Source organism: Cupressus sempervirens, chromosome 11 (assembly GCF_028749045.1).
Source record: "Cupressus sempervirens isolate cs-2001-9-10 chromosome 11, ASM2874904v1, whole genome shotgun sequence".
Lineage (NCBI taxonomy): Eukaryota > Viridiplantae > Streptophyta > Pinopsida > Cupressales > Cupressaceae > Cupressus > Cupressus sempervirens.
The window spans coordinates 172,903,014-172,975,102 of NC_143128.1; positions in this window are offsets into that span (position 1 = coordinate 172,903,014).

Below are 72,089 nucleotides of genomic sequence, written 5' to 3' on the forward strand. Positions count from 1 at the left end.
TCATAGTATATTTTTTTCATGTTGATTCATTCTATACTCTTTATCTTATGTGCTCTGTTCCTATGCTTTTGTTGTTCACTCCCCCTTTTTATCTACTCTTTTCTTTGTTTTTTTTTTCACTCCCCCTTTCACATGTATCCATTGCAAATTAAGTCTCCTTCTGGCTTGACAATTTCTAATCTACGTTTGTTTTTAATTTCTCCCCCTTTTTGACACTCATATCAAAGGGCTATACTCTGATTGAGTATTTTTCCAAGAAAGTTTTTTTTACTTCCATTACAATCCTCAAAGAAATATCCTAGTTGTGTAGTGCAACTTCTAGAGATTTCATTTGGATAGTTGTCTCTATTGCAAGTTGAACCAAACCATCTAATGTAGAAATATTTGGATCTTTCTTTAACACATTTTATGTGTAGGCTAGTTCTTTTGTAAATTCTCCATGTGAGGGGTTAGGATAGATTGAATCTCAACTAATTTGGCTGTTGTATAAGCCTCGTCTACTATTAGTACAACTAGTTCTTTCTGTGTGTGTGAAGTGTTGTATAAAAATGCTTTTCACTTTGAGCTAGATATTTTGGCAGTTGCATGCTAGATATCTTCAAGTTTCTTTATAAGCTCATTATTCTCTAGCTAGTTTCCTATGTGAAAATGAAAGGATCACACAATTTTTAGTACAATGAGAAGATATTATCAAGTTCTTCCTTCACTTTATCTATTTTTGTAGCTAGTCCTACCTATGAAAGTGCTATCTCACTAGATATCTTTTCATTCACCTTTTCTTGAAACTTCTTTTCTAACCATTCCATCAGTTTTGGATTGGCATATGTAGGACCAGAAAATGGGCTAATGTCTAACATACTATGAGAAAATCACAAACTAAAAAATGATATATTGAAACCTTCTAGTCTATGGTGAAAGCCAAATGAATCAAAGAAGAAGACAAATTTAAAACCTCCCTCTTTCATTTGTAGCTCCCAAGTCTTTCTTTCATCTCCATATGATGTAGCTCCAATTGCCTATAGTGCACACAATTTGGAAGCTAAAGCCTAGGATAATGATGGTGCTATGAGAATACTTGAAGATGTGATTTTAGCATGAGAAATGGAGTAAAAACTAAGAAAACTAAGGACTTTAAAAGACTTAAGAATTAGGGACCAGAAACGAGAGAAAGATTGCTCATTTTATAATCAACATGGAGGGTGAGAGCATTGGAATTTTCACCTTGGACACGTGACATGGCAAGAGATTCCTTGAAGAATCCATGACACATATGACACAAGATGCCAAATATAGGATTTTATGATGCTTGAATATCAAAACTTGGCTAAAGATGGAAGAGAATCTATGATGCATCATATGACACCTCAAACCCACTTAAAACCAAGAATCTATTAAAATGGAAGCCAAATATGGACGTACGTAAGAGAATAAGAATATTGGATTATGACATACCTTGGCCAAAAGTCAAAGGAGAATCCACTAGGTGTCACACCCATGTGTCACGATGATGTCAATATTTTGTGGAATATTTGAATTAAAAATCCCTTATTCCACACAAATAGAAATTAGTGAAAATGGAATTAATGGAGGAAAATATGACTTAGGAAATTGAGAATTTCCATGGTTTGTAGATGATGAACCAAATAATTAATAAAATATCAATTAATTAAGAAGGTTAGTTAAGAAGAATAATTAGTAAAATGACATAGGATTAAATTATGGGTTTTTTAATCCTATAGGAAGAGTTAGTAGATGATTGGCTAGTTTGATTAAATAAATACAACAAAATCCTTTGATGAAGTATGATGATAATGGAGATTGACTAGGATGATGACATATAGACCAAAGCCATGGTCAAATTGATTGATTGATCAAAATTGATAACACATCAAGGACACACGATATGAATTAATGATATGTAACATTTAATTGACATTGATAATCACTGTGAATGTTATTAAATGGCTAATAATGCCATTATATGACAGTAAGAGACTCAACAATGTCAAATATTAGGTGACGTGAATGATGGTTTGACTTAGCACTGAGAGCCATGACAATACTAAGGTCAAATTGATGAGATTTGATAGATTGATATGTTTCCAAGGCACTAAAAGCCACAAGAATTCCTAGGATTGGATAGATGATTATATATTTGGGATTCTTGACATGTTCAAGTTGGTTATGGTTGATTCTTGATGATTCTAGGTAGATTTGGATTGATTAGAGGTTGATTTGATATGATTTCGAGTTTATTTGATATGATTGCAAGTTGATTTGATATGATTTTTGATGATCTTGAAATGGTTCCAAAATGATGTGAAAGAGGATATCAATGATGATAGATACTTTTAAGATACAATCAGGTTGGCTAAAATATCAGAGTTAGTTGAATGAGAAAATGGGATGAATTAGTATGAAAAGTGATGTCGATTCAGGGGCTCAAGAGTATTTTTGAGGGTTACCACTCAAGATAGTGACCAAATGAAAATTATAGCTTAATTTTTCAAAGAAAATATAAAAATATAATGCAACTAACAGATTGCAAATTGGAGTTGAAACGCAAAAGTTATGGCCTCTGGAGTGCAACATAGGGGCTCTAGGAGTAGTTCTAGGCATCTTACTGCCCCAAGTGTGCCCAAAATGAACCCAAGTGTGGCTAGTGTGAACTTGATAAGCCCAAGGATTCTATGATAGTACTAGGTGTGCCCATGGTGCACTTGGGAAGCCCAAGTGTGCTCTAAAAGTGCAGACTGTGTCCTAAAAGGCTCTAGAGGCCAAAAACAGCCCGAGTAGATTCAGAATGACCTGAAACTTTGTGTGCATGTCCAAAATGATAGAAAGAGGTCATAAAATGGTTAAATTTAGACAAAAATGGTCAAATTTAGTTAAAATTGGTTAAACATAGGTTAGACTGAGGTTAGACTAGGTGGAAAGCCCAAGAAGGTTGATAGACAGTGTAGGATGATAGAGGAATGTAGGAATGCAAGGTGAAGATGATTTGGTGTATCTAAACACATGATCATGGTGGTGAATAAAAATATGAATGAAAGAAGACCTAAGAGATGAGATGAATACTTTTTCTTTCAAAAGGTGTGCTATATGTCAAATGGAGCTTCATTTCGATGCAATTGTAAATGTGAACCATTTTTGAGTGTCTACATTTTGCCTTTGTTTGATACAATGTGATTTAGAACATTGTGTCACAGAAAAATGATGAGAAGGACATAATAACATGTCTTAGTAGGAATGATATATATGGGCGCCCCCTTGAGAAATTGACTAAGATATGCATATGGTAGGTCAATTTTTTGACAATGAGATGCAAGGTAGCAAATGAAGAAGACATAGAAGATGGAGGACATGAGATGAGGAATTATTGGTATGGTGGGAAGGATTTTGATTTTATAAAGTGCACTATATGTCAAATGGATATTTATTTTGATATGGGAAACAAAATGCAATGCATCATGGCATAAAGGGCCAGAGCGCAAAATGCAAACCTTTTGCATAAACAAGCATGATGCAAACAAAAAATGACCTTGTCCTTTCTAAGGCATATATACATGCCATAGAATCTCAAAGGTAAATTGTAATAGATAGAAAATAAAATATGATCATGAGCCATCCTGGCCACTCTCATAGATCATTTTATATCATTGAGTAGCATAGGAACATGATTAAAGAAAAACAAAGCAAAAATAAATCACTCACTAAATAGTGTGAGCCAATAGTTATTCTCGTCCATCATTACTTGCTTTTTAGTGTTTTAGGTCTTTAGATCATAGTTGATAGGTTCATCATATGTTATTTTTTCTTATTGATTTAATTGATAGGTTCATAGTGACATGTTGGATTGATTGTCAATTCACATTGCTCAGATACATGGGATTGTCATTGAAGTGCAGTGCTTTGAGTTTCAGTTTGTGAAAGTGCAAGTGTTTATGCAAAAGGGATGATTATGTACAAGGTTTATTACAAATTTTTTATGGGTTTTTGTGACTTTTAGGGTTTTTGAGGATATTTGATGTTTTTGGTGTGATTGGTTTCTTCAAGACATTTTATGATTTTTAGGATTTACTTAGGACATTTTATGATTTTTCAGGATCGTAAAATCATATACAAGTGTTAGGTCCAATCTGTTATGTGATAATTCCAATGGATAAAACATGCTTAGGGCTATGCCCCCAATTCAAATTCAAACTTGTGCACCATGTAGGTAATATTCCCCCAAACAAGATGCAAACTATGTACAAAGGCCAATGACAAAGTATGTACAAATTGGTGATTCTTTAGGTAAGACAACAATGGATATTAATTAGTTTGTGGGCCATGACAAGGGACTAGGGATGTCTTGCAATACAAAGGATATGATCAAGGAATGACAAAAGAGGAAAAAACTAGATGGAATCTTGATGGATGGATGAGCAAAAATTGATTACACATGGTGCCTGTTTGCCAGGTTTTCACCATGGTGCTTGCCCAAAGTGCCTATTTTCTAGGTTTTCACTTTTGGATAGAATTTTTCTCTTGACTCAAATTTTTGTGCCAAGATGCCTATTTGCTAGGTTTTCATCAAGGTATCCATTTTTTCATGAATTTTTGCTATTTTTTTGATATTTTTTCAAGATTTTTTGACATTTAAAAAAAAAATTTCAGGACTTTTAGACAAAATCAAGAATGTCGTTGATGACTACTAAGAAGAAATCTATAGTTGGTGCTGCTAGTTGATAATTTTTGGATCCACAATTGACCATAACTATGTAGGATTCCAAGTCTGTAGCTAAAATCAAACCATTGGAAAGGCCTCGAGATATACTATTATGTACTGTATGTAGGATAATGTTTTCCTCTCATGAATTAAGGCATCTGAGGATAAATGGGTCAATTGATATGTTATGTGGGATGTCACTGATGATGACGTGCTCAAAGGCTTGTTGGATAAAGGTTGTATTTTGGTTATTGGACCAATTAAGTAGTAGGATTCAGGGATAAATAGTTGGATATAAGGAAGGATTGGGAGGATTGAGACTAATGACTTCCCACATGAAGGCTAATCAAGAGAGCTCAAAAAGACTTTGTGGCATGTTGAATAGTATAACACCAATATTTATGGCATCAACTTGTTCATAATATATCCTTGGGTGCTACATAGCTTTTGATTTTTCATGGTCTAATGGTGCCTTTCAGTTTTCACCAAAAGACCTATTTTTGCAATTTTTTCCTCTTTTTTCTTTGAAACTAGAAGGTGGAGTTATGTCCCCAAAATATGCCAATGTGTTCACTTTAGGAGAAGTTGCTTCTTTATGATCACCAATTTTAATGCCTTCATAGATTTCAAAGTCTATTGCAAGAGCATCATCATTTTCAAATCAATCAAAAATTGGTGGTCCATGTTGGTCCCATTCCAACAGTTTAGGATAACTTGAGGGGATGTCATCATCAATGTTGAATGGGCTTTGGTTGAAGGTAGATATATGGGTATCTAATTTAGTGGTATAATTGGGTTCATTCTTAGAAGTTGGAGGACTATTTGTTTTAGGTATGGTATCCTCAGATCCCTTTTCATCATTCAAAACATCTATAGTCTTATACATAGGTACCATAGTACTAGGAGGACCTATTCACAATGGTTTGAATCCAAGACACAAGCTAGGAGGTCATCTTTTTATGGTGATAGGTTCAATTATTCCTTTTTTCTGACATCCAAGACTATTATACCCATCATAGCCTTTTTTCTACATGATAGTCAGAGATCAACTATGATTACACCATCATCAATAAGATCTTGTATTGCATACTTTAGTTGGAAACATGATGAGGTTTTATGTCCTTTGGTGCAGTGGTAATCAAAAAAAAAATTTTCATCCCACCAAGAAGCTTTAATCAGTGGCTCATCTTTGATTGGGGGTAACTGCAAGAAGTTATTACTAAGTAATTGCATGTATTCCCAATGGTGTGAATTTTCTATCTGTTGTTCTAGGATGTCTCTGAGGTCCATCCTACATGGAAGTTTTAGTTTTCTATTGTGGAGGTGATGTTTGATTGGGAGTTTGTGAATTCGTAGGGTTTGTACCTTTTAAAGTCAACTAAGGTTGTGGCATACTAATTGTACGTGCATCCACAATGCCATCATTAGTCACATTCTTTTTTTTGGAGAAATTTTTTTCCTTGTCATTAGATGAGTTGGTGCTTGTATTTTCCTTGTTCGTCTTGAGGATTCCCTTATGGATGAGATCATCTTCAATACTAGCTCCTTTTTTCATCAATTTAGAAATAGTGCTTGGACTTTTAATTTTGAGTTCATACATTAAGTCTGAGACTAAGTTTTTAATGCACAAGTTAACTTGTTTTTCTTCAGGAATTTCTAGTGAGCATTGACTGACTAGGCTTCTCTAACATAGTAAGAATTTGATGAATGGTTCTCTTGTCTTTTATTTAGTTGAGCACAAATCAGAGAGTGTCACCTCATTTGTAATGTTAAAGGCAAAGTGGGAGATGAAATTTTTTGTGAGTTCTGATCAAGATTTGAAAGTACCATGAAGCTTGGAGTACCATTCAAGTGTGGGCCAACTTAGAGAATGAGGGAACAATCTCATAAGGTAAGTGGGCTCATCACTGAGTTCAGTACAAGAGGCACAGAATTCTCAAATGTGATCAATGGGGTTTCCTTTTCCTAGGTATTTTTCAAACCTTGTAGCCTCAAAGTGTTTTGGGAATGGAGGCATATACAAAATTTTGTCAAATGGATTAGCATGTAGGTCCCTTTCTATATATAGAGCCTATTTCTTCTGGACTCCCAATGCCTTGAATTGTTTGGAAATTTGTTTGAATTGTTGCAATAGCTCTTCATTAGGGTTTTTCATGATAGCTTTCCCTTCAAGTCTTTTGTGCCTATGAGTAGACCGTTTGCTATGGTGGCAGCTATGTCTACTTAGTTTTGACATTTCTGTGTCTGATGAGTTTGGTGAGGTGTCACAAGGTGGTGGAGGCATGTTAGTACCTCAAAGAAAAAAGGGTCCTTGTTGTGAAACATGTTGGGGTACTTGTTGTGATATTTGATGTGGCACTTGTTGCGATATCGACTATGATTGATGTACCATGTGTTGTTATTGTGCCATTTGTTATGGTTGTTGTTGGGATACCTCTATTGGTTGTATGTGAGACCATGTATATGATTGTTTTTGTAGAGGTATTTGTTGAGGTTGTTGTGGCACATGTTGTTGTTGTAAAAAATGTTGTTGGTATGAAATTTGTTGCTCAAGGCATCTTTGGTATTCCAACTATTTCCTGAGTTGCTCTTGTTGCTTAGTAAACATGGCTTGTTTTTGTTGGAATTTTTGTTGATACATTGCATGGAAGTCAAGTGGGTTTAAATTGGATTGTGTGTTAGAGACATTGGATCCTTGCACCACTTGAGGTTGTTGTTGTGCTTGATTTTGCTATTGATATGTTGCATGTGTATTAATTGGACTTATACTTGGTTGAGAATTAGAAACATTAAGTCCTTGTACCATTGTAGGTTGATGTTTTCATGGGAGTTGATTATGTCCTTGAGAATTGACCACCATGTTGGTATTTTTATTTTGGCACCTTTGTGTATTAGAGATTTCTCCTTGGGACATCATATTGACTTGACAATGAGGTGCATTACTTTTGGGAATAGGTGTGATGTCAATAAGACTTTTCCTTTGTGCATCAATAGGGATTGTTGTAGTTGATGTTTCATATGGTGTACTTGTGGGAGGCTCCATAACATTTGACATCATGAGACTTGGTAGAGTTAGGAGCAAAGGTGTACATTGTTGATTCATCTCCAAAGGAGGTATGTTTGGCATCCCTAGAGAAAAAGTCCCTTTAGGCATGTCTTGTTGTTGGACCATGTGATTAAGATAAATTCTTAACATCCTCTTGAGATACTTGGGAAGAGTCTTGTTTCCCTTCATTGGTTGTGGTTTGTCAAACAAGGGATTCATGTTGATGTGTTCAAATGTACTTTGGAGAATTTTGATGGTTGATTCTTGATGGGATCTTATAGGTGCCATTATTTCATTTGAAAACTCCAAAGGTTGTTTTCCCTTATCTAAGTCCAAATTGATCATGGGGTGTATGTTTGCAATTGTTGTGTTGGTTTTATGTTTGGACTTAGGTCCCTCCACGTTTGGGTTGAATTTGACAATTTCTTGGGGTGCCAAAAGTTTGAAGTTCTTGCAAAAAAATTTGTCTTGACATGCCCTAGCCATTTCTTCATCAATGGTGCCATAGTCAGTGTCAGAGTCATCACTTAGGTGTACAATACCTTGTTGTGTGTTTAACATATTATAGTTGAAGGTACTTGCATTGGGTTTTTTGAATTCAAAGGAGTTCATGGATATAGGTTCAAAGTTAGGACTTCATTGAACCATCCCATGTGTAGAGGAAGTATTTGAAGGAAACCTCATGGTAGGTGCATTGTTTAGGGTTTGTTGCATCATCTCTTGATTTTGGTGATCTTGCACATACATTTTTAAGGCATCTGCAAGTAAAGGTTGTGATGCCTCGATTTGGTATTTGTCAAAGGTTTTTTGGGTTTCCTTGCTCTTCTTTTGTCTTAGATGAGGTTTTAGTTGTCTTGGCACCTCAAAAAACAAAGGTTGATAAATTTCTTCAGGTATCTGAGCTGATTGTGTCCTAGTGAGTGCTGGCATGATACCTAAGGATGCAGATGCAGTGGAGAAAAACCTCAATGGACTCCCTGCCTCCCAAGTGTGTACCTAAACTAGAAACTATGCTCATATAATAACAAGTACACCCTTTATGTACTTGGGGCCTTGAAGGTAAGTAGTTGGTAAGTAGGAGTTATGCAATGGGTAAATAGAGGTGTTAGGGTGCCTAGAATGTAAAATGTGAATGATTTGAGTGTTTTAGAGTGTTTTCCAAGGTTTAGGGATGCAATTCAAGGTGTGGATGTGAAAATTAAGGTTTTGGACTCTAGAATGAAGCCTCTAATTACCAAGTGTTCTTTGAAACTACCAAGTGCGCTTTGAAACTACCAACTACACACTTGAAATGTGCAGATGGTAAAACAGAGGTGCAGTTTGTAAAATAAGTCAAAACTTGATGCTTAGGATGTGGGTATGCAAGATATGAGTGTTTTTTGGATTTTTAGGTGTTTAAGGATGTTATGAAACCTAGGAAAATGCCAAATGAAGTGAGGTTTTGACATGCAAGATGCAAATTTCCTAGGGAAACTATGCAAATTCAAATGCAAAGTGACATTTTGGAGATTGACTAGAGGAGATGAAAATGACCCTATAGTATGAAAAATGAAGGTTAGGGTTGGATTTTGGACTTGGTAATGGTGTTAGAGGTTGATGTGTGCAAGGGGGACTAAGAAAGGGATGATGTGCTAGGGTTGATAATGATGTTTGGATTATGCAAAGTGAGGATAAGCGATAAAGGTGATAAGTTGGTTCATAGACAAGTTGATAGGGTTTGATAGTGGAAATGATGCTAAGGTTTTGAACAATGCAAGATGAGGGGGATATAACACTAGGGTAAGTCAAAATGATGTTTAGGGCTAGGAATATGATTATGCTAATGTTAAAGGTATATGCAAGGTTTTGAACTTATCTAAAATATTTAGAAATTATTTTTTCTAGGAGTTTAACCTTGTGATAATAGACTTTGGATCTTGACCAAAAAGTGATAAAGAAAAAAAGATCAAATAGATAAAGATGAAAAGGTAAAATCTATCAAGACATAACCAAAATTTGACCAAAGAAAATGATAAGAAAAGATAAAAATACTAGTCAAGATCCATCATCCATCAACACTACGAGATACTCTAGGACTCATTACTTTATTTAGATTGTTGACTAAATTCAAAGGTTCTGGGTTCAAAATAATGTTTAGGTGACTCAAAATGGTGGTTATGCTGATTGGATATGCAATATGGACATGTGCTAAGATGAAAAATGAGGTTTTGGGTGCTAGATGTCATTTTGGGTGAGATGCACAACGAGGACCTACAGTGGCATCTACATGTAGTTTTAGGGTCCTAAAATACAGTTTCAAGGCCTAAAACGGTCATACAGGTGCCCAACTACACTCTGGTAGGACCAAGTTCACTCTAATAGTACCAAATATGCCTATGGTGTAGTTGGGGCTAGTTTCGGTGCAGTTGGTAGTTTCATGACACAGTTGGGAGGCTAGGTTGAAGGGTTGTTGATTCAGAGGGAGGTGGTTGTCAAGTTGCTATGCTAGGAAGCTAGGATGTTGGGGTTGATGTTATGATGGGTTAGGAGATGTATAATGAAGGTTAAAATGTACGGAATAGTGTCCTAAGTGAAGATGAAGAAGATTATGCAGTGTAGAATGTAGATCATGGCATGCTAATGCAAGGGGACCTATCTAGGTACCTATGAAGACCTCTAAAGCCTAAAAATGTTGTCTAGAAGCCCAAACTAGGTTCTTTGACTAGAAAGTGTGCTTAGACAGGTGTAGTTGGGGGTAGTTTCAAAGTGCAATTGGGAAGCTGGGCTGAAACTAAGATAATTTTAGGTGCTATGGTTTCCATATTGATCTCACATTGACCTAGATAGTAGAGGACAATGCTAAGACTAGAACGAAGGTTCAAAATGATGTGTATGACACCTAGAATGATGGTTAAAGTGTTCAAGAGGAGGCTTGGGTATGCAAATATGCAAGATGGACAATGCAAAATACAAGTTTTGGGGTTGAAATGAAAAGACTAAAGGATGCCAACTAAACCCTAATGAATGCAATGTGAAAGGTGAGGGATGTAGAATGAAGACTAGAAGATGCAAGATGAAGATTAGATAATACAAGTATGGGGCCTAAACTAGGGTAAATGCAAGTGGTTCTATGCAAGGATGAAACCTATGTTATCCCAAGCACATTTAGGATCACAAGTTACCATGTTTTATAAGCCTTGAATGCATTGGACCAAAGTTTACAAATTTTGGACAAGAGTTGCAATGTTCTGATAGTGTTTGATGTTTTGACAAGGTCTAAACAATAACCAAGGTGTGATATGAATATCAGGATTTAACTGTGTGATTTTTGAGTCAAACTCATTGACCCATATTTCATGAGTAGTGTTTCAAAATGAATCCATATTTCATGAGAATAAATGGAACACTTAACACTCATTAGATCTACGTGATGCTCACAAGGGTGAAGCACTGGGACTTCTCGGGAGGTCACCCATCCTAGTACTACTCTAGCCTAACCTCCCAAGAAGTCTAGATGCTTCAAACATGTGAGCATCACCTAGATCCAATAACTGCTAAGTGTTCCATTTATTCTTATGAGAGATGGATTCATGTTGAATCACTACTCATGAAATATGGATCAATGAGTTTGACTCAAAAATCACACAGTTAAATCCCGATATTCATATCACAATTTGACTTGATGTGGAAAAGTATCTCCTATTTATCAATATTCAAGGTGTAAATTTGAATGTTGGATTTTATCTTGATTAATGTTCTACACACACACAGGACACTTTAAGACAAAAATAGTTGTTGTTAAAAGTGAACACACACACCACAACCTAGGCTTTAAGACCGTATCCACTAAATTCCTACTTGAACCAAAATTTATCCACACTTATCTAGAGTGGATAACCTAGGATTTTAGAACCATAGGGTACCCCTTACAACACACTCACTTCTCAGGGCTACCAAGATACGCTTCCTAAGGGGCATGACTTCCCAAGGGACTGTTGTCTCTACTAAGGACCACGAGAATGTAGGATTTCTTTATAGGCATGGGTGACCCGTTGAGCCAGTGGATAGAAAGGATTTTGGCCATTAAAACATGGTTTTTAGTAAGGGCATTTCTTTCATCAAGTGAATGATAAACTTCCTTAGAAGGTCTCCTAGGCTTGAGAACTAGGACTTGATGCACCACAAGAGTACTATAAGAGAGCTATCACTCAACAATACTACTAACATGGCTTTCACCATAATCAAGTTTTATATAGTGGATAGAATGTTGACCTAGCTTTTGCCCCATTGCCACTCTAAATTCATCCCCTCGCATACCCAATATAGAGTATCTTGGTCCAAGGTAAGCTTCCTATAGAAGTCACCTGGATTTCTCTTACACCCAAGATCTAAGAATGGTGTAGGGAGAGGATACATCCATGTAACCCTTAGGGATTTAAACAATGTAGACACGCCAAGCAGAAAAGAAAATGTTCATTTTAATCACCAAAAGAAGCGTTATTTACTCTAAGAAAGTCATACACATGGTTTTGACAAACACATAAAGTCTTCGCCAACGTCCTTCAAACAAGCATTAGTAATTTGTTATGATCATTTCTTCACCCAATGATCACCACATGCTACAAACAGACCATCAATAACACAAATGCATCTACCCTAGGTCCTAGAAATAAATAGAAACCCTAGATGCAGATTCTAATTGAAACATGTGCTTTCTGTGAACCAAGTGCACTCTAACAAAGCATACTTCACCCCAAGAGGCCAGAATGACCCAAAATGCCCCCAAGTGTTCTTAGATAGTGATATCTATGTTAGGATAAACCACAGATAGAAATAAAAACTAAATGCAAATATAACCAATAACAGAAAAAATAATAGAGCACACAGAAATGAACACAAGGCACCAAGATTTAACGTGGTTCACCCAATCCCTGGGCTACGTCCACCAAATAGCAAGTCTGATCTTATTACAATCTAGTGATTACAACTTGATTACAATCTGTAATCCCTTACAACTCAATACCGCCGCAAGAACCAATTTTGTATCACAACATTATAAAAAATACCCAATCGTAAGCCCTTTTTATACAAGTATTAAACCACTTTAGGGTTATAACATGTCAGCCATATGTCAGCCATAATATGTCTGCTACCATGTCGGCTACTGCCCAAAAAAAATTTTTGGGCCGATGCCTCGAACCCCACTATTTATGAAGTATGTACAGTAGTTTCTTGATCAGTCACCACAATCTAACAATCTCCCACTTGGGGACTGATCAGGCTCCACACTAAACAACCATCTCCCACTTGGAGACTGATCGTATAGCAATACCACTACCACATGGGGCTCTCACAAGATCAAACCATCCTGGACTCTACTATTTTTTTATTCATGTTCAATCTAAAAGACCAATCGAAGCTGAAGAGGAGTTCAGCTTCTCCCTTGTTACAACCTTTGTCAACATATATGCTGGATTGTCATTGGTATGTATCTTCTCCAGCTTTAACTATCCATCCTTCAAAACAGACTGAATGAAATGGTACCACAACTATATGTGTTTGGTCTTAGAATGCAGAGCTGAATTCTTAGCAAGATGAATGGCACTCTGACTATCTGTGAACAAATAATTATCCTTCTAAGGATGTCCCAATTCTTCCAAGAAGAACTAAAGCCATATCATCTCTTTGGCTGCCTCTGTAGCAGCAACATACTCTGCCTCTGTAGTGGAGAGAGCATTAATCTTCTATAACCTAGAAACCCAGCTCACGGCTGCCCCACCAACAGTAAAGACATAACCTATAGTACTCTACCTCGTATCAATATCCCCAGCCAAATCTGAGTCAACATAGCCCTGTAAATCAGTAGTAGAGCACCCAAAGTGTAAACACTTATTGGATGTTCCTCTCAAATATCTGAGAATCCACTTGACAGCATTCCAATGCTCAAATCCTGGATGACTCATATACCTGCTAATGACTCCCACTACATGTACAATATCTGGCCTAGTGCATACCATAACATACATCAAACTTCCTACAGCTGAAGCATAGGGTACCTTGGACATCTTATCCTCCTCTTCCTATGTCTTGTGACACATCTCCTTAGTCAATTTCAAATGACCATGTAAAGCTGTGCTGATAGCTTTAGCATTCTCCATAGAGAAACATTGCAACACCTTCTCAACATAATCAGCTTGAGATAGCGTCAATGTTCTGTTCTTCCTATCTCTGCAAATCTTCATACCAAGGATTTGTTTTGCTGCCCCCAAATCCTTCATAGCAAATTCATGTGCTAATTGGCGTTTCATCCCCTTAATATGATCCATGTTAGACCCTGCTACAAGCATATCATCAACATATAAACATAAAATAATGTAGCTATCATCATCCAACCTCTTAAAATAAACATAGTAATCTAAATGATACCTATTATATCCATGCTCATGCATAAAACTATCAAATTTCAGATACCATTGCTGAGGTGCTTGCTTCAAGCCATATAAACTTTTCTTCAATTTGTACACTAAGTTTTCCTTACCTTTGACCTCAAAACCATGTGGCTAAGCCATATATATTTCTTCATCCAAATCACCATGAAGAAAGGCTATTTTAACATGCATTTGCTCTAAATGCAAATCTTCAGTAGCAACAAGACTTAAAACAGTACGAATAGAAGTCATTTTAACAACAGGAGAATATATCTCATCAAAATCAATTCCCTTTTTCTGTGCAAATCCTTTTACAACTAACCTGGCCTTAAATATTTTCTTGCCTCCTTCCTCTTCTTTCAACCTGTAAACCCATTTATTCTATAAAGCCTTTTTACCTGCAGGCAACTTGCACAAATCCCATGTCTTATTTTTTAGCAAAGAGTCCATTTCATCTTTCATTGCAGACTCCCACTGAATCTTAGTATCCACCTGCATAGCTTCATCATAACTTTCAAGTTCACCAGCATCAGTAAGTAAAATAGAATACAAAGAGGGAGAAAACCTTTTTGGAGGTCTAATTTGCCTTGTTGACCATCTAACATTCACTGGTGTGTGTGGTATTTGTTGTTGCAGTTGTTGCACATCATGAGGAATGGCTAGAACATCAACTTTTGGAGTATCATCTAGCACTACATAATCATCTTCTTTCTTCTCATGTTGCTGCAACAGATCTTTGTACAACACTTTCTCATTGAATATGACATCCCGACTTCTAATAATTTTAAAATTTTCAAAATCCCAAAGCCTATAACCAAATTCATTAATGCCATAGCCAACAAAGATACATTTCTTTGATTTAGCTTCTAGCTTGGTTCTATTTTTAGAGTCTATATGAGCAAAAGCTTCACAACCAAAGGTCTTGAGAAAAGAATAACTCACCTTCTTACCAGTCCATGCTTCCTCTGGAATACCACAGCCCAAAGGAGTAGAGGGACCTCTATTAATCAAATATACTGCAGTATTGACAGCCTCCGCCCACATGTGTAAGGGCAACCCAGCATGCAACCGCATGCTCCTTGCGTGCTCCATTATAGTCATGTTCATGCGTTCAGCCACTCCATTTTCCTGTGGAGTCCTTAGAATAGTTTTTTATCTACAAATACCATTAGTGGAGCAATAATCTTCAAATTCATGACTGCAATACTCACCACCATTATCAGATCTGAGACATTTTAATTTCTTACCAGTCTCATTTTCAACCAAGCATTTCCATTTCTTAAAAGTTTGAAATACATCATATTTTTGTCTAAGGAAATAAACCCATACTTTTCTAGTTGCGTCATCAATAAATGTAACATAATAATGAGAGCCACCAAGGGAAGATACCTAGGCTGGTCCCCATACATCTGTATGCACAAGCTCTAATTTCTCCTTTTTGTTTTCCTTCCCTGTTTTTACAAAACTCGCTCTCTTTTGTTTTCCATACACACAACTTTCACAGAAATCCATATTCACACATTTTAGACCTGGTAAAACTTTCCTTGAATGAAGTACTTTCATACCTTTCTCATTGATGTGGCCAAGTCTACTGTGCCATAGCGCTGTATCAAAATCTACAGTAGCTATTTGTTCTCCCTGCTCAACTACAGTAATTGTTCCTGAATATTCATTTTTCTCTGAAAAAATCAAAGTAGAAGGAATAATATGACCTGTACAAAGATATAAGGTGCCTACTTTCACACCTTTTGCTACTACAAGGGAAGCTTTTGAAACCTTCCAATTTTTATCATTAAAAGTAACTACACAACCCTCATCACCGAGTTGCCCTGCTGAAATTAAATTTCTACTTAGTTTTGGAACATGTCTTACCTCATGCAGTAGCCAATGATTCCCATTCTGCAACTTAATCTTAATTTTTCCCTTTCCAACAATTTGACAGGGTTCATTATCCCTCAAATAAACAAGCCCAAAATCCCCTTGGACATAATCAATTAAATAACCTCTATGAGGTGTAGCATGAAATGAAGCACCAGAATCTAAAACCCATGAATCATCAACACTCTCTAAAGACAGAAGCAAAGCATCCTCTTCGGATTTTTTACTTACCACATTTGCCTCCTTGTCTCCATCTGATTTATCTCCTTCATTTTTCTTTTGATTCCAGCAATCTTTCTTTTTGTGCCCTGGTTTCCCATAATACCAGCAATCATTTGGTCCTCTCGATTGAGACCTCCTCCCTTTTGACTTTCCTCTTGATTTCCCACAATTTCTAGAGTTACTTCCTCTTTCAGTCGTTCTGCCCCTTCTTTGTGCATTTAAAGCACTTCTTGATGTAGATCCACCTGAGGATTTTCTATGAGTTTCCTCACTTAAAATAACACCGATCACATCATCATATTTTAGGGTACTAGATCCATGAACAAAATTACTCACCGCCATTACATGGCCATTCCAACTTTCAGGCAAAGAACACAAAATCAAGAGAGCCCTAATTTCTTCATCAAAATTGATACCCACAGAAGATAATTGACTAGTAATAGTATTAAAATCATTTAAATGATCTACAACAGATCCACCTTCTGTCATTTTCATATTAAATAAATGCTTCATGAGAAATACCTTATTTGAAGTGGAGGGCTTTTCATACAGTGTCGCTAGGGTTTTCATCAAATCTTCTGTCATCTTTGCTTTTGTAATATTAAATGCCACCGATGGTGCCAAGCATAACCGAATGCTTCTGAGTGCCTTTCTATCCAAAAGATCCCATTCAATCTCTGACATAGTTCCCTAATTCTTGGCTTTTCCTTCCAACGGCTTCCATAAATCCTTCTGATATAAATAGTCTTCCATTTGCATCTTCCATAACTAGAAGTTCTGCCCATTAAACCTGTCAACCCTCAACTTACCCTCATCTGCCATCACTCCCACTCAACTGTGAGACTCCCACTTAACCATGAGACTTTCCTGTAGAGGATAACTGAAATACAACCTTGCTCTGATACCACTTGTTAGGATAAACCACAGACAGAAATAAAAACTACATGTAAATATAACCAATAACAGAAAAAATAATAGAACACACAGAAATGAACACAAGGCACCAAGATTTAACGTGGTTCACCCAATCCCTGGGCTACGTCCACCAAATAGCAAGTCCGATCTTATTACAATCCAGTGATTAAAACCTGATTACAATCCGTAATCCCTTACAGCTCAATACTGCCACAAGAACCAATTTTGTATCACAACATTATAAAAATAGCCAACCCTAAGAACTTTTTATACAAGTATTAAACCACTTTAGGGTTATAACATGTTGACCATATGTCGGCCATGATATGTCGGCTACCATCTAACAATCTATGCCCACTATTTATGAAGTATGTATAGTACTTTCCTGATCAGTCACCACAATATAACAATCTATGCCCATGGTACACTTGGGGCCTAGAAAGGTTCACTTTGTAGTTTTTGGGTGCAGTTCGGAGGTCAGTGGCAAGTTGTGGGGAAATGGTGCCTAAATATGACCCAAAAACTAAAATTTTTGAAACCTATGCTCCCAAGTGTGCCTTGACAATGAAGACTATGCCAATGGTGTAGTTGGGGCCTAGAAGGGTGTAGTTGGTAATTTCTAAGCATAGTTTGTGACTTGGGAACAACAGAAAGGGGTTATGGTGGCTCCTAGGCTACTAAAACTGCCTTCTAGGGGTCCCATGTGCACACTAACAAAGCAGAGTGCACCCTAGGACAGCAAGCTAACAAAATGTATAGAATGAAAGCATATAACCATATTACTAGACACCATAATTAAATATAAGCATGATAAGGAAGCACATATAGTTGTTATACCCTTCCAAGTGAGCTCCTTCCCTACACCTACAAGCACAAAAAAGGAAAACCCAAGTTAGATGAGCATGTTCACGTTGGGTTCACCAATTGTAGGACCAAAAAATGGGCTAATTTCTAACATACTGTGAGAAAATCACAAAATCAATAACCATATATTGACACCCTCTAGTCTACCATGAAAGCCAAATGAATCAAAAGAAGAAAACAAATTTCAAAACTCCCTCTTTCATTTGTAGCTCCCATGTCCTTTCTTCTCCATATGATGTATCTCTAATTGCCTATAGTGCACACAATTTGGAAGCAAAAGCCTAGGATAATTGTGGCGATATGAGAATACTTGAAGATGTGATTTTAGCATGAGAGATGGAGCAAAAACTAACAAAACTAAGGACTTGAAAAGACTTAAGAATTAGGGACTAGAAATGAGAGAAAGAATGCTCATTTTATAATCAACACGAAGGATGAGAGCATCGGAATTGTCACCTTAGATATGTGACAAGGCAAGAGATTCCTTGAAGAATCCATGAGGCATATGACACTTGGAGGTCAAACTTGGATAAAGATGGAAGATAATCTGTGACGCATCATATGACACCTCAAACCCACTTAAATCCAAGAATCTATGAAAATGGAAGCCAAATATGGACATGCATAGGAGAATAAGAATATTGGATTATGACATGTCTTGGCCAAATGTCAAAGGAGAATCCATGAGGTGTCACACCCATGTGTCACGATGATGCCAATATTTTGTGAAATATTTGAATTAAAAATCCCTTATTCCACACAAATAGAAATTAGTGAAAATGGAATTAATGGAGGAAAATATGATTTAGGAAATTGAGAATTTCCATGGTTTACGGATGATGAACCAATTAATTAATAAAATATCAATTAATTAAGAAGGTTAGTTAAGAAGAATAATTAGTAAAATGACATAGGATTAAATTATGGGTTGTTTAATCCTATAGGAAGAGTTAGTAGATGATTGGTCAGTTTGATTAAATAAATGCAACAAAATCCTTTGATGAAGTGTGATGATAATGGAGATTGACTAGGATGATGGTAGATAGACCAAAGCCATGGTCAAATTAATTGATTAATCAAAACTAATAACAACCCAAGGACACATGACATGAATTAAGGATATGTAACATTTAACTGACACAATGACCGATGAGAGACCGATGAGAGATGCAATTTGTGGATAGGGAATTCACAGAATTGTTAAATGCAAAATTCCAGGGTGGGAGGTTTCCAATTATGATAGATGTGTTGTGGGTAAGTAGAGGTCCAACACCAAGGGCTTCCTCTTCTAGAGCTAGGTTGAAAGAAACACCATTGGTTGGACACCCTGCCTTGCCACCTCCTCTAGGGAGGCTAGAATAAATAATCTCTCAGACACTTTTTGAAAGTAAAGTTGTCATTATCATTGTAGTAAAATAAAATTTTGTGTTTGTTGTTGTGGCAAGCCAAGGGACAACTAATGTTTATTGTAATATATGGTCATGCTTTCTTTTGGTATTTTTGGAATATATTTGGATGCTTTTAGTGTTTTGAGGAATATGTGAATGTTTTTGGGATTTTTGATAGATATTTGAATGTTTTTATGATTTTTGAAAAATGTTGGAAAGGTTTTAATCTTTGTAAAAGTGGGAATAATATGATTCGTAGAGGAAGGAAAACCTTTACTTATATGTGGGGAACTAAATGTCTGTGTGCGCTCATAATGAAAGATGAGTAGAAATTTGCATATCATTTGGAGAGTTGTGATGTGTACGGTATAATTTTGCATATATTAATAGCCTTTACAAATGATTACAAGACTAACATTAGGATGTTTCTCTAGGTGTGTGCAGAGATAGACACTTACAAGGCCTATGAAAAGGTATTTTGGGGCCCAAAAGGAAACCTAGGCCTTGAGAAAGCTGCAATAGGGCCTTGAAAAAGGTGCTTTGATCCAAAAAGGTGTTTTGGAGGCTAAAAAAGGAGATTTGGGCCTTTAAAAGAGTAAAATAGGGCCTTGAAAAAGAGACTTGGGCCAAAAAAGGTGCTTAAGGGGGCCTAAGAGAGGCATTTGGGCCTAAAAAGGTGCTTGAGAGGCTTGAAAAAGGCGTTTGGGCCTAGAAAAGGTGGTTAAGGGGCCTAAAAAAGGCTTTTGAGCCTAAAAAGGCACTTGAGGGGCCTGGAAAAAGCGTTTGGGTCTAAAAGGGCACTTGAGGGGACCAAAAAAGGCATTTGGGCCTAAAAAGGCACAGATGGGGGTGGCATGTTCTCACACTTATGCTTAGTTATTCTGTGCACTTGGTTAAGTGAGGATGAAAGAATTTGATGGTTATCTAGGCTTTTGGGATAGCATTGATATATTTTTTGAAGGGGGCTAGAAAAATCATGGCTAGTACAACATAAATAAGACTAATGATCTATTGGGAATTGTTGTTCTTGAGAAGAGGAAGGAAGAGGGGGCTTTGTTGATGCCTCTTAAACTATTCGCGTTGTGCCAGATTTTCCAAAGCCTAGCGAGACGTTTCAGGACATAACTATGTTGCTTCTTAATACCATTGAGGCACTTCATATTTAAATATTTTATGACATGTTATAAGGCCTATTGGAGCTAAAGTGAGCTACATTTGTTAGGAATTTTTGGGTGTTAATTTTTTTTGAGATTTTGTGGCTATGTTTGGCCATTATTACCCCATTTTGAATGTTATTGGCCATTTTTGACAACTTTGGAATGGTTTTGATAATTTTTAGACAATTTTTTATTTTTTTTCATAATTTCTGAATTTTTTTGGTACCTTTAACGATTTCTAAATTTTTTTGATAATTTTAAAATTTTTTTGATAATTTTTTACTTTTTTGGTAATTTTTGACAATTTTTGGATTTTTTTGATACTTGTTGACAATTTTTGAATTTTATTGATAATTTTTTATGATTTTTGAATTTTTTTTGGTAATTTTTGAAAATTTTTGAATTTTTTTAATAATTTTTTACAATTTTCAGATTTTTTTGATAATTTTTGGATTTTTTTAATACTTTTTGACAATTTTTGAATTTTTTGGATAATTTTTGGATTCTTTGATACTTTTTGACAATTTTTGAAATTTTTTGATTTTTTCTGATAATTTTTGAATTTTTTTCCGAGTAGAATGAGGATGTGAGTGAGATTTGTTGGAAAATAGGGGTAATTAGGACCATGTTAGGTACCTAAAGAGGCAACGAGACCAAGAGCTGGCAAAAAGGCAAAAAGTGTGTTGGAATTTATAAGTGGGAATATACTTCTGAGAGAGGGTGAATCAAAAGTAACAAGCTTTAACCAAAAAAATCTTTTAACTTAAATCAATTCATGCATGTAACATAATCAAATAACATGAAAGTAAATTCATCCATGAAAATAGTTGACACTAGATTTGATCACCCAGAAACCCTCCAAAATGAGAAAGTAAAACTAGGGTAGGGATGACACCCATAACTTATCACTGCAACACTAATGTAACTTTTCAAGATTACAATGTTTGACCATGAGCCATGGTTTGTCCTGTGATAGGCTTGCCTTGTTAAAGGCTCTTACACTCTATTAAAAGTGTACCTATCTAAAGGATTTACAAAACATTCACTTGGAATGTCACCCTATTAAAGGATTTATATAATGGCTATTAAACCAACCTATCTCCATAGGATTTCATTCTACTAATACAATTGTTAGAAAGTATAGTAGAATGTTTGACCTAATCACTTGAAATCTACTATTGTTGATTCTAGATTGTTATTCAATCCAATCGAATCCTTGCTAATCTGATATGAAGCTATTTGTAGTACAGATACTCTATTCTTCTAACTAATCTTGTAATTTGCTAAGTCACCTTGTATGTCCTCTTAACACTTCACTCCTTTTTCCTTCTATTCTTCGCTCACTCACACTCTATTCACTCTATTGAATTATGGGACTTCAACCTCCTTAAAAGGTTTTCGTGACTTAGTGTTAGGTATGAATCTACGACTGAGATTCATCCTTTTTGCCTCTTTGGCATTCTATTTTTCTAATTGGTTTCATGTTGATTACATAGGGAATCAAATAGATTCGATCTTATCTGTAATCTTCAAGATCTATCCATTAGCTGGCATGTAAAATGGTTTACATCCTAGTCTATGAAAGCACAAACTCATATGTTGATTCTATGTTTCTCGGCACTTGATAAAACTATTGCTCAACACATACTAAAGTTTTTTCTAGCTCGGCACCTAAACATGCTCAACATTTTTTATTCACTCAACACACATACTTGCTCGGCACTGTCTATTTGTTTGGCACCTGAATGAATCAACACTTACTATCTTTCTAACTTGGAACCTATTGAAACTTGGCATGAACTTAGAAAATAGTTTAAATGTGTTGACACTCAATTTTCAAGACCATTCTAAGATAAAAAATCTCCCCCTTTGACATAAGTGTCAAAAACACTTAACTATACATGATGTATCTAACTCCCTTAAGTATAATATAACTTTAGTTTGGCATGTATACAAAATTTCAAAAATTGTTCAAAATTTTGTGAAGGACTATGTACCTCAAAATTTGTAACTTCCCCTAAGTTGTTGTGCCTTTACTATATTCAAAACTTCTCATAGTAGATTTGTTCCATGTTGATTCATTCTAATACTCTTTATCTGAATGCTCTATTCCTATGCTTTTGCTATTCACTGCCCCTTTTTGTCCACTATTTTCTTTGTTTTGTTTTCACTCCCCCTTTCACATGTATCCCTTGTAAATTAAGTCTCCTTCTAGCTTGACAATTTCTAATCTTCCTTATTTTTTAATTTCTCACCCTTTTTGACACTTATTTCAAAGGGTTATACTCTAACTGAGTATTTTGCCAAGAAGGTTTTGTTTACTTCCATTACAATCCTTAGAGCAGTATCCTACTTGTGTAGTGCAACTTCTAGTGATTTGGTTTGGATATTTGTCTCTATTGCAATGTGAACCAAACCATCTAATGTAGAAAAGTTGAATCTTTCTTTAACACATTTTTTGTATAGGCTAGTTCTTTTTGTAAATTCTCCATGTGAGGGGTTAGGATGGATTGAATCTGAACTAATTTAGCTCTTGTATTAGCCTTGTCTACTATTAGTACAACTAGTTTTGTCTATGTGTGAAGCGTTGTATGAAAGTGATTCTCACTTTGAGCTATATCTTTTGGCAGTTGCATGCTAGATAACTTCAAGTTCCTTTCCAAGCTCATTATTCTCTAGCTAATTTCCTATGTGAAAATGGAAGGATCACACAATTTTGAGTACAATGAGAAGATATTATAAAGTACTTCCTTCACTTTATCTATTTTTATAATAGTTCTACCTATGAAAGTGCTATCTCACTAGATATTCTTTCATTCACCTTTGCTTGAAACTTCTTTTCTAACTATTCCATCAGTTTTGCATTAGTATCTATAGGACTAGAAAATGGGCTAATGCCTAACATACTATGAGAAAATTGTAAACTCAATAATTATATATTGACACCCTCTAGTTTACCATGGAAGCCAAATGAATCAAAGAAGAAAACAAATTTAAAAAATCCCTCTTTCATTTGTAGCTCCCATGTCCTTCTCTTTTCTCCATATGATGTAGCTCCAATTACCTATAGTGCACACAATTTGGAAGAAAAAGCCTAGGATAATGAGGGTGCTATGAGAATACTTAAAAATCTTATTTTAGCATGACAAATGGAGCAAAAAATAAGAAAACTAAGGAATTGAGAAAACTTAAGAATTAGGGACTGAAAATGAGAGAAATAATGCTCATTTTATAATTAACACAGAGGATGAGAGCATTGGAATTTTCACCTTGGATATGCAACATGGCAAGATATTCCTTGAGGAATCCATGATGCATATGAAACAAGATGTTAAATGTAGGATTTTTTGATGCTTGGAAGTAAAACTTGGCTAAAGATGGAAGAGAAACTATGACGCATCATATGACACCTCAAACCCACTTAAATCCAAGAATCTATGAAAATGGAAGCCAAATATGGATGTGCGTAAGACAATAAGAATATTGGATTATGACATATCTTGGCCAAATGTCAAAGGAGAATCCATGAGGTTTCACACCCATATGTCATGATAATGTCAATATTTTGTGGAATATTTGAATTAAAAATCCCTTATTCTACACAAATAGAAATTAGTGAAAATGGAATTAATGGACAAAAATATGACTTAGGAAATTTAGAATTTCCATGGTTTGTGGATGATGAACCAATTAATTAATAAAATATCAATTAATTGAGATGGTTAGTTAAGAAGAATAATTAGTAAAATGACATAGGATTAAATTATGGGTTGTTTAATCCTATAGGAAGAGTTAGTAGATGATTGGCCAGTTTGATTAAATAAATGCAAAAAAATCCTTTGATGAAGTGTGATGATAATGGAGATTGACTAGGATGATGGTAGATAGACCAAAGTCATGGTCAAAATGATTGATTTATGAAAATTGATAATAGGCCAAGGACACATGACATGAATTAGGGATATGTAACATTTAACTGACATTGTAAAATGCTACATGATCAAGATTAATTGATAAGGTTGGTCATAATAGCATTGACAAACACTATCAATGTTATTAAATCATTGATAATGCCATGATCTAACACTAAGAGACTTGACAATGTCAAAGATCGGGTGACGTGAATGATGGTTTGACCTAGCACGAATACCCATGATAGTACTAAGTTAAGATTGATAAGATTTGATAGATTGATAGATTTCCAAGGAACTAAAAGCCACAATAGTGCCTAGGGTTGGATAGATGATGATATATTTGGGATATTTGACATGTCCAAGTTGTTTATGGTTGATTCTAGGTGATTTCGGGTAGATTTGGGGTGATTCTGGGTTGATTTGATATGATTGCGAGTTGATTTGATATGATTGTAAGTTGATTTGATATGATTTTTGATGATGTTGAAATGGTTCCAAAATGATGCAAAATTTATGTGGAAGAGGATATGAATGATGATAGACACTTTTGAGATACAATCAGGTTGGCCAAAAGATCAAAGTTAGTGGAATGAGAAAATGGGATGAATTAGTATGAAAAGTGATGTCGATTTAGGGGCTCGAGATAATTTTCAAGGGTTACCACTCAATATAGTGAAAAAATAATGAAAATTATAGCTTAATATGTTCACAATGAAGATACAAATCCAACACAACTAACAGATTGCAAATCGGAGTTGAAACGCAAAAGTTATGTCCTCTTGAGTACAAGATAGGGGCTCCGAGAGTAGTTGTGGGAATCTTACTACCCCAAGTGCACCCAAAACATTCCCAAGTTCACCCAATGTGCACTTGGTAAGCCCAAGTGTGCTATTATAGTACCAAGTGCACTTTGAAAGTGTATACTATGCCCTAAAAGGCTTTGGGCACCAAAAATAGCCTAACTAGACTCAAAATGACCTGAAACTTTGCATGCATGTCTAAAATGATAGAAATAGGTCATAACATGGGTAAAATTAGTCAAAAATGGTCAAATTTGTTTACAATTGGTCAAACATATGTAATACTAAGGTTGGACTAGGTGGAAATCCCTAGAAGGCTTACAGACAATGAAGGATGATGCAAGAATGTAAGAATGCAAGATGAAGATGATTTGGTGTATCCAAACACATGATCATGGTGGTGAATGAAGATATCAATAAAAGAAGACCTAAGAGATGATATGAGGACTAGTTAGAATGAGGAGAAGACTTTTTCTTTCAAAAGGTGCACTATATGTCAAATGGAGCTTCATTTTGATGAAATTGTAGATGCGAACCATTTTTGAGCATCTATAGTATCATGGTCTTCGCTTTACACATGGTCTAGTATTTCTAAAATTTGCTCCATAATGGGATTTTTTTCAGTAGGTGATTGCAAGCTAAAGACATCTAAGAAGAGGTCCTTTATCTCATGTAGTGCTTACTTCTATTTATACTCATTTATGAATATCTCTTGCTTCTTTTTCCTCTCTAATGCCTCTTGCATTATGTTTAGTTTGTTCAAGAGTAATATTGTCATAGTCATATTTGGGAATGAATATTCCTTCATCCAATGTTGGGTCTCCATAATGAGGTACCCTTGCTACTCTTGTGGAGCTTGAGCCTGGTGCAGTGATTTGTAATGGTGTGGCATTAATGCTTGGCTTCTAAGGCATTGTAGGACTTCCAATGGTTGGAAAATTTGCCAAAATTTGAATTGCCTCCTGCTCCTTTTCTTTTGGACTTTCTTTTTCCTCTTCTAATTTATCTTTATCAATCATAATTATTTGGGGTGCACCTTGTTCTTGTGTTGTAGAGATAGATGTATTTATCTACCCTATTTGATCTTTTGTGGGCTCTTTCTCTTCAGTATTCTAAGTCTCGTGCTCAATCATCAAGCCTTTAACTATGGAATCAACCTTGGTAGATGTGTCTATACTTGTTTTCTCTATATTTTGTCCACTTGTAGCTATAGGCATGTTAGAAGGTGGTTCTTTTGGATTCACCTTATCCCCTCTCAAGTTAGCTACAGATTTTTGCAACTCTTCCACACTAACCAAAACTGGGTTGTCAGAAAACTTGGCTTGTAGAGTTGATTGGTCAAGGATCTTCTTGAGATCATCTACATTCAATTGGTTTATGTTATGACTAGAGTTGTCAAGAAAATTCTTTATAGTTATTATGTCTACAAGTGTAGAGGTTTCATGTGGAGGGCTCAAGGGTGGCAGTTGTGTATCTAGCACACTCTGTTCTATTTGCTGCTCCTCAACAGTTGGCACTTTATCTGTTCTTTTTTGTGTCTCCTCCACTATCTTGCCTCTTCTCTCTTTCTCTATTTCATCTTCTTTTTCATTCTCCTCCTCTTCCTCATCATTATTTCCTTCAAAAGGATCTATTTCTCCTAGTTTAAGTGTTGTTAGCCCATATATTAACTTCCACATTTGAGTGGACTTCTTAACAACATCTTAAATCTTGTTTTGAAGAATGATGAAGGCTCTATATTTGGGTGCAAATTTTCTCCCATGGTTCTTACTGGCCTTGGTTATTTGACCTTTTGTTAGCTCTGGCATAACTTGAGCCAATGTAGACTCTCTTATTTCTTTCTCCATGTTTAGGAAATAATGCCATTTATTTTCAAATAATAGAATACAAATATTTTGGTATTGAATTGTCAAGTTCAAGTGGGGTGGTCTTGAACTTGGCCATCATGGTATAAACTAATTCTTCAACCATGTTCTACTCATTTCTACTTAACTTACTGAATTCAATATTCTTCAATCCATTTAAGTTAGCATTATCTTTAACATTGTCACAAATGTTTTCTAAATCATATTTTAATGCACAACTTACCACTCTAAATTGGCTTGTGTCTTCTAACTTTGTTCTCTCTTCATCTGAGTTAGGTTGAGCAACATATTTTCTTCTTAGTCTTTTCTTTTCTATACCTTTTTGCTTAGTTTTCTTCTTCCTTTCTTTGGCTTGCTCCTTGGCCCTTTGAGTGGTAGCCCTTGTGCATGCTCTTGTAGTGGGCTTTGTGCTTGCCTTTCTTTTCTTAGGCTCTGGTTTGTTAGGTGCTTCCTTGGCTTGTTCCTCCTTGACATCTTTTTCCTCTTCATCTACTCCCATGCCTTGTGTCAAGGCAAGTGGCCCTTGGCTCTATTCTCCTTCTTCTTCTTCATCCTTTTCTCCTTTTGTTGTCCCTTCTCCAAAGATGGCCTTAAGTTTCTTGACCAATTTGTCTTTCTTCTTTATTGTGGATGCATTTTTTAGTTCCATTTGCACTTTTGACTTAACAACATCATAAGTTTCAATGAGTTTTGCACTTTTTGTCAATTTCTTTTGCAAGCAATGCTATGATTGCTGCTACAACCTCATCTATATTTATCTCATATCCAAGTGTCCTTAACCATATAATTCTTGGTACTACTGCTTGGATGTAAGTGTAATCAATATCAACTAAAAAGAAAATTTCATTGATGTGTTAATCTACAAGGGAAACTAGTATTCTAAGCCTTTGCTTCATAGACTTTTTGAAGTCTTCAAAATAGCTTGTCATGATGATTTCAAAATTTGCTCCCATATACTCTATATACTCATTAATTTGTACTGCTATAGACATATTGGTCTTCCAACTTATCTTGCCAAAAGAAGGAAGTTCATTCTAAACATAAAATAATATACATATTAGAATTGATCCAAACTTACATTGAGCACTTTTTGATCTTCTTATGGCTCCCAAATTCTCCATTATTTGTTGCAGTTGTAGCTCTATTAGATCATATGTATGATCTTTCTTAACAATTTTCTAACCTACATCTACTACAATGCAAGACACTATTCAATCTACTTGATTGAAAGAATTTGGGTGAGATGACTCTTACAACAAACTCTATAAGTGGGTCTTTGAGTGTTTCTATTGTCATACCTGTCTTATTCCATTATGCACCAGTATTTTTCTCAATGATACCCTTGGAATCACTTCTTAGAGTATTTGGCTAATCTAGGGTTGGGTGACCTATGACTCTATGGATGATTCTTTTTGTTATTTTGATAAGACCACCTTTCAACCACAAACAACTATTGTGAATTCTTCTTAATACTAACCTAATCCACTTCATCTTGAAGACTGTAGGGAAATATAGGGCATGAGTAAGTCCCTTCCTTTTAGAAATATTGAATTCCTCCTTCAATACACTATTATCACACAATCTATTATAGGTTTCACGAATCTCCATGTTAACTATACCTCCAATTTTTCAATTGTAGCACTTTATGATGTCTTGGATCATAAAAAATTTTGGCAAGATGATGGATAATGCACCAACAGGGTTGTTCTTGCATGCCACCTCTTGGATTGGCCTAAAATCTAGTTGTTTAACATCTTTGCTAACTAATTGGACTTCAAAAGGCTCCTTGTCTTTAGGGTTTTTCAAGCTAGAAGCCATTTTTCGTAATTTCAAAACAACATAGGTCGACACTTGAGTAAATACCTTGAAACAATGATATCACTCTGAATTGTTGTTAGAATCTACTTGAATATTTCATCCTTACTTGAAATTTCTTCTTCACTTCCTTTGTTCTTCACTCTGTGTTCGTTGTGATGAGAAATGATGAAAAAATTGACCTTATACCCTTCAATACACAACATTAAATGCTTAGTGCATATATAGCTAGACACTCAGCTTGCATACAATTTCCTAATTTACTTAGCATCAATGTGAATTTCACTTCACTTGACATCTATAGGGATTACCCTTACTTGGCATCAACTAATTTAATTTAGTTGGTAGCAACTACTTACTCGGCTCCAACTAGTCTTGGTTGACAACTCAACACACACTATGATTTTACTTGGTAGTTGAACGTAACTTGTCATACTCAATAGTAGGATGAAAACTTAAAATTTTAACCTCACATCTTTATTCATGCTGATTTATTCTTTTTAGTGCTAACCTATTTTGGAACTGATGTATGATAAAGCATTGAATATCAGTTCCACATACCTTCTAATTAGTTTGATGAAGTGTGACCACTTGATCCTTTGGGTGATGTGATCCCTCCATTTGATGAGTTGCTTCCATATTTTATTTTCCATGTCTTATTCATTTCTCCTCTAACGTGCTGAACATCTACTTTCCCTTTTTCTTTGTTGAACTCAAAGTTGGGTGTCTTTGACCTAGTAGGGCAATACTTGCTGATGTGACCAGTCCTTAGGTAGCTAAAACAAGTTGTTTGACTCAACCATCTATTGTAATTACCACTAAAGTGTGTTCTTATGTAGTTCTTAGGAATGTGTCCATACTCTTGATAGTAGTGATAGCTTTAACTAGTTTTGTAGTCCCAATTGTAGTGGTGTTCATGACTTTTTGTCTTTGCTAGTTTTTTTGGTGACCACATAGGCTTGGATCCACATTCAAAGGCTCTATGTCCATAATTCTTGTAGTTGCAGAAGTGTCCTTCAAATCTTGGTGTCATCATGGTTCGAGTCCTGCAGTCATGTGCCTGATGACCTTCCTTATTGCATTTATGATAGTGACCCATGTTCTTAGGTTTGTCATGCTGATTGGAATTCTTACTCTTGTACACATTAGTAGTATGTCATTTCTTACCACAAAAATGAAAAGTGGGTTTTGAATTCTTACCTTTTTCACTTCTTTGTTCAACAGTCTTGGATGACTCTCCTTCTTCAGTGCTGGTATATCCTAGTCCTGATGTGTCATTGCTAGATCTTGGAGATTTTAGTAGTTGCTCAAAGTACTTGATGACTTAATTGGGCTTGTTGAAGCTCTCTACAATTTCTCTTTCTCTCCTCAAATCATTTTGTATTTGTTCATTCTACAACTTTAGGGTGGAAAATTCAATGTCTTTGACATTCAACTCATGATGTGCATTCATCATTTGGCTTAGGGTATCTAGTTGCATGTTGGAAACTCTGGCAAGCTTAGTTGACTTCTCTTCTAGTCTATTGGCTAAGTTTCTCTTGCCATCTTCTATCATGACCTTATCCTCAACGACTCTCTTCTTTTATTTACTTATTTCACATAGCATCATGGCTTGTAATTCCTGCTCAATCTTGAGAGTTCTGATCTCTTCTGCTTGAGCTTTGTTTTTCTCCATTAGGTCTATAATTGATGTCTCAAATTCCTTTGAGTGTCCATTTGCAAATACTTTCATGGTGTCAATCTCCTTGTATTGAGTATCATTTTCAGCTATGGCAATGTCTTTTTTTCTTTTAAGGGATTTCCTGAATTCTTCCCTAGCTTCTTCCAAAGAATGTAGAATGAGATATATTTCAATCTCCTAGTTCTCTATAATATTCACAAGCTTTTAGACCTCCATGTCTAGATCTTTTCTCTAAGTTGTAAAGCTTCTCCTGAGAAGTATACTTTTGAGAGGGGGGTGAATCAGAAGTATTAAGATTTAACCAATAAAACCTTTTAACTTAAATCAATTCATGCATGTAACATAATTAAATAACATGAAAGTAAAAGAATGCATTAAAATAGTTGACACCATATTTGATCACCCAGAAACCATCCAAAATGAGAAGGTAAAATTGGGGTGGGGATAACACCCACAACTTATCATTGTAGCAATAATGTAACTTGCCAAGGTTACAATGTTTGACCATGAGCTATGGTCTTCCCTATGAGAGACCTACCCTATTAAAGGCTCTTACACTCTATTAAAAGTGTACCTATCTAAAGGACTTACAAAACATTCACTTGGAATGTAACCCTATTAAAGGATTTATATAATGGCTGTTAAACCAACCTATCTCCATAGGATTTCATTCTAATAATACAATTGTTAGAAAGTATAGTAGAATGTTTGACCTAATCACTTTCAGTCTTCTATTGCTGATTTTAGGTCACTATTAAATCCAATCTATACCTTGCTGATTTGATATGAAACTACTTGTAGTAATGATACTCTATTCTTCTAATTGATCTTGCAATCTGCTAAGTCACCTTGTATGTCCTATTAAAACTTCACCCCTTGTTCCTTCTATTCTTCACTCACACACACACACTCTATTAACTCTATTGAATTATGGGGCTTTGACCTCCTTAAAGGGTTTTCATGACTTAGGGTTAGGTATGAATCTATGACTAAGATTCATCCTTGTTGCCTCTTTAGCATTCAATTTTTCTAATTGGTATCATGTTGATTACATAGGGAATCAAATAGATTTGATCTTATCTCTAATCTTCAAGAACTATCCATTAGCTGGCATGCAAAACTATTTACATCTTAGTTTGTGAAGGTACAAACTCATATGTTGATTCTGTGTTACTTAGCACTTGATAAAATTGAGGCTTCACACATACTAAAGTTTTGTCTGTCTTGACACCTAAATATGCTCAGCATTTTTTATTCTCTTGGCACACACACTCACTTAAGACTATCTATTTTCTTAGCAACTAAATGACTCAACACTTACTATCTTTCTAACATGGCACCTATTGCAACTTGGCATGAACTTAGCAAATAGTTTAAGTGTGTTGACACTCAATTTTCAAGACCATTCTAAGATCAACAAAGTGGGCATGGATAGCTACATTTGGGATGTGGGAGGCAAGGAAAGGAGTTTGGGACATCAAATGGGTTGTTTAAGGGCTAAAATAAACATTGGGGATCATTGATCAAGGTGGATAGCTGAGATGTGCATTAATTTTCCTACAATTCATGTCTATAGTATCTCAATACATAATCTGACTCCTTGTTTCTCCCAATTTTTTATTCTTCCCTTTGTTGTTGTCATATTGACTATCTATGTTGTGATGAACTATGCCTAATGCCAAAGAACCACTAAACTATTACCCACAAGTGTCTCTCAATTAGGTATTTGTGAAATTAACTTGACTATGCTAGATAGGCCTCAAACAAGCAATATTTGTCACAAAGGGAGCTACTTGAGTGTTGTCTTGACTTTTTTCAGCATGAAAGGACTTGAGTTGTTTAGGGAAGTCCAAAGTTGTTATCTCTCAGTCCTTTTCAAACCAAAGGTGGTATTGTACCATTTTAGTTTTTGAAAATTTTCTATTGTTTTTAATTTTTTTGGTATTTTGATGTGCTTCCCTAGGCTCTAGACATAACATCTCTTGAGATGGATGTTATTGATGGGCTCTGCTAGGTCTATGCCATAACAATCTAAAAGTCTATAAGTACCAATCCCAAAGGACTCTTTGATAATGTAAGGACAAATCCAATTGTCTTCCCACTTTCCTTTCATTTCCCTAGCCACTTGGTTCTTAGGGTTTTCTCAGAGCACTAGGTCACCAATCTGAAAAACATGAGGTTTGACCTTTTTGTTGTAATGTCTCAGTTGCCTATTCTAATACACTTTGAGGTGTTCATGTGTTCCATGATGATGTTCTTCCAACAACTCTAGGTACTCTAGATGAGCCACTCTATAATTCTCATCTGATAGGATGTCTCGAAGAGTAACTCTCAAGGAGGGGATCTCAACCTCTAAAGGAAGAGTATCTTCATAGCCATAAACCAAGGAGAAGGGTGTTGCACCTATAGGCATCTTAACACTCATCTTGCAGGCCCAAAGGGTGAGGTTCATGTATAAATGCCAATCTCTACTAATATCATTCACAGTTCTTTTGATATTTTGATAATGGTTTTGTTGGTGGCCTTTGCTTGGCCATTGCCTTGGGGATAATAAATTGATGAGGAGTGGTGTATAATGTGAAAATTTTCACATAATTCACCAATTATTTGATTTTTAGTGCATAAGGAATTGTTCATGAGAATGGCATGAGGTATGCCAAACTAACAAATGATATGGTTTAGAATGAAGGAAGAATTTTTTTTTCCTCTAGAGTCAGTAAGTGGCACTACTTCAACCAACTTGGCGAAGTATTTTGTGGAGGTGATAATCCATTTATGTTGACTAGAGGAAGGTGGATGGATGGCTCTAATCAAATTAAAGCCCCATTGATAAAAAGGCCATGGTGTGGCAAAAGGGTTGAGCTCTTGGGCTGGTGCATGAACAAGGTTACCATGGATTTGGCATTTTTTGCAAGTTTTAACATATTTGATAGAATCCTTTTCCATGGTTGGCCAAAAATAGCCCATCCTAAGAATCTTCTTTGCTAGTGCAAACCCACTAGAGTGTGACCCACAAATCCCTGCATGGACTTCTAGTAGAATGACTCTAGACTCATCCTTTTAAAGACATCTAAACAAAGTACCATCAAGACCCTTCCCATACACTGTATAAGCCACCAAAGTGTAGCATGAGGTTTGTCAAATAAAATTTGATTTTTGGCTACGTGAGAGGTCAGATGGAATGGTGTTAGCACAGAGGTAAGTGATGATGGGGTTATACCAAAGGGAATTGGGATTGTCTGAGTGGAAAATCATAAGGGAAATAGGTTGAATAAATGTGGGTTGAACCATCTCTTCTACTAAGAACTCATACTACTCATGTTGCTCTGGTAGCTAGAGTAAGGAGGCTAAGAAAGACATAGCATTTGCTACTCTATTCTTATCTCATAGAATTTGTTCAAAAGTAATATGAACAAAACATGCCCTAAGTGTGTCAACCATATGTTTGTAAGGAAATAACTTTTAATCTTTTGTCTAATAAGTGTTAGTGACTTGATTGATGATCAATTGGGAGTCTCCATAAGCCTCTAGCACTATTAGTTTCCATTCTAAAGCTAGTTTGAGGTCCAAGACCAAAGCTTCATATTTTTCCATGTTTTTGGTGTAGGGAAAAAGAAATTTGTAAGACTTAGGGATGGTAACACCTAGTGGCATGATGAACAAAATACAAGAACCTAATCCATGACATGTGTAGGAACCATCAAAATAGAATTTCCACATTATTGGCTCTGTCTAAAGAATGTTCATGTCTAGGAAATCAGCTAAGATAGGATTTGAACTCTCTATAGGTGCATCTACCAATTGATTTATAATGGCCTATCCTTTTATTGCTTTCCTATCAACATACTCAATGTCAAACTCACTTAGGATCATCACCCATTTGGTCAATCTTCCTGTTAATGTTGTTTTGCTGAAAAGATATTTGAGGGGGTCAATTTTGGAGATGAGCTTGACCTTGTGTGTTAGAAGATAATGATGTAGCTTTTGGGAAGCAAAAGATATGGCTAGATAGGCCTTTTTAATAAAAGAGTAATTGGGCTCATAGTTGACCAGCGTATGACTAATATAATAGATGGCTTGTTCTTTTTCTTGGTTATTTTCTTGTGCTAGGAGAGCTCTGATTTCTTTATCCATTAAATAAATGTACATTAACAAAGGTCTGTATAATATTGGAGGTACCAACATGGGTGGATTCATCAAGTAGGTTTAGAGTAAGTCAAAACCCTTCTAATATTGATTATCCTATTTAAAAATTATGTCTTTATGTAGTAAATGAGTGAAAGGTACACACTTTTCTGTGAACTGAGAAATGAATTGACGAACTAATTGAAGCCTACCTTGAAGAGAGTGTAATTGACTCAGGTTCTTTAGAGGTTGCATGTTGACTATGACTTGGAACATTTTAGTGTTAACTTCTATCTCTTTGGTTGAGACAATGTATCCTAGAAGCTTGCCTAATTTTATGCCAAAAACACATTTCTTGGGATTGAGCCCAACTTTGAACACTTCTAGGTGGGTGAATATCTTGACCATTATGGGAGATGTTCTTCTTGAGTATGAGATTTGACAAAGATATCATCCACATAATCTTCCATAAAGATATACATCATATCATGGAAGATAGTGGTCATGGCCCATTGATAGGTGGCCCGAGTGTTCTTTAGCCAAAAGGGCATCACATTCCAACAAAACATGCCCCACACACAAGTAAAGGCTATTTTCTCTTGATCTTCTAGTGCTATCCTGATCTAATTAGACCCTAAAAATCTATCCATGAGTGAAAACATTGAATGGCCTATTGTTAGGTCTACAATGGTGTCAATGTTGCGAAGGGGGAAATCATCTTTAGGACATGCTTTGTTTAAATCCCAAAAATTAATGAAAATGCATATGCTACCATTCTTTTTGGAGATAGGAACAATGTTGGATATCCATGATGCATAGACCATGGGCTAGATGAAATTAGTGCTGATCAACTTCTCTAACTTTACATTGACTAATAGAGCTATATGGGGATGCATCTTTCTAAGCTTTTGTTTTATTGGCTTGACCTCTAGAGAAATGTAGAGATGATGGAGGATTAAAGTTGGGTCTAATCTGGGCATGTCTACATAAGACCACACAAAGCTTATCTATTTTTCTTTAAAGAAGTGAATAAATGCATTTCTTTTCTTTGTGATTAAGGACTAAGCCAAATAAATGACCCTGGATTCTTTCTCTATGCCAATCTTGACTTGTTCTATTGGGCCAATCAAGATAGAAGATCTTTCCTCAGAGTATTTTGGTAAGGTATCAATCACCTCGTTCGTGGGTGCCACACTTGGGATTTCACCTTGGGATGCATCACTTCTATTTGTTTATATTTTTTTCTTGGGATTAGGTACAACTTGGTAGTGATAATTAAGGATATGAAATTCTTGACCTATTCTAGTGTGACTAAGGTGGTAGATATCAGACCCAACTATATGCATCTTTTCTATTCTTTGTTGATGAGATGGTTCAACCACGTTAAGGTAGATGAAAATGTGATGTTTAGTGTCAAAATGAGGAATATGGTGAGGCTCAATTGTATCCCAACTAATAAGTTCAAGATGGACTAGGGACAGTGATTCATAATATGGACAAGGTTCAATGGGGTTTAGAGACACGACATCGTTGGATGGCTCATATGCTATATCCATTAGATATATGACATGCACTTCTTCTAGAGTGTCAAGAAAAGTAGAGCTTACGAGAGGATCATAGTAGTAATCATCAACTTCTATTGGAAAGAAGCTAGGAAATAGGGTTTGAAACCAAAACCCTTCAATATGCTTATCATCTTCTAAGTTGTGTTGTTGTACTCTAACTCTTGGTGAAATGGGATCCAGACGGGAGGTCTTTCCTTGTGTAATGAAATTGTGAAATGTGAGTATGTGAACAACATTACATTCTTTTTAATGAAGCGACTCTTCAAATAATGATTCAAATTCCCATTTAGTGGAATCATCATCATCTTTGTTATTAGAGGTATTCATGGGTGATTCTCCTATGGGATGTGAACCTAAGAGGGATACATTTACATTTATGATGTTAGTTTCTTTTTGGTTATTATCATCCCCTTTTTTAGGTTCCCACACCAAGATGGAAGAGGAGGAATCACTATGCTTAGGATGAGCCTCAAGAGAGGTTTTTGTCTTGTCTTGTTCACCATACCCCACCCCTATTTTGGACCTGTTGGACCTCAATTGTGCTATTAGAGGTTCAATGATGCCTATCCTTTTCCCTAAGGGACCATCTCCCATATATCCCATATTTTTCATGAGATCAAAACCTTTTCCATGTAGGTGGGGGGGATGTGAATATTTCTTTGACTAATTTCTTCTATTGAACTTGGAGGTGCTCCACTTGCTTTGATAAAATGTGTGTGATAAAGATTAGTGGTTGATGATGGTTTCCCATGATATTTTGAAGAAAGTGGGGATCAAATAAGGAGATTAAGTACTCACCCACCCCTTTTCATTGAAATTTACATTTTCTATCAAATTCTTTCATAAATCTATCAATTTCTTCATAGTGTGACTATTTAGGGTCTTTGGATGATGATGGTGATGAAATGGAATGGCTTGAACAACCAAATTTCTCTTTACCCTTAGTTGATGTTGATGAATGGTTGTCATTTTGGCTAGTAGAGCATGAAGCATCTGTAGATGTGGATTGGCTGATGTCATCTATCAGTGTGCCAATTTCTTCCCTTTATGAGGGATGAGGGAACTACAATATTGGGCAAAATGTTGATCCTTGGGTATGGTCACCTCTTGACCCATGTAAATAAATTTAAGACATTGATGGTAAGTGGAGGGAATGGCCCACATGTCATGAATCCATGGTCTTCCTAAAAAGATGTTATAAGTTAATTGTAGATCTAAGACCTAACAAAAAATTTCTTTTAGAACTGGTCCTACACCGATTAGTGGAATAACCATGCCTTTGGAGGATCTTTCCTCATCATCGTAGGCTTTGATGGTGATTTTCTTTATTGGTTTGACAACATCCTTTATATACCCTAGGGCTTTTACTAAATTGACTGTGCAAATATTGAGGCTTACCCCACCATCAACCAATTCTCTCTTAACTCTCTTTCTATGGATAAAGACTTCAATATGCAAAGGAGAGTTTTGTGGCTGGATGATAGACATGTCATCTTGAGCTGAAAAAGATACATAGTGAGGGGAAACTAGATTACTAACCATATTATGAAATCTACTCACATCCAGGTCATTTGGCACTAAGGCTTTGGTGAGTATTTCTTTATTCTTTGGGGAGATCTATAATAGCTCAAAAATGGAGATACAGTCTAGAGTCTTGAGTAATTGGTTGACCAGGTGGTACTTGGGCAATGAGGAACTTATAGTTGCATGATTAGGATTTCTCATAGGTCTTAGTAAAACAATTGTAGAGGCTTGGCCTTGGGTGATGGCATTTGATGACTATTTCTTATTTTTTCCTTAACTATGATAACATTCATGACATCATCAAAGCTAGAGACCATGTTGATGGTGTTCTCATAATGATGCGCATAATTAACTTTAGTCTAATTATGTTTGGAGCATTCCCCCTTTTCATAGCTCATGAAAATGTTCTTGAAGGTCATATGGTCTTCATTATTGGTAATATTAGTTACTTTGATGGTTCCATCATTGATTATTTTTGGTATTGTCCCCTTAAGGAAAAAACAATTGTTTTTTAGGTACCCCCTATTTCAATGGTAGGCACAAATGTGGTTGTTATTCCACCACTCCAGCTTGACTTGTGGTTCATAGGGATTGGCCTTAGGAAGTACAATGAGTTCATCAGCCAAAAGGGTTTGCAAAGTACTCTCGTAAGACACCTCGATAGGATTATACTCCTTGGGCATATCAAAATATTGATATATGTAAGGAGGAGAAGCTTGATTGTAAGTGACTTGTTGATTAGACATTGAGGGAGTTCCCACATTATGTTGATAAAATGGATGGGCATTGTCTTTCTAAGGTGTGTTTGAGTTGGTGTTGATGACAATAGGATACAATTGACTTAGATTTGTTTGAGGTTTAACATGGTTAGCTTTGATCATCTTTTCATTAATGGTGTTCTTGTTATTGTTTCTCCACCGTGACTTTTGTTTATCAGTGGCCTAATTAGAGGAATTATGAGTCTTTGTGGAGTTGTTTGAAAAGCCCTTACCATCTTTTGATATTTTAATAATGTCATTATTTAGTACTGTCTCTCCTACCTTAGCAACATTCTCTAAAGTAGTTTTGAAATCTTTAGGCCCTTGGAGTTGGAGCCAGTAATTCATTGATTTCGAGAGACTATTAATGAAGATGTCAATCTTCTATTTGTATGGTATGTCTGTATGATACTTGGTATGTCTCTATGATACTTGGTGAACATGTGTCTCCATCATTGTAGGAAGGTCTTGAATGACTCACTAGGAAGATTTTTCATGTTGCATAAGTTGATCATTATAACTTCTCTTTTGATATTGTAGGAATATTGGGAGATAAATATGAAAGCTAATTGGTCAAGGTTTTTTATGTTGGAGGGTAGCTTGAAGAACTACTCATGGCTTTCCTTCCAAGGCTCACAGGAAATAGACACATTAGGTACCTCATGTCATGAATAAATTCCATACTCAGGGTATATAATTGTCTGAGGTAATCTTGTGGATCTAATGTGCCAAAATATTTATCATATTTTGGTATTTGTACATTTTGTGGGAAATGCATGAAGGTAATGTTCTTATCAAAAGGGAGAGGACACACCTTTTTGAGGCTGAATTCTATGGGTTGCATTTTTATTTGCTTCATCTTTTCCATTTCCATTTGTAGGTCTTGTAATTTTTGTCTGACAACATCTAGGGGTGACTCTTCTTCATCTCATCACAAGTTGGTCACATCAAAATTAGACGATAATTTTGCACCTTGTTGTGCTAATGTTAGTATATAATGCTCCTTTTATTTCTCAAGTATCTTGTCCATGATGTCGACAAGTTTGAGATTTTGTTGAAAATCTTCAATTTTAGTTTCAATACTCTTGTCATCCCATTTGGTAGATGAACCCATTGTGGCTAAGGAGTCTAAATTTTAGTTGAATAAGGGTGATTTGTGAGTAACTAAATTTGGTGAGCAATCTATTGGTGTAGTAGGCTGAAGGAGATTTAGAGGTTTTTTGTGTTTGATGGTTCTACTGGCTATTCTAGCACTCACTCATATAGGCAACCATCTTAGTTTTGTAGCTATACTAGTTTTGTGTGGTGGCATGAAATGTGAGTTTGATTCCTTTAGTTCTTAGGAATTTTCAAAATGTGAGGGTTTCTATTGACCATGATTTGTTTGGATTAACAAGCTAGATTGGACAAGGTGTTTGAGAATGTTGATGAGATAAGTTCACTTTCATAAAGTTAGGTAGGGGATGGATGTGTGTCTCTAAACATTTCTGGCTTAATGTACAAAATGAAGCAACAATAACTCTTGAGTTGGTAATGATGTTTGTAGCTCTGCTTGTTTCAAAAAGATGTTTTCAGTCAATTATGGAATCTCTCAGGTTTGTAAAATACCAGCGAGGAAAACTGTATCCAAATTTGTCACTTGTTCGTAATTATCATGCATGCAAATGGCCTCTATTTTATGTAAACACAAGAAATTGTTATCAAAATGTAAATTCTACGAGAGTCTCATGTTTCCCTAACTACAACTGCTAAGAAAGCTCTCAGACCAGCATCTTAGTGATAGTTCTAGAATGGGAATATGTTTAGAATGTAGATGCACAAGAATGCATACGGGATCTATGACTTTAATGTAGATTATATGAAGATAACAACTCTTATAATTCTATGACCATGGACATAAAATGACCTAAACATGTAATAAATGATGCTGAATAATATAAAAACAATGTTAAAATGCTATGAATTTGCTAGAATGATAATGCTAAAATGATAACTCAAAGTGTGCCTATAGTGCAGATGCCTAAAACTTGGGTCCTTTGACTCTTGGATTTCCCTCCTATTTATAGGATTTCGAAAGGGGATGGGGTAAGAATCAAGTTTTTCACCTTTGACTAGTGGATGAAGGTGAAACTAAAAATATCTCATAAGAGACTAGGAGGAAGAGTCCAATAGACTTGTTTTTGAGGATAAATGAGGATATTTCTAATTCTTTTGAATGAAAAAGGGAGATTTTAATTTTTGTGAGGATAAATGATTTTATTGATTTAATAAATGTCTTATTTATTTTCAACACTTTTTCTTTTTTTCCCTCCTTTTTTGAATTTCACTTTATGAATTTGAAGTGTTTTTCTCCTCTTTTAAAGTTGATTTAGGTCTTGTCAATTTAATAGATAATTAATGACCTGATGTGATTTTGATTTGAATGTATATTTTTATCTTCTAATTTATTCCTTAATTTGCATTGATTGATCAAAATTTCATAATTTATATCTTTTCCAATTTTTGGGTGTCTACAAACTTTATTGGCCTCTTGGGAAAATATTTTAGAGCTACAACTTTGGGAAGCACCAACACATTGTTTTAGAAACATCAATTTCAAGGAACACCAATCCCTTGCACATGCAACACCAACTTCATGAATACAAGAAGCACCAATTTCTAATCTAAAAAAATGAGATACAAAATTAGAGGATCATCTTTGTTATAATATAAATTAAAATCACATGTTTCAACTTTCTGTTGAAAATATAATGTAGGATATACTTCTATTCTTCTCTCTTAGTGATTCCTTTACATCAAAAATTACACTAAAGTATACAAACCTATTTCAATGAATTTTTCATATGATGACATTTGTAATCAGATCTAAGAAAAAAAAATGGTTTCAATAAGACGAATTGAAACAATATCTTTTAAACTATTAACTTTCTTGAAAAGATAAACCCTTGTTTCTCCTCAAAACATCAAGTATCTAAATATGTTTTCTTTTTCCATTAAAAGATTGTTAGGATTAACCACAGATAGAAATAATAGTTATATGCAAATGTAACCATTAACACAAAATAATAGATTGCACACAACAAAACACAAGACACAAAGATTTAACATGGTTCAACCAACTGCTAGGCTACATCCACCAAGAATAAGTCCAATATTATTACTATCCACTTATTACAATTTGCAACCCCTTACAAATCAATACCACTACAAGAAGCTATAGTGTCACCATTACATTATGAAATCCCTAACCCTAACCCTTTTTATACAAGCCTTTTACCACTTACAAAATTGGGGCTAGAATGAGCCATCCAATATAAAAATAGCAACCATCACCTTTTACTATATAAGGTCATTTTTTGCTTCAAGGGCAGTTCCCTTGAATCCCTCCATGGGGGCATTTCCCCTTGACCCCACTGTATACTATGATAAGGAGCACATATGGGTTGCTTCCCCTTGAGCTCATCTTGGGGAAGCTACCACCAAACCCTTATAGAAATAATCTATAGAGAAACCACACCAAATAAAGCTCCAATTCTAATTAGGCTCCACATCATAAAAATCTCCCACTTGGAGACTAATCAAAATCCATAATAGTAACCTCCCACTTGGAGATTGATCATAGCATTGCTAAACTTGTAGCTCCCAGTCGAATATCAAACCACCCTAAACTCTACTGTTGTTGTATTTTTTTATAGTCCAAAAGACCAACTAAAGGAGAAGAGGAGTTCAACTTCTCTCACATTACTTCCTTGGTAAGCATATCTACTAAATTATCATCTATATGTATCTTCACCATCTTTAGTTGTCCATCATACAAAATTGACCAAATAAAATGGTACCACAACTTTATGAATTTTTTCTTTGAATGTAGAGAAAAATTCTTCGCAAGATAAATGACAGTCTGGCTATCTATAAACACATAATTATCCCTCTATGGGTGTGCCAATTTTTCCATGAAGAATTGAAGCCATATCATCTCCTTGGCTGCCCCTATAACAGAAATATACTCTTCTACTATAGTGAATAAAGCCTTAACCTTCTATAATAAAGAAACCTAGCTCAGTGCTGCCCCACCAATAGCAAATACATAAATTGTAGTACTCCACCTAGTATCAATATCCACTACTAGATATGAGTCAATATAGCCCTATAAATTTCTATTAGAACCCCAAAATGTAAACAATTACTAGATGTTCCTCTCAAATAGTTAAGAATCTATTCAATTGCATTCCAATGCTCAAGCCCTAGATGACTCATATACCTACTAATAACTCACACTGCATGTGAAATATCTAGCCTTGTACATACCATAGTATACATCAAGCTTCCTATAACTGTAGCATAAGGTACCTTGGACATCTTAGCCTCCTCCTTTTGTTTCTTTGGGCACATCTCTTTAGTCAACTTCAAATGACTAGGTGAAGGTGTGTGGACAACTTTAGCATTCTCCATAGAGAAACGTTGCAACACCATCACAATATAATCAGCCTGAGATAATGTCAATTTCATATTCTTCATATCTCTACAAATATTTATACCAAGGCTTTGCTTTGCTTCCACCAAATATTTCATAGAAAATGAATGTACTAACTATTATTTTAACCCCTTAATGTGATCCATATTATGTCAAATTTCAGCTACCATTGTCAAGGTGCTTGCTTCAAGCCATATAACCTTTTGTATGATCTGCACACTAATCTCTTCTTACCTTTGACCTTAAATCCCTATGGTTGTGCTATATAGATCTCTTCATCCAAATCACAATGAAGAAAGGTTGTTTTAACATCAAGATTCTCCAAATGAAAATCTTTAGTAGCCACAATACTTAAAATAATATAAATAGATGTCATTTTAACAACATCAGAAAATATCTCATCAAAATCAATGTGCTTTTTCTATGCAAATCCTTTTACAACTAATCTGTCTTTAAATATTTTATTACCTCCATCCTCTTCTTTCAACCTATAAATCCATTTATTCTATAAAACCCTTTTACCTATAAGCAGTCTACATAAATCCCATGTCTTATTTTTCAGCAAAGAGTCCATTTCTTCTTTCATTGAAAACTCCCAACAAATCTTTCTATCTACCTACACAACTTCATCATGACATTCAGGTTCACCATCATTAGTAAGTAAAATATAATAAAAATAAGAGGAATTTTTTTTTATAGGTTTACTTAGCCTTTTTGACCATCTAACATTCACTATAGTGTGTGGTATTAGTTGTTGTGGTTGTTGTAGATTGCAAGGAATTGTTGGAACATCATTCCTTGGAGTATCATCCAACACTACATAATTATTTTCATTCTTCTCATGCTACTGCAAAAAATTTGGTGCAGGAGCACCTACTCTAGATTCATCAAATAAGGCATCTAAGAGTCCTAAACATTCTACTTAGGTTAAGTTTGGCACATTGATCTAGTTGTAAGGCCTAGTTCTAGGATTAGATATAATTATGAGCCCCTAGGTTACTAAGGTCAAAAATGGTCAATAAAGCCTAAAAAATAATAGGATTATAGGTTTTTACTTTTTTTTTAATATTTAGATTCATTTTGGATCACTTACATAAGGTTTGGACCAAGTTTGGTAACTAGTTTTGCATTTTTGCAAAAGTTTCTCAAAAAGTTGTCAAATACTTCTAAACTATTCTCCCAATGGCTAGATAGTTTGAACTAGGCATGTAATCATTGGGAATACCCTACAAAGCCTCATAGGCTCATTGTAGGAAGATATATTGCATTTTGGCATTTCAATCAATAAAGAAATCAACATATTGTCTACAAAAACCATGGTCTTGGCCATTGTATAGAATTGTACAGACAAGAGGCTATGTGTTAGTGACTCTAGGAGTTGGGGCATTGAATATTATTCATTTTTCAACAAGTCTCATGCTTTTATCTTTTATAGTTTGGGAGATATCAATTTTTCTCTCTTGCTAATTAGAATTTAACCTTAAAATCAACATTCTCCTAGGGCTGGGTTGTTTTGACATATTCCACCATGTGAAACTGATGCCCCTTGGTGGAATACAAGGTACACCAATTTATTTTTAGATTTTGCAAGTTGATAGTAGGAAAATGAAGAGGGCTAGATTTGCCACCATACCCTAGGTGTGCATCTCAATGTGTAGATTTTGATTGGGGTTTCACCAAAGGTTGAAACCTTGGATTTTAGACTATTTTGAATGCCCACACACCTCCATAATTGGTTTGATTTTTTACATAGTAAAAAGAGTACTTGTAGTGTAAATGGAGCCCTAATTAGGCCTATAAATCTAGTCTAATGTTGAAACAATAGAAACCTCTATTCATTTCTATCCTTTAGCACTCTAACATGTTTCATAAAACCCAAAATGGTATCATAATCTTTGGTCAAGTTACCATATTTTTTGATAACATTCAAAGTTATGTTCCATTTTCATTCTAGGAAGGGCTACAAGCCAAATCCTTGGTTTGTAAAGCAACTTGATGTCATAAGTTGTTTTTGATGGAAAGGATCATTGAATCCTCATGCATAAGACCTAAATAGGCTAGAATAGTGATTGTGGCCCACCCCTAGTCTTTGTATCCACTTGTTTGGGTTTGATACCTCTTTTTGTTAAGGGAATCCTATAGTGCATTTGGTTTTTTGGTGCTTAGAACTTTGGTAAGCCTAGTGATTAGGTTACCTTGTCTTGTGGGGTTGTGATAACCTTCCTTTAATCCCTTTTCCATACTTGTGATAGGCATTTGGCACTAGGACCCTTCACCTTGAGTATTGAGGGATTTGGTAACTTTCATCATTTCTTATTATTTAAGGATTTGGTTGTCCACCACTGCATCAAGTAATATCAAAGCCATGTATGATCGTGAGAGTGAGGAGATCCATGTAAGGGTCATAAATAGTGAGTTAGCAAAGATGGTGAGAGAACAAAAGGTTGCAAATAAGGCCTTAACTCAGAGGCTTCAAGAACTTGAGAAGAAGCTTGATAAAAAGGATAAAAAAAATGGTTTTGAAATATGAAGAAGGGATTGATGAAGAGGAGGATGGATTTTAACAATGCATCCTTGTAGACCAAAGGCCTCTCATAGATGCCTTGAAATCCATAGAAAGGAGAACTCTGGAGGAGAAGATAGATTTGCCAGTTTTCAATGGCAAGATGAATATAGATTTAGCCTTGGATTGGATAGAGGCTTTGACTACATTCTTTGAATGTGAGGACATCCCTAGAAAACAAAGGGTAAAGATGGCAAGATCCAAGTTGTAGGGGGCAGCCCTAACTTGGTGGAACTTCATCTAGATAGAGAGGGTGAAGAATGGAAAGAGCATGATCAATTCATGGAATATGATGATAGATTTGATCAAAGAAACATATGTACCTAAGGATTATGGAGTACAAATCCATAGGAGGAAGCAACGTCTGAAACAAAAAGACATGGATGTAGGCTCATACACTAAGGAGTTCCTAAATCTATGTATGAAGACAAATATGGCAGAAGATGAAGAAGAGAAATTGGAAATATACATGAATGGCTTGAAGGTGCCCATTAAAGAGGAACTAAACCTACATTTCCCTACCATAGTCAGTAAGTTCTATCAAATGACACTGAAGGTAGTGGAAAAGTGGAAGAGAAAGTGTTAATGTATAGATTAGTTGAAGATTTGTTAATAACTTTTATATTGATATTTATGTTATATATATATATATATGAATAAGTAAAATGAGTTACCTAATATCTTACTATATTATTCTCCCCACCTTTTTGATTCATTGGAAATGATTATTGGTGGTTGCATTAGTTAATATATGTTATGGCTGACTAAAGAGTCACGCTTGATAGATGTGACTCATGTATGAGTCACGACCATTAGTCGTGACTCATAAATCAAGACAAATGCATATATTTCCAATATCATGTGGATTAATATGACACAAGGAACACATAAATACTACAGACTTCCAAATAATATAAATGAACACACTTGACATTAAATTATATTACTCTATGTCCCTGGTCGACTTTAGTTTTTCATATTGAATACTTATCTTGAGGAACCATTAGAATTATATTACATACTCATTCTAATACACTAACATGGTATCAAAGTAGGTTTAAAGAAGTGATCCTAAAATTAGACTTTAATCAAATAATACTTAAAAAAAAAAAATGGTGAATGTTATGAGGTTGGAAGAAAAATTACAACGTGATTCAGATTTTGTAGGTTGGAAATTATGACTAAAACTTATACAGAAAGAACATGGTCTAAATAAGTTTATTGAAAATTGTAACCCACCACCAAAAGGAATTAATGAATTGGAAAAATGGGAGAGTGACAAAAATAAAGCTATGAAACTTATCATGGACAGTGTTAAAACTCATCTTCTACCTATAATCTCAAAACTAGACATTGCACATGGGATGTACAATGCTCTCGGAAATATGTTTGAAATAAATAATGTTGTTTGGATCATCACATTAAAGGATAGAATGACAAATATTAAAATGAATAAAGGAGAGAAAATTTATTCTTACTTTATGAGAATAATTAAACTTTGGAATCAACTCTCTTCCATAGGACACATTTGTGATGGAAAGGAGTTAACAATAATGGCTCTAAAAGGCCTTCCATCATCATGGGATACCTTCAAACAAGGGGTATGCTATCAATCAAAATTACCTAAATTTGAAATAATTAAAGATGATTTTATATAAGAAGGATCTATGCAATTAGTTCAAGGCCAAAATTTTTCCTCCTCAAAAGAAGATTTACAAGTTGTCTCCACTCAAGTAAATAAGAAGAAAAGAAAATTCAAAGGAAAAAGGAAGCCACCTAACTTCTACAAAATGCAATGTTTTAGATGTGATAAAATTGAGCATTCAACATCTAGATGTCTTGATAGAATTAAGCCACAAGCTTCATTTGCAACCACTCAAAACTCAAATGGAAATTCTGAACACAATGCTTTCTATTTAGCACTCTCTAGTGAAGCATCAACCAGATTAAGTACTTGGGTAATTGATAGTGGAACCTCTTGACATATTACAAGTTTTAGAGGATATTTAGACTCTATCAAAGAAGACTATGTTGATGAAGTAACCATTGGAGATGATACAAACTATCCTGTAATGAGAATAAGAACATGTACTATTCATATAAAATCAGGGAAAACAATTGAACTTACTTAAGTACTATATGTACCTAGTATAAAAAGAAACTTGTTTTCTATCTCTACTATTGAAGATAAAGGATTCAGAGTTACATATATGGAAGGAAAGATCTTAGCTTAACCTAATAATTCTAACATAAAAAATGCATACAAAATTGGCTCCAGACATGGATGTCTTTATTAGACTAACTCTATCACTCATTCAGCTCTAATTCATGATTCTTTCAAAGAAAATGAATTCTGGCACAAGAAACTAGTTCATCTTCATTTTCAATGATTAGCTACTCTAGGATAAATGATAACAAGCATACATAAAATTAATCCATTCCATGAAGTAACCTGTAATGGGTGTCCTCTAGGGAAGAATATTAAAACTACATTCCCAAATAGTCAAACCAAATCCAAAAAATTTCTAGAACTTATTCACTCAGACTTATGTAGTCATATGTTAGATTCTTCTCTAGGAGGTTCTCTATACTATATCATATTTGTGGATGAATTTTCTAGGAAGACTTGGATCTATTTTCTTAAAAGTAAAGAATCTGAAGAAATCTTGAAAAAAATTAAAGAGTTTAAAGCCCTTGTAGAAAACCTTTTTGGAAATAAAATAAAATTCTTAAGAACAAACAATGGTAAAGAGTACATTTATGATACCTTTATAAATTATTGTAAAACTGTTGGGATCAAGAGGGAGTGTTCTGTTCCTTATAATCCTCAATAGAATGAAATAGTTGAGAGAAAGAATAGATCAACAGTTCATTTTGCTAAAGAAATGCTTCATGATCATAATCTTGAAACTTTTCTTTAGGGAGAGGCTTCAAATACTTTTGTTTTCCTCCAAAATAGATGTCATCACTCTCATATTGAATTCAAGACTCTTGAAGAGGAATTTACTATTAAGAAACTTGATCTCAAACACTTGAGAATTTTTGGTTACCCTATATATGTACATATTCCTAAAGAGAAGAGAACCACAAGAGCCCTTAGGAAAGAAAGGGATCTTTGTAGGTTATAGTGAAACTTTCAAAGCTTATTGTATCTATATCCCTAGAAAAAAAAATATTGAACTAAGTTGAGATGTAATATTTGATGAAGATTTGGTCTACAAAAGATCTAAAGATGAAAATGAATCAAATTCAGAAGAGACCTTAGAAGAACAAAAATTTGATAATGAGAGGGAGTCTCTAATGGAGGAAGATAAATCAATTGAACCCATGGATATTACTCACACTTTTGAGAAAAAGAAAAGACCACTATGGGCCAAAAATCTAGTTGAAGAAAACAATTTCATTCCCTTAGATTTCATTAGGGAAATAAAACATCCTAACATATACTCAAATTACATTGCATTAATGACTAAAATCTCAAAATCTAAACCCATCTGATGTAAAAGAAGCAATAAAACATCAACATTGGAAAGATGCCATGATAGAAGAATATCACTCCATACTTAAAAATGGTGTTTGAGATATTGTTCCTAGACTTAAAAATAAGTCAGTTGTCTCCTCAAAATGGCTATTTAAACTTAAACATGTTGAGGATGGCAATATTGACAAGTACAAAGAAAGGTTTATAGTAAGAGTATTTTCCCAAAAGGAAGGAATAGACTATGAGGAAAAATTTTCTCCAATAGCCAGATATACTTTAGTCAGAACTATTTTACCCATTGCTACATCCAAAGGATGGAGAATTCATCAAATGGATGTAAAGACTGCATTCTTGAATAGTGTTATAGAAGAGGAAGTTTATCTTGAAAAACCAGAAAGATTTGAACTACATAATAAATAAACTCATGTACAAAAATTAAAAAAGGCCTTATATGGATTGAAACAAGCTCCCTAAGCTTGGTATGAATGGATAGATCATCATCTAACTATACTTGATTTCTCTAAAAACATTGTAGATCCAAATTTATATTACAAGGTAACACAAGGGGATATGTTAATCATGGATCTATATGTTGATGATCTTTTAATTGCAAGAGAAGATCATCTAATTGAAAAATGCAAACAAGATCTCATATCTAAATTTAAAATAAAAGACCTAGGAATACTACACTACTTCTTGAGACTAGAAGTATGGCAACATTCAAAAAGAATCTTCTTAAATCAAGGGAAGTATACTCTAAACCTACTCAATAGATTTGGCATGTTGGATTGCAAGGCAATGAAAAATCCTATGGAAACAACTAAATATTTTAAAAGTGTTGACCCTACTCTATATCGACAAATAATTGGTTCTTTAATGTATTTGGTAAACACAAGACTTGACATCTATTATGCTGTAAATGTTCTCAGTCAATTCATGTGCAAACCTAAACAAAATCATTTAGTAGCAGAAAAACACATTCTCAAGTATCCTAGTGGTATAATTGGATATGGTCTCAAATACACTAAAATTGATCTAAATCTAGGAGGATATGTACATTCTGATTCGGCAGGACATTCAAAAAATCATAAGAGCACTTCAAGATGTTCTTTTACCTTGGGTTCAACAATGATATCTTGGTTTAGTTGGAAGCAATCTTCAATAGCACATAGTTCTATAGAAGCCAAGTACATAGCTTCATCTATGGGAGCAAGAGAAGCTGTATGGTTGAGGAAACTTCTATTTAGATTATTTGGGAAGCCACTTCCACCTACTACTATTTATTGTGATAACCAGAGTTGCATCAAGCTATCTCTTAATCCAATGTTTCATAACAGATCAAAACACATTGAGATACCATACCACTATGTTTGAGACATGGTTGAGAAGGATGTAATCAAGTTGGAATATATTAGTATAGAGGATCAAATTACAAACACTCTTACCAAACCACTTGCTAATACAAAAGTGGAGTATTTTTGTAAAGAACTTGGTATGATTGTAAAATCTAAGGAAATGTCTTAGAGAAATCGATTATTGTACATTTTTCATATATTATAAATTTATAAAAAAATTGTTAATCATTAAGAAGTGATGACTTCAAAATGATTTCACTTGTATTAGGGGAAGTTGCTGTAAAGTGATGTCCTTACAATAACTTGTAGCATGATTAATTTTTGTGAAATTGTTTCATGTAAAGGCTTTATCTTGTAAATCAACAACTAGGCATTTGATACCATTAATTTTATTATCTACACATTGCTTGTATAGATATATTTTTGGTACTTGGTGAATATCTTTCCCTAATATTTTGATAGGCCATTACCACACTCAGTACTTGGTGATCATCATTCAGTCGATGTTTCTGATAGGCCATTTCTCTAGAGAGCTTGGTGAATATCATGTGATTGATATTCTAATAGGCCAACTCTCATGTTATATGATGTAAAATATAAGTTGATGAATATCATTTCATTGATTAATCTCATTTCATTGATGAATCAACCCTTATCTAACATTAATGACTCTTTTGATCAAAGACTTCTTTTGTGTACTCTCTTTACTAATCTAAGAGGGAGTGTTAATGTATAGCTTAGTTGAAGATTTGTTAATAACTCTTATATTGATATTTATGTTATTCTACATGTTAAGATATATATATATATATATATATACACATGTATATACATGTATATGTATGTATACATATATATATACATATATGTATGTATACATATACATGTATATATATGTATACATATATATATATATATACATATATATATATATACATATACATATATATATATATATATACATGTATATGTATACATACATACATACATACATACATACATATATATATACATATACATATATATACATGTATACATATATATATATACACACATATATATATATGTGTGTATATGTATATATATATATGTATATGTATATATATGTGTGTGTGTGTATATATATACACATATACATATAGATATACATATATATATACATATACATATGTATATATACATATGTATATGTATATATATATGTATATCTATATGTATATGTGTATATATATACACACACACACATATATATACATATACATATATATACATATATATGTATACATATATGTATATGTATATATATATCTTATATACATATACATACATATATATGTGTGTGTACATATATATGTATACATATATGTATATGTATGTATATGTATATAAGATATATATATATACATATACATACATATACATATATGTATACATATGTATATATATACATATATATATATATACACATATACATATATATATAAATATACATATATGTATACATACATATATATATATATATGTATGTATGTATCTATGTATGTATGAATGCAAATGTACTAAATTACATATATGAATAAATAAAATGAGCTATCAAATATCTTACTATATTATTCTCTCCCCTGTTGATTCATTGGAAATGGTTATTGGCGATTGCATTAGTTAATATATGTTATGGCTAACTAAATAGTCACGCTTGATAGATGTGACTCACGTATGAGTCACAACTATCAGTCATGACTCATAAGTCAAGAAAAACACATAAATCTCCAATGTCATGTAGATTAATACGGCACAAGGAACACATAAATACTATAGTCTTCTAGATTGTATAAATCAACAAACTCGACATTAAATCATATTATTATGTCTCCCTGATCAACTTTAGTTTTTCATATTAAATAATTATCATGAGGAACCATTAGAATTATTTTACATACTCAGTCTAATACACTATCATAAATGAATACTTTGGTAAAGGAAAGAGGAAAGATAGTGCAAAGAATTTTAGAGGCAAGAGAAACTCTTGTAACAAGGGAAAAAGTAGTGGCAATAGTAACAAGACCTCTAACCAAGGAGACAAAGAAAATAGTGACTCTAATTCAAGAGTAAACTATAGAGATTCTAATTGCAATCAAATGAGACACCATGTAGGAAGATGCCCTAAGAAGAGGGAAAAAAACAATCAAGGTGAGAGGAGAGAAACACTTATCCAAGAAGATAAGAAAGAAGACAATGTTGATGCTAGAGACTTGGAACCAGAGGAGGGTGTAGGGCCCATTTACCATTGCACCAAAAGCCATGACTGTTAGTGAACATAGAACACCACATAATTAACCACTTGTGGGTAGGGGAGCATGTCGCATCACCCAACAATCTCCCCCTCAACGTGCATACCAGGTGCTTACATGGATCAGGAAGGCACCGAGGAGATTTGAACCCATGACCAGACCAAAACTAGGCTCTGATACCAATTGTAGGGCCCATTTACCATTGCACCAAAAGCCATGACTGTTAGTGAACATAGAACACCACATAATTAACCACCTGTGGGTAGGGGAGCGCGTCGCATCACCCAACAGAGGGAACATGCTTGATGATGAGGGAAGCCTTCCTTCAAGTACCACAAACCCAAGAACCTCCACAAAGGAAGAATCTCTTCAAGACAAAGATCAATTGTCATGGAAAGGTATGCAATATTCTTATAGATTTTGGTTCAACTAAAAATCTTGTGTCTTGTGAAATGGTTTAGAAGTTAAATCTCCCTAATAACCCACACACTTACCCCTATCATGTTTCATGGTTAAATAAAGGCCAACAAACTCTAGTCACAAAATGAGATTGGGTAGAGTTTTCTATCTCCGATTTCAAGGGAAAAGTCCTCTGTGATGTGGTTGAAATGGATGCTTCACACATCCTTTTAGGTAAGCTATAGCAATTTGATGTTGGTGCCATAAAACATTGTATGAAGAACACCTACTCCATCACTAAAGATGGGAAGACCTTCACTATGAAGCCCCTGCCTGATAAAAAATCTGAAAAGGAACCTACTATGATTATCATAGAAGAAAGGAGATGTTAAAAACCTTGAAAGAATCTGATATGGAGCCATTCATCTTAATATTGAAGCCCAAAGATGACATAAGGTCTGATCAAAAGGAGCCCACACCAAATGAAGTTGTAAAACTGATGTAGAAATAAAAGGATTTCCCACTAGCCTCCCTCCCATTAGGGACATTAGTCATCAAATAGACCTTATGCCAGGCTCATCCCTTCCTAATAAGAAACCATATAAAATGACACCATTACAACATGCAGACATTGCAAAATAGGTCACTGAATTATTGGAAGGAGGGTTCATCCAAAAGAGTCTCAGTCCTTGTGCCATACCTTCAATTTTGGCCCCTAAAAAGGATGGAAAATGGAGGTTATGTACTAATAGTAGGGCTCTAAACAAAATCACAATAAGGTACAAGTTCCCCATGCCAAGGATTGAGGACCTATTGGATCAACTAGGAGGTGTTTGCTACTTCACCAAGATAGACTTAAACTCTAGTTACCATCAAATCAGAATCAAGCCAAGAGATGAATGGAAAACAACATTCAAGACTAAAAAAGGTTTTTTTGAATGGCTAGTAATTGCTTTTGGTTTAAGAAATGCCCCTAGTACATTTATGAGGCTTATGAATGAGATATTCAAAGATTTTATTTGCAAATTTATTGTAATTTACCTTGATGACATACCAATATTCAGTCATAGCAAGGAAGACTATCTTAATCATGTGGAATAGGTACTAAGAAGATTCCATTAGTAAAAGTTGTTAATCAACTTGGAAAAATATATGTTTATGAAGAAGGAACTTGTGTTCTTAGGTTTTGTAATTTCACAAGGTACCCTCAAGAAAAATCTTGAGAAGGTAAATGCAATCATTAATTAGCCTCCACCAAAGAATCAAAGTGATGTAAGAAGCTTTCATGGGCTTTCAAATTTTTATAGGAAGTTTATTAAAAATTTCAATCATGTGTGTGCACCAATGTTGGAAAAAATAATAGGTAGGAAGAAAACCAAGTTCTCATGGATAGAGGAAGAAAATAATGCATTCCAATACTTGAAGAATGGAGTCTCTCAATATCCTATGTTGGTTTTTCCTAATTTTAACAAAGTCTTCACTATGGAGACAAATGCAAGCAATTTGGCTATAGGTGTTGTCCTAATCCAAGAAGGAAAACTAGTTTCTTTCTTTTCAAATACATTGAATGAGGCTAAAAGAAAGTACTCTACATATGACCTAGAGGTCTATGCCATGGTCCAAGCCCTCAAGGAATGGAAGCATTACTTGATTCCAAAAGAATTTGTTGTCTACATGGATAATCATGCAGTAAATTCACAAGAAAAACTTTTAGTCAGGCATCTTAAATAGATAGAACAATTGCAGGCCTATACCTTCAACATTAAGCATAAAAAGGGTGTAGCATACAAGATTGGTGATGCTTTAAGTAGGAGGATTGGTCTTTTTGAAGAAGTTAAACAAAAAAGTGTTGGAATTGAGTCTCTCAAACACTTGTACCTAGATGACCCTAATTTTTCATAAATATATCAAATTTGTACACAAATGGAGGGTAGATATCATACTATTTTTTTTGAATATCTATTTTAGAATGGGCTTTTATTCAAGGGAGCACAATTATGCATACCAAAGTGTTCAATGAGAGAAAATACAATTAGAGAAAAGCAACGTGGTGGCCTAGGAGGTCACTATGGCATTGAAAAAACAATAAACATGGTGAAGAGAAGTTATTTTTGGCCCAAGATGAACAATGAAGTTAAGAAATTCATTGAATGATGTACCATTTACCAACAAGTGAAAGGGATGACAACAAATCAAGGGCTCTACCAACCCTTACCAATCCCTTCAAGACCTTGGGAATCCATATCAATGGATTTTGTCATGGGATTAGCCAAAACCAAACAAGGATGTGATAGTGTATTTGTCATAGTGGAAAAATTCAACAAGATGGCCCACTTTGTGCCATGTAAGAGCACCTCATATAGCCAATATATTCTTCAAAGAAGTAGTTAGATAGAGATGTAAAATTTCAAGGGCACTTTTGGAGGACAATCTTCAAGAAGTTGGGTACAAATCTCACCTATATTTTTTCCTATCATCCGTAGACAGATGGATAGACTGAGGTAGTAAATAGGTCCCTAGGAAATCTCCTAAGATGCCTAACCAAGCAATACTCATAGAGTTGGAATACAATTCTACCCCAAGCAGAATTTTCCTTCAATGACTGTATCAATAGGTCAATAGGTAAAACTCCATTTCAAGAAATATATGGTCTACACCCCAAGGGGCCATTGGATCTAATGGAACTTCCCTCTGATTTTAAAATCAGTGTTCAAGGCCAAGAATTGGAAAAAATTATCACAAAGGTACAATAGAAAGTAAAGGAGACTTTGAAAAAGTATAGTTTAAAGTACAAAGAAAATGTTGACAAGAGAAGGAGAGAGGTCCACTTCAAAGTGGGAGATAGAGTTTGGGATTTTCTAAGGAAGGAGAAACTACCTAAGGGAAGATACTCCAAACTACAAATGAAGAAAGTAGGCCCCTACTGCATACTCAACAAAATAGGTGACAATGCCTATGAAATCTCTCTTCCTCCAACTTTGTATATCTCCCCCATATTTAATATTGTAGACCTCACACCATATAAGGTTGCAATAGGTTAATCAAATTAGGAAGATGAAGAGATCAATGATAAAGATTATGTCACCAATCTTCCACCAAGAAAACCAGTGGAGTTAGAAGAAATCTTGGATAAAAAGCTACTAAAGCAAACCAAAACTAAGAAGTAAATGGAATAATTAGTTAAATGTAAGAGCCTCCCCAACATAGATGCTACTTGGCTAACAGAAGACCAAATCAACCAACATGGAACTTCAGTGAATTTGCTACCCTCAAGTAGGGACTTTTTTTTTAAAACTCAAGGGGAGTATGTTGTAGGAGAACCTACTCTAGATTCATCAAATAAGGCACCTAAGAGTCCTAAATATTCTACTTAGGTTAAATTTGGCACATTGATCTAGTTATAAGGCCTAGTTCTAGGATTAGGCATAATTATGAGCCCCTGGGTAACTAAGGTAAAAAATAGTCAATAAAGCCTAAAAAATCATAGGATTCTATGTTTTTATTTATTTTTAATATTAGATCCATGTTGGATCACTTGCATAAGGATTGGACACAGTTTGGTCGCTAGTTTTGTATTTTTGCAAATTTTCCAAAAGTTGCTCAAAAAGTTGTCAGCATCATTTGAGAAACTTTCCTAAACTGTTGTCAAATACTTATATTCTCCCAATGGCTAGATATTTTGAACTATCCATGTAATCATTAGGAATTACTTACAAAGCCTCATGGGCCAATGGTAGGAAGATATATTGTATTTTGGCATTTCAATCAATTAAGAAATCAACATTTTCTTTGCAAAAACCATGGTTTTGTCCATTGTACATATTTGTATAGGGGAGAGGGCATGTGCCAGTGACTTTGAGAGTTGGGACATTGAATATTCTTCATTTTTCAACAAGTCTCATGCTTTGATCTTTATAGTTTGGGAGATATCAAAATTTCTCTTGCTGCTTAGAATTCAACCTTAAAATTAACATTCTCCTAGGGCTGGGTTGTTTTGGCATATTTCACCATGGGAAATTGATTCCCCTTGGTGGAATACAAGGTACACCAATGTACTTTCAAGCTCTTCAAGTTGATAGTAAGGAAATATAGAGGGATGGATTTTCCACCATACTCTAGGTGTGCATCTCAATGTGTATACCGTACAACATTAAGAACAATCCTTCTTAGATTTTGATTGGGGATTCACCAAAGGTTAAAACCTTGGGTTTTACACTATTTTCCATGCCCACACATGTCTCCTTTCTTGTTTTTAGTTTTTTCTATAGTAAAAAGAGTACATGCCTATAAATACGGTCTAATATTGCAACAACAACAACCTCTCTTAATTTTTATCCTTTGGCGCTTTGGCATGGTTCATAAAACCCAAAAGGGTATCAAGATATCTAGTCAAGGTACCATCTTGTTTGAGAAAATTCAAACTTATGTTCCATTTTCATTCTAGGAAGGGCTACAAGCCAAATCCTTGGTTTGCAAAGCAACTTGATGTCATAAGTTGTTTTTGATGGAAAGGTTCATTGAATCCTCATGCATAAAACCTAAATAGGCTAGAACAATGATTGTGGGCCACCCCTAATATTTGTATCCACTTGTTAAGGTTTGATCCCTCTTTTTGTTAAGGGAATCCTATAGTGCATTTGGTGTTTTGGTGCTTAGAACTTTGGTAAGCCTAGTGATTAGGTTACTTTGTCTTGTGGAGTTGTGATTACTTTCCTTTAAGCCCTTTTGCATACCTATGATAGGTATTTTACACTAGGACACTTCACCTTGGGTGTTGAGGGATTTGGAATCTTTTAATCATTTCTTGCAGTTTAAGGCTTTCGATGTCCACTATTGCATCAAAATATTTGTACAACACTTTCTCATTGAATATGACATCCCTACTTCTTATAATTTTACATTTTTTAAAATTCCAAAGCCTATAACCACATTCATGAATGCCATATCCAACAAATACATATTTCGTTGAATTATCTTGTATATTGGTTCTATTTTTAGAATGTATATGTGCAAATACTTCACACCTAAAGGTTTTGAGAAAATAATAACTCACCTTCTTACCAGTCTATGATTCCTTTGAAATGCCACAACCTAAAGGAGTAGAGGGACCTCTATTGATCAAATATATCATAGTATTGATAGCCTCCACCCCCATGGTTAAGGGAAAGCCAATATGCAACCTCATGTGCCTTGCACTCTCCATTATTGTCCCATTCATGTGTTTAACCACTCCATTTTCCTGTGGAGTCCTTGGAACAATATTCTATCTACAAATACCACTAGTGGAGAAATAATCTTCAAATTAATGACTACAATACCCACCACCACTATCAAATCTGAGATATTTTAATTTTTTACTAGTCTCATTTTCAACCAAGCATTTCCATTTCTTAAAAGTTTGAAGCAACTAGATTTCTATCGAAGGAAATAAACCCATACTTTTCTAGTTATATCATCAATAAGTGTAACATAATAATGAGAGCTATTAAGGGAAGATACATGAGCTGGTCCCCATACATCTATATGCACAAGCTCTAATTTCTAATTTTTCTTTTCCTTCCCACTCTTCACAAAACTCACTCTCTTTTGTTTTCCATACACACAACTTTCACAAAAATCCATATTAACACATTTCAGACCATGTAAAACTTTCTTGGAATGACATAATTTTATACCTTTCTCACTCATGTGTCCAAGTTTATTGTCCCATAGCACTATATCAAAATCTAAAACATTTGTTTGTTCTCCTTGCTCAATTGTAGCAGCTATTCCTAAACATTTATTTTTCTCTAAAACAATCAAAGTAGAAGGATCAATATGAGCTGTACACAGATATAAGGTGCCTTCTTTCACACCTTTTTCTACTACAAGGGAACCTTTTGAAACCTTCAAATTTTTATTATTAATTAAAGTAACTACACAACTCTCATCAACAAGTTTCCCTACAAAAATTTAATTCTTACTCAGCCTTGGAACATACCTTACCTCATGTAGTAGCCAATGATTCTCATTCTGCAACTTAATCTTAACTTTTCCCTTTCCAAAAATTTCATAGAGTTCATTATCCCCCAAATAAACAAGCCCAAAATCCCCTTGGACATAATTAATAAAATAACCTCTATGAGGTGTAGCATGAAATAAAGCCCCATAATCTAAAACCCATGAATCATCAACACTTTCTATAGAAAGAAGAAAATAATTCTCTTTGGATTTGTTACTTATAACATTTGTCTCCTAGTTCCCTTCTAGTTTATCTCCTTCATTGTTCTTTTGAGTCCAACAATCTTTCTTCTTATGCCCTGGTTTTCCACAATACCAACAATCTCTCTATCCTCTAGATTGAGACGTCTTCTCCTTTGACTTTCCTCTTGATTTCCCATTGTTTCCATAATTACTTCATCTCTTAGTCATTCTCCTCTACTTTTTGCATTCAAAGAACTTCCTAATATAGTTCCACCTGATGTTTTCCTGTGATTTTCCTCACCCAAAATAACTCCAATCACATTATCAAATTTTAGGGTATTAGGTCTAGAAACTAAATTACTCACAAATATTACCAAGCCATTCCATCATTCAGGCAAAGAACAAAAAATTAAGAGAGGCCTAATTTCTTCATCAAAATTAATGTTCATAGAAGATAACTGACTAGTAATAGTATTAAACTAATGTAAATGATTTGCAATAGATCCACCTCCTACCATCTTTATATTAAATAAATGCTTTATGAGAAATACCTTATTTGAAGTAGAGGAATTTTCATATCATTTTTCTAGGGTTTCCATCTACTCTTTTGTCCTATTTTCTTTTTCAATGTTAAATGTCACCAATGGTGCTAGGCATAATTGAATGCTTCCAAATTCCTTTCTATCTAAAATCTCCTAGTCCTCATCTATCATAGTTCCATGTTTCTATGTTTTTCCTTCCAATGGCTTCCATAAATCCTTTTAATTAAGATATTCCTCCATTTGCATTTTTCATAACTTAAATTTCTTCCCATTAAAATTCTCAACCATAAATTTACCCTCGTCCACCATTGTTCAAACTCAACCATGAGAACTTCCTACAGAGGATCACAAAAAAAACACATGATAATCTAACTAAGAAAAATTACAATAACTAAGCTCTAATACCACATTTTAGGATTAAACATAGATAGAAATAATAGTTACATACCTAACCAATAAAAAATAAAATAGATCACATAGAAGAGGACGCAATACACAAAGATTTAACATGGTTCACCCAATCCTTGGACTATGTTGACAAGCAGCAAGGCCAAAATTATTACTATGCAATAATTATGCAATAATTACAATCCAAAGTCTCTTACAACTCAATACAATACCACCATTAAATTATTAAATCCCTAACTTTAAGCCTTTTTATACAAGAATTTTTACTACTTACAAAATTAGGGCTAGAATAAGTCATTCAATAAAAAAATAACAGTCAATGTTTTTTACAGTATAAGGTTAGTTTTGACTTTAGGGCCACTGCCCCAAAAACCCCTTGTGGGGGAGTTTACCCTCAACCCCACCCTATACTATGATAGGGAGCACACTTGGGGTGCTGCCCCTTGATCCCATCTACCCCCAAACCCCCATAGAAATAATTTGGAGAGAAACCACATAGAATAAACCTCTGATTCTTATTAGGTTCCACATCACAACAAAGATCTAATCAAATAATGATAAGAATGAATAAAGAAGAGATATATAACCCATATTCTACCTCTAATATATTTCTACAATGAAAATCAAATCACAAATGGAAAAATAGAAACATAAAACATTACTATCTTCTTTGTTGTTTAAAATCTTCCTACAAACTATTTGGTCTTTTAAGAATTCCACAAAAGTCGTGTAATTTCTATCAAAACCACCTATTGGAAATTTTAGAGGAGTGTATCCTCTACTTATAAACCAAAAAATTATACATTTTGGAGCTAAGTTCATACCAAACATCAATTAGATCAAAATTGATCAAAACTGCTAAACCTGTCATAACAATTTGGTAACTACTTTTGATAAGAAAACCTTTTCTCTTTTCATACACACATTATGAAAAAACTAAAAAAGACTTTTTTTTATCTAATTCAAGGAGCTTTCAAAAAATATTTGATATTTGGGATCCAATTGATAAAAAATCTTGTTGAGTTTCTAATAGACCAAAAATATTGTTTTGATAATCATTTTCTTAACCAATGTGAACATTAACTGTTAATTGTATAACACTTAAGTGTTTGTCTTGAATATATTTTGAAAAATATTGAAAGACATGAAATAAGATAATTATATGATTTTAACCATACCATATTATCATTATTACTACATGAATGAACTATTGACATCAATGACAACAATCAAAGACCAAATACCAACGATTCAACACACTCCCCCTTTTGTATTGATGCCAATACCAACTTCCACCTATATATCCATATGTACATGTATATCCTATCTGTACCTATATATCCATGGTACTTGTACCTATATATCCATCATTTAGACTCCTTCATCTTCATTTTTTTCTTCCCCTTTGACATCAATGACAAAGGGGATATACCAAGGTTTTAGTGTAACAAAAAGATACAAAAATATGCTCCCCCAAAAACCTATCACTCATTTATGAACTTATGCAAGAGAAGAGAAGGGGAAATGATCCCAATATTATTATTAACCCTTCAAATATAGTTCTTAAGAGAGGTTTTGTAAATATGTCAGCCAACTCATTTGAAGAAGGAACATGTTCTAATTCAAAATTACCATTTAGGATGTCTTCCCTTATGAAATCATAATGAAAATCAATGTACATGGTGCATGAGTGCATAACTAGATTCTTAGAAATATTGATTACACTTTGATTATCACAATAGATAAGAAATGGTTTAGAAATTTTTACTTTCATAAATGAGAAAGTTTGAACCATACAAAGAACCTATTGACAACAAGAATATGTGGCTATATATTCAGCCTCTAGAGTAGAAACTATATTAGATTCTTGCTTCTTACTATGCCAACTCACAAGCCTATTACCCAAGAAAAATGATTCTCTTGAAGTATTTTTTCTTTCATCTAGAAAACCTAAAAAAACTGAGTTAGTATAAGTTAGTATAAGCAACAAATATGAAATCATCATGTTTAGGATACCAAATCCCATAATCCAAAGTACCATGAATATATCTAAAAATTCTTTTAACTTTCATAACATAACATGAGATTCTTTAGGTGAAGATTGAAATCTTACAACCAAACATACAATATGCATGATATCAGGCCTTGAGGCCACGAGATATAATAATTTACCAGTAATGGTTCTATAAGTAGTTTGATCAACATAAGGAAAACAATCATTTTTGGTAAGTTTCCATCATATTATCATTGGTGTTCCCATAGGATTACAATCTTGCATATGAAATTTTGTTAAAATTTATTTTTCATACTTAGTTTGGGATAAGAATACTCTATTTTCCAACCGAAAAATTTGCAACCCAAGAAAATAGGATAGTTCCCTAAGCATGGAAATTTCAAATTTAGATTGTATAAGCTTTGAAAAACCTTGACTTAAAGCGTCATCATTGGATCCAAATATTATATCATCAACATAAAAATTAATAGTGAGAATATCATCACATGTACCATAGATGTACAATTTACTATCAGCATCACCTCTTTTGAAGCTATTTTTGATAAGATATTGATCCAACCTAGAATACCAAGCCCCCAGAGCTTGTTTCAAACCATAAAGAGCCATTTTTTATATTTGTTTTTAAATCCTTTAGGTTGATCAATATAAACCTCTTCATCAAGATAACCATTAAGAAATGTTGTTTTAACATCAATTTGGTACATTTTAAATCCCTTGAAAGTGGAACATGCAAGAAATATTCTATCTGCTTCAATTCTAGCAATTGGTGCAAAAGTTTCATCAAAGTCCACACATTCTATTTGTGCATAACCCTTGCATGGGAATCTAGTCTTGTTCCTTGATATATTTACATTTTCATCAAATTTATTTCTAAAGACCCATTTAGAATCTTTACATTTTTATCTTTAGGTCTAGGAACTAATTTCCAAGTCATATTTTTTTCAATTTGACTTAGTTCCTCTTTCATAGCTATAACCCAAAACTCATCCATACTAACTTCTTTATATGATTTAGGTTCAATGCGAGATTTAAAAAAAAAAAATTAGCACATTCACTTGATGTAGTTCTTGTTCATGTTTGCATACCTACATGTTTATCCCCTATAATAAGTTCTTGGTGATCATACTATTGGAAAATATAAGAGGAGTAACTAAGAGGGGAGGGGTGAATCAGTTACCACAACCTGGATACCTTAGATGTCAATACATAACATAAACTTCACTTAAATTATTGATACTTAGTTTATACATAGGTACTTGGTTTACACTAGTAAATTTTGTAACTAGACAAACACTGAAATAGAAATAGTAACTTGGAAAATGCAAATATTAAGATATTATTTGTGATTATTTTTACTCAACTTAGTTACATAAAATAAATAGCATGAAAACAAGTAACACCAAGATTTAACATGGAAACCCAATTTGGGAAAAACCACCAATTGCAACTAGTTATTGATTTTCACTCTTTTGAAGTGAGATTTTTTAGGAGCCAATCCTATTAAAGGTTACAAAAAACACTATTAGGTGTGACCTTGTTATATGATTTAGTCACCCTATTAGGAGTGGCCTTGTTAGAGGTCTTTAGATACTTCAATCTAGAAATGGCACCTTGTTAGAGGATTTACAAATAGTTGTTAAGACAACTCTGTTAAGACATTTAGATCACTACTACAATGGTTAGAAAGTAACAATGAGAAGACCTAATTTATGATGCAACTAAATTGCATATTACATATCTTAATTCTAGTTTTTACACTTGATCCTTTCTAATGAAATGTATCTTTGCAACTCAACAAGGATATTATGCTTATCCTTCTAATTTTTTTCCTCTTAGCATCTTCAAATATTCTATTCTCTTCCACACATTTAATCCTCAAATTGACCTTATAATTATATTAAACACATTTTCAAGTTCTCTTGAATACAAATTAGAATACTTAATATTCATTTCCTCAGTCAACTTTTTCCAACAAACAAACCTATTAAACTCAATATGCCAAAGCAAGAAAATCTTTAAACAATTTTTTTGTGAAATATGTACTCTCCCTCTTTATAAAATTTTCTATTATATGACAAAAAACTCTCCCTCTTTGACATCTCATGCCAAAGAAAATATTCAAATAATATCAGTGTAGCTTATGTACTAATTTATATGCAATGTTCCTATTGGTCTAATTTTTGTAGGATAAAATTTTCGCCAATTAAGGTGCAATAAGTCAGAATTGGATCCATTGTTAGAAACTAGGATTTCTAAGTTTTTATCTTGTAAATTTGAAATTTTTTGAAAACCCTTCTTAAACCCTAGGTCTCATTCATTTTGAATTTCATTTGGGCACAAACATTTTAAAAATATGAATATTACTTGTCTAGTTCAAATCTTTTGTGCCCCCCATTGACCTTTTTCCTCTTAATGTATACCATCTAATCAAAGTAAGATGAATGGAAGTTTCATTATCACTATGATAAGATGCAAGTCTTTTACCTAACATTACATAGTGACTATCATGAAACTAAGTAACGGTGTCATGAAAATGAAGGTGCAATGATCGAAAAGGGTTTTGCTTCAGAAGTTTAAGTCTCGTTCATCTTGTCAGTGTTATCAAAGCTAGAAAGGGAACCGAGAATTATGAAGTGCAAAAGGTATCAATGGAATTTAGTTCTTTGATGGGTTGCTATGTTGCTATACAAAAATATTATGCATCTTGCCATTAGCAACATAGAACCTAACCAGAAAAATACATATCACGATAGCTTCCAAGTTTCCTAGTGACCATAAAAACTTTCAAGTGGCATGGTGCACATATGATTTTACTATTATGTTAGAAGCATTAATTAGGATGATCATGAATTGACATGTATTTATCTTTCCAGCATTAAATTTTGATAAGACACTAGAGGTCGTTATGTTGTTGTCGAGAAATTTTTGCACCTCTCTATTAGCGACATAGTACCTAGCCAGGAAATGAACACATGGTGGGACCTAAGTGACATGGAAACACAACTAGGATTAAAATATTAATTAATATGCCAGCTGCATAGGATATCCTCACATCATCAATAACTTGGACCCATGCCCCATTAATAAATCAAATGAAAGATTTTGATTGTTTGATCAAGCTCAGATCGACGATTTTTGCTACCTTGCTATGGAAAGATGTGCACTTTTTACTCTATGCAACATAGCAACTAGGGGACCCACCACATATTATGCATGTCATGTAGTTTCCTCACCCTTAGATCAATCTCAAATCTATGGCCATTGCTATCTTGCTATGATAAGTTGCTCAAATGATATGTACATTGACATTGAGACCAGGGGCCCACCATATTTATTTTATGTAATACATAAAATATCCTCCACATGATTAGTATAGAATCAATGAGTGTCACTACTTTGCTATAGCAAGATTCTCACTCTTTATGTATAGTGAAGTAGTGATTCAACGACATGTGTCCTCAGTCATCAGTGGGTTCAGATTGAAATGCCAATAATGAAGGAGATATACACATGGCTAAATCTCATTGGGTTGACTACCAACATGTCAAATAGAACATGAGTCATGACTGCTTGCATCCCTAGATCATAGGATTTTTCAAAAATCAATGGTGTAAATTTGAACGTAGGTGGTGCTGCTACTATATGCATTTATGAGGAACAAAAGTTTCATGTGAAAAAGAAAAACATAGAATAATATAGAAGATTTCACTTGTTCCTTCTCACATGAACAAAGATTGCAATTTTTCTAACTAGAAGCCATTACTAAGAAGATTGTGTCAAGCTTTACAAGGGTGTGAAGTAGTTTTCCATTGTTCACAAAGACATTGTAGAATTACAAAGAGGAACGAGCAAAGAATCAAGCAAGTACTTACACTATAATCTCTATAGTGTCTTAGTTTCTAAAATTTATAATCAAAGATGCATTCAAAGAATATGTTTTCTAGTCAAGAGAATTATTTGGATAGGAATGTCCATGATGATTTACTTGAGCTGCTCCCTAATTCCATTATTGAAACTATACAAGTTAAAAAGATAACTTGAATAAACCCTAGGTTGACAATAACAGATGGATTTTATGACAAGGGGAATAGGGTTTGGGATGCTAATACCTCTCAAACTAGTCTAAATTTATTCAAAAAAAGGTTTTTAGAGAGGAACTTGTTTTCCCCACATGCCAATATTTAGAACTTTGACTTAGGGAAATTAGTGGTTCCAAGTGTCTTTATGGATTATGATCCCCTTGAGGTTGTGGCAAAAAACTATGACCATTCCATTAGAGTAGTAAGAAGAACTAATGGTGAGATCCTAATTACAACCAGCCCAGAGGAAATTAGGGAAGTTTTTGGTTTGGGGCCTCTCACTAATTATCATGTGCTCATTGATTTGAAAGGGTTAGAAAAGGAATACATGTCCAAGAAAGATGGAGTTAGGCAAGGTGCATTGAAGGCACATATAGGAAAAATTGGAACTTTTCCATCAATAACAACATCCTCTAGGGAACCTTTCAAAAAGGCATACTTCAATACCAAGGCTGTGGAGATATATAGGACTTTGTACAGAGTTTTTGGAGAAGACAAAGAGGAGTTTATGCTTGTGAGTTTTATGTACATGGTTAGTCAGATTTCCTCTTTTGGTGTGGACATAATTTTTTATTTTTCTTCTTACTTAGCTGAGGAAATTCATAGTGGACTTATTGGGATTGCTAAGGGCAAGGTGGAAAAGACTTTTGGCCACTATTTTTTGATAATGTACATTTTTTTGTTTAAATGAGCAACATATTTTGGAAAATAAATGCAATTGAATAGGGAACAAGATGGGGAAGCATTGCTAGTCCAATTATTAAGTATAGATATGACTTGGGAGGCCAAAAATGCTAGTTTTATTAGATTTGATAGGTATTTTGCTTCCAAAATAAGATGCCTATTATTAAGCAATAATCCTAGAATCCCTAAGGCATTGGCAAGTCTTATTAGGTCCCTAGAAATTCCTAGTGGTTTGAAGGTTTCACACGATTGGGGAGACATCATCCCATATCTAGTCTCAACTGTTATAAGGATTTATGGTTTCAATGGAACACCCCATGTACTACCTTACCTAGTGCCCTTAGAGGTAGGAATAGCTAAATTTTTGTGGTAGTTGGGAGGATTAGAGGAAACCTTTTTGTTAAAGAGGGGAAGGGGTTCAATTTTTCCTACTTGTATAGTGGCCCATCAATTTTTAATCACAAAATGGGGTTGGCTTTCTCTGCAGAAGATTTTTTATCCTTATAAGATGGTTGTTTCTCACCCTCATTTTTTTGACTCTGAGGGATTTTATCATTTGGCTCTGAGACATAGAATTAAGCGAAGTAAAATTGAGCATGCTTTCTATTTTCCTGAAGACCTAATAAGAAATGAATACTCCTTGCAAGAGTAGGAAACTAAAAAGGAAAAGTAGAGAGTCTTCTCTAAAATTTTGGATTTCATTCATTGTTTTGATGCAAATTATAGTCTTTTAGATAACGTTGTTACAATTGAAGATAAGATAAATAAACTTATGAATACCTTTCCTAAAATAATGGAGGTAATGAATGAAAAGAAGTAATTATTTATTAATTCCTTCCCAAATAAGGATAGGGAAGTAATGAGAAGACATGGTTTTACTCCTAATATAGGGGTAGGTCAATTTACTATCCAAAGAAGGCTAGGGTATACTATCATTTAGAATAAAAGGACCACTTTGGACAAAGGTAAAAAAATAATTGAGTCTAGTAGTCCTGTCTAGGAAGAGAGTCCTCCTAAACCCTCCCCTAAGAGGAAATAAAATAATAAGGGAAGAGGATCCTCATGTTGAGGAATACTCACCTTCATAGACCCCTATGAGAATTGAGGAAGAACAACTCACTGAAGAGTAAATTGAATAATTGGGATCCCAAGGGAGAGTTATTGTTACACAATCAAAAATAGATGAAGGAAACCCCTAGGAGCCTTCTATGCCAAGTTTTGAGTTGATAATTGCAGATTACAAAGGAAGGGAATTAGACCCTTTATTAGAACAAGCAAGCCAACAATTTCTATCAGATGACAACTTTATCAAATCTAGGTCTTTTTGCCAATTTGCATGGAGACCAACATGAGAAAATTTGAAGAAAGATTCAAAAACTAGAGAATAGAGTATCCTAAGTTGGAGGACACAACCTTGCAATATCAAATAAAAGAACATATGATTCAAGAGTTCCAAAACATAGCCCCTGAAGAGGGGAGGTAGATGGTGAAGGCCTCAAATATTCTATTATTACCCAATTGGGATATAGCTGATGCATTAATTTTTAATTCTATTTCAAATAAATTGGAATTACAAGACCCCAGTAAAAAGGAGTTCAGAGGGTCTACATTTAGTGAAGACCAAGCTACTATGGTCATGTGGTCATTAAGAAGGGGATTTAGGGTTGTTTCATCACAGTTAGATGACTTAGGATTAACATGAAATATCATTGTGAGGAGAGTGGCTAAGAAATCCCATGTACAGGTGGCTCATATGGGTGTGGGGACCTCTTAATTTATTTTGGCCACTACAAAGAAGGAAGAAAGAACAATGTTTGAGCTATATAGTAAATATGAGAGTGTTTTGGAAGCTTATAATAAAGAAGTTAAAAATAGAATTGAGCTTGAAATTAAATTAATGGGGAGGTCCACAAGGCCAAGAATAACATATCCCTATCCCTTAGTGGAACCTTTTAAATTCAATCTTCTCATAGAAGTACTAGATACCCCACAAAGGACACAATATTACACTATTGAAGATTTTGAAGAAGAAAAGAGCAAGTTGTGGGCCTTACATGTAGAATTGAGTATACAATATGAAGATAAATTGAGAAAGGCTCTCCAATATTTTGGGGATAAAATTCAATGGCCATTAGTTTATGATCAATTAGCTAAAGTGGTAGACACATGGGAAGAATTGAAAACAAGTGAGGAGGCTTTAAGGCCTATTATGAACAAATGGGTAAGAAGAAGGAAGGAAATGACATTTTTGTGTTATTCTGTCATAAAAGTCTCACATGATCAAATTGAAAAGACTTTTGATATTTTTTTTGATCTTCCTAATTTTGATAATAAGAGAAGGGTTTGATTTAGATAATGCATTTTGGAGTTTTACACTTAGAATGTTTTTGGTCCAGTTATTGTGGAAACTTTATGATGTATCTTCTCTACATATTTTCTAAGAATACATTAATGTTGAGTGATTCTTGTGTCTTTTTTCTAGGATCATTCTAAGTTTACTACAATTTTATCCAATTTTCAAGGAAAATTCATACAAATTTGAGCTATCCCCATATTAGTTCTTGTTCAATTTTGTCTCCTTTGCTATTATTTGTTTATTTTGAGATTGTGTGAGTAAAGCTTGTTCAATTGAATACAATTCATTTAGGTTGTATATCAATTCATGACTGCTATTAATTTAATGAATTAAATAAAGGCTTTGTTGAATTTGATGAGATTGTTGTGGTAGTAAAAAGGATGTATGTAAGGATGAATTCTAGTAAGGATTGCTGATAATATTTCTTGTAAGGAAACAAATTAGATCCATAAATTGTAGTTGACTTTGAGTCCCAATGCAATAGGCACTAATCAAGTTAATTTAGTCTGTAGATTGATAGATCATAAATAAGCATCAAGTCTAAAATCACAATCAATTTTATTTTTTCTTGAAGATTTTAAAGGTGGTCAACACTTGTTTGCATGGAATGTTTTAGCCTTAGTTAGCCACTATTGTTGGGAATACTTGCAAATCTATAGAAGAATTGTGACCAAATCTACTATGTGGTATATTGTTTATCTAAAATGTCAAAGTCATGCATGTATTTGAAGATAGAAGATGAGAATTAGAATCAAACTAATATATTTCTCATACAATAATGCTTAGTTTGAATCATCCCCTGGGTATACCCACCCTAGTTTTGTAGAGCCTAAAGAGTAGAAAACCATCCTTGGCTTTGTTGAAGTTGGGTCCAAATGGTTTGCACATATAATTGTTAATAGGAATTGGCTAATCCTTAGGTTGTGTGAGTATTACCATTGTGGTATTAAACATTCTATTGTTCAATAGTTTTAAAACACCAACAAAATGGTAATTCTACTGGGGAGTCATTCAACACATGTTTATGAGTGAGAAGTATTGTAGTTTCTTTGGTCCTATTATGTACATTTGTGTCAACTTTTTTCAAGTAAATGCTTGTGTTTATAGTGGATATGTTTCAATGACAAACCTTGAGATTTTTTTTTTAAAAGAGACAACCATAAAGTCACAAGTGTACACTAACATACATAACCATTTTTGAAGTGTCTTATCTATCAAGCAATAGTTGTAGTCTTATGTCATTCATGATTGACCCATCTATGTGTCATCTTTTATTCAAATTATCTTATGTCCTTTTAAAGTTAGGAACTATTTTGTTATAACTTTTTCCATAGAATGGGATGGTGACTCAATCAAGGTTTTGAAGCTAGTGCTTGTTTAGTAAGTGATCCCCTTAAATGGTTGACAAAAGAAAAAACACAAGAGAATATACAAGAGGCAATCCTGATGTACTTATGTATATAGATTTACCTCAAGGTGGTAGGAAGAACTTGAATAAGAAAAGGGTATATCTGAATCCTACCTAGAAACCAATGGGTAGTGTATTAGTCAATTCTCAATATCAACCAGTGGTAGGGAGAGAACCTTCATCACTCATCTCTAAATTAGAAACTACAAGACTCTTAGAAGAAATATTTAGTACCCCATCACAAGATGAAAGAGTCTGTTAGGACAAGAACATGTCTCTAGTTGGAAATGCATCACCAAGGCTAGATCTCATAGTAGATATGAACCATAGGCTAGGATTTAGGAATTCATTTGATGATCCTTGTAATCCTAGAGCAGCCCCATAAATGAAGCCTAATCTTATAGATCTAAATGATCCTATTAATTCAAAAGCCACTTCTGTAGATCCTAAGGAAGTATGTTTAGAAATAGAAGTTCTGAAGAAATGGGTCACAGAAGAAGAGGCCAAGCATGTTTCTTTGGAGAAAGAAAAAGAGCAAGCCACTCTGGATGCCATTTTTGAAAGAGATAATTTTCTAGGAAGGATGGTTGCATTGAAAGAGAAAAATAAGAAATTAGAAGAGAGGACTTTGCTCCTTCATGCAAATGTTTTTGGAGATGTAGATAGTTTGAGAACCAAAGTTCAAGAACAAGAAAAATTTCTAAGCCAAAGAAAAGAACCTGTTATTACTCAAGTTCAACCTTACAAGCTCATCCAAAAGGACCATGTAGAAGCTACTATTAAGCAGATAGATAAAGGAAAAGGAAAGGCTATAGGGATCTAGATAAATGAGCGTCAAGTAGTAGCAAGAAAATCTATAAACCCTCTTATGTCAAAGTTAGATTTAGATCTAGAGAAGGTTAGGAAGGAGATAGAAGACCTTGCAAAAGAACTTGAGGATGTGGAGAATGAAGCTCAAGCTACTGAAATGAGGAGAAAGATTCAATTTATCAAGTCTAACTCTGCCTTGGCTTCGTGGCCAAACCTATCTGCCCAAGTTGTAACTTCTATAACTACTTGTGGACCAATAGTTTCAAATTAGGTGATATCTCACTCTACTCCTACATCATCATCCACTATTAATACTCAAATTCCTATTGTGCAACCTCAATAATCTCATAATGTTGTTCCCAATAAAGCTAATGTAGCAAGCACCTCAAATGCACCTAGATTTTAGA